General features: G+C 34.9%; 1 protein-coding gene across 1 annotated transcript; it reads right to left on the reverse strand.

Moving 5' to 3' along the window:
* Window positions 1-33,310: 33,310 nt before the first annotated feature.
* Window positions 33,311-46,353, reverse strand: LOC134848657 (plasminogen-like). The gene is made up of 5 exons (XM_063866175.1): window positions 46,013-46,353; window positions 41,234-41,324; window positions 37,109-37,301; window positions 34,147-34,299; window positions 33,311-33,472 (listed from the first exon to the last, which is right to left on the reverse strand). Exons 1-5 carry the CDS (start codon window positions 46,236-46,238, stop codon window positions 33,311-33,313), a joined length of 825 nt encoding a protein of 274 aa, XP_063722245.1. The 5' UTR covers window positions 46,239-46,353.
* Between the last annotated feature and the right edge of the window lie 25,736 nt (window positions 46,354-72,089).

The following is a 72,089-nucleotide window of genomic DNA, read 5'->3' on the forward strand; positions in this document are numbered from 1 at the left end:
AGAACAGTTTATGACGTTCAATTTGAAAAATTTATTCGACTCATATTGGACCAAAAAACCAAATGCTTACAAAATGAAAAATTCAATTGAGATGTTTACTGCAGATATGTTACATTTTTTGAGCACAAAATAAGAAAACTTTTCAAGAAATTTTTTCTGTTTGGGGCTTAAGCTGTCAAAGCTTCATATTACCTGGCCTTTTCAGCCTCCTCATTTTTTTCGAGATAGTGTTCTGTTTCAATTAATCTTCTTTTTGTCTATATCATTTTGAAGTTGCTTAAGTAATCAAGCTTTTTTATGTATCCTTCTATCTTTTTTGGTCTCGCATCAATTATTTATGGTAATTGATTTGTTTTGCAAAGTGTCCCGGTATGATAAGTATGTCAATTTGATAGAAAAAACGCTACAATTTATACTAAAAATCCAATATTACTCCTTGAAAGCAAAACTTTAAAATACTTCAAGATTTTTTGACTAGAGGTCATCTCCATGTATCAATTTGAAGTATTTAAAAAGACTTAGCAATCCTACATGTTCTAAAAATTAGCTAAAAATACTTGGGGTTCAAAATTTATGTGATGATGGCAGCCTGTAGTTGTTGATTTTTTGAAAGGAATTTTTTTGCTAAAGATAATGGACATTTTTGGATTATTAAGTGTTTTTCAATATGCCACGGCGTTACATGAAGAACGATCTGTTTGATTAGATGAATCTGATGTACCGTTCATCACGCGATTTTCAACCTGAAAAATTTTTAAAGTAAATTCTGAATGGATTTTCACCGAGATGAACGAAATCTTTTAAAAGCTGAGCTATTGACTGCTCTAGGTTGTAGAATATGAAATTTTAGGTTTTCTTAAAAAAAGAGAGTGAAGCGTTACGGCGGAACTTTGCCTTCTCTACCCGTACTTAATATTGTGAAGTTTATAATGAGCCTATTAAGATTGTTTAGTCAATGCGATAAGTAGAAAATTACACGAACGTTTCAGTCCAAAACAATTTCGAATATTTAGAAAAATAATATCTTCTATGGCTAAAAACCCAAGTGAAGTAAGATCGGTCTAGCCATCCCCCAAAATAAAACTAAGCAATCTAACTTTACGAAACTCGTAGGACGGATACTAGAGATGATTTGAGCCGAGCATACAAGAATTTTGACCCCTAGGACCTCTCTGGATTATCTGATAATTGTTCCTGGAAGTGTAAAAAGCCCTGCTAGAACTAGCATTCTAGCGTTTGAATTGGGCCAAACAATTAATTTGTGATAGACCTAGTTGAGGGGAGTTTATTTTTAGATCCCCAGACCCCTAGACCCCTACTTCCGGTGATATGTTTCATGCAAATAGTCCCCACACCGACATAGGGAAGTCGTTTTTTGGGGCCCCTGAACGCAGGTAGCCAAAACTTTGAGATACGATAGGAAATGAAAAGTTGCATCATGTACCCTAATTTGAACCAAATTTGACGGTTGGACCGGATTTTATTAGCACTTGTGAAAACCACCCCTTTCATCGGAGAAGCGCAATCCACACAAAATACTGAGAAAGGGCATATTGGTTTTGTGGTAGCAAAAAACACTAGATACAGGGCCAAAAAACGACCCCTTTAGTGCCAATATCCCTCTTCCGGTAATGAAATTTTAAAATGGGTTAACTTGGAAGTACTGATGGGAGATGATTTTACCTTGATAAGTAGATCCTCATGGGATTTTTTTCCGCGAACCCGAAAGACTGAAATCAGGTCACCCCGGGGTGACCTTTAAATGACCTAACAGTATTCATTGCATTAAAACTTTGGGATTAACACCAGAAAGTGGACAGTTCCCCAGCCCCATCATTCGAGATAGGAAAAGCCACCTTAATTGTGATTGCGGTTAAGTTTATTTTTTAAGAAAGGAATCAGACGGTGACCACATACAGTTGCGGGTTTATTACGTTGAGCTAAAGGATTGAGATAGAGTGAAACTAAGAAAACATTAATTTGAACTTAGCTACGATAGCCGAAATGGTAATAGAAGTTCATCTAGATAAAAAAAATTCCATTGGAGATTGGCAGTAATGGGAGCACGGCATGGAAAATAATTCTCCTAAGTAAAAAGTTTGGACGGGAAAGTAACCTGGCTCCCCGGATGTGACTTTTTGGCCCAATTATACCCATAATAGATGAACCACACTCTCCTCACAGCTGGAAGATGGGATTAAATTAGAGTAGAGATGGTGCCTTTATTTATAAAAGGCAGTAGCTACAAATTAAAAAGACGTCTCCTGTGCTCCAAGAGGCCTGAACGCTAACGGGATAATTAAATAAACTCCTTCGGAAGTCCTTGGGAACTTGGATTAATGGTGAAATTGGACTTGATGTTTGCACAACTTAGTTGAAGTTACCTATGACGAACTTGGTAATCATAACTAGTGTCGTCAGAAGAAACTTTCGGTAAGGACTTTGCGCAAGGATAAAAGCGTAAGAATCAGGACTTGTCGGAAAGATCATAAAAATAACTACAACTAAAATTAAATAGACAAAGAAAGCATAATTGCGAGTAGCCTGCCATTAAGAGAACAATTATTGCGAAGTTAGCAAATGGTCTCAAAGTTAGTTAGAGAACAGGATTTAGGTGTCAGAAGTAAGTCAATTCTCGTATTTGGAAATCAGAGTTAGAGAGCAGTTGATTCCCTAGTTAGAGAGATCAGTAAAAGTACCTTACAGAAATATTGATCCTTAGTGACACTATTAAGTTTAGCAGGTGGAACTGAGTAGCTGTGTGGAAGTTTAATTGCATTTGGGCGCTTGTGTTGATAAATTGTGAACACTTTCTTTTTGCCTAGATTTTTAGATTGTATTCTGGCCACTCAGAACCATCTGTATTTTAACTATCGGAAACTCTTGCGATTGCTAGTGCAAGCGATACAGAAGTGAAAAAGGGGCAAAAAACATGGTACGATACCGAATAAATGTCTCAAATTCAAACCCTCCGGAGTTGCAGATAGTAGTGAGTCTCGGTCGCCCCGTTGATTTCACTGCCAAAGTGATCTTATTGCGGTGTTGTGAAGAGAGAGAGAGAGAGAGAGAGAGAAAAAGACTGAGAGGCAAAGAGAGATTGAACCTAGAGAAACAATCCCTTTAATCTGCATAGATGTATCATCATGTGCTTGCTAGTTTTTATATTTCAAAAACTTAGATATGCAATTTTGCTGATTTTTATCCAAAATCAAAAAGTACGCTTCATAAAATTGAAAACTGTTAAACCTCATCGGCACCCGCTAAGATACTAGTTAGAATGCTCTTCTCATGATGGAGGAAACGAACGAGGAAAACTTTCACTCTATCAGATCTGTGGACATCTGTGACAGCTGAACCCTTTTTACGGAAATGGAAAATAAAATTTGCCTCACGCAAAGAAATTTACATCACTGTAAGCAGGAGTCAGTTGCCTCCAGTATTAGTCTGTGTAGTGGTTCTCGCAACCTAACAGTATATATCAGCCTTTTTGCAATACATGCTGGCTTTGTATTTGGCGGATATTGATTTAAACGTTCTGAATGAAACTGTTTCTTTTGAGAACATTGCATTTTGTAAAGATTTCATAATGGTTTTTTAAATGTATTGTGCGCCGTACAAAAAGTTCAAGTTTTCACAGTTTTAAATGAACAAACATTCAAAAGGCAATTAGAAAACTTCACTTTTCCTCGCAAGTCACGTGACTTGCCAAACTTTGAAAACTTAGGCCAACTTATACATACTTTCGTCTGTATAAATACTCATGCTAAGCATTCAACGCTGGCTATTAGACACGCTTGGTTGTTGTTACGCGTCGTTTTTGAAAAAAGTAAATTGAAGCAAATTGTTGTCAACAAAACCTCACCATCAATTTGAGCGGATTGGTAATTACGGAATCAATTGTTCTGCAATCCACTACTGAGCAAACACTTCTCTAATCGCAAAAACTGCGCTTCTTTCCGGGTACTTTTAATGCCACCTGATTTCCCATAGAAATCATTGCCACTTTGAAGAAAGTGATGGAATATCTGTGGAGTGTCCTTTTTTCAAGATTAACTTTGACTTGTTAACTAGCCATTTTTGATGGTTTTTTTTATCCACAAAAACGTATTTTTTTCCGAGATCAAATTTAAAGAAAACCATTAAAGATTATGGATAATTATTGCTCGATATATTTTGTGCTAATAACGCATAATCCGAGATTCAATCCGTTTTAGAAATTGTTCAAAGTTAAAGTGAGGCACCCTATTTGGTCTATTTAAGATTTTGATTTATGTGAAGTATATCCTTATATCCTAAGCGTGTGGGGAGATGTTTTTTTGAAAAAAACTTGAAAAATTTCAAAAATGTTTCTTCTTTTTTTGAGAATGTCATCAATTTGTTTTGAAAGCGAACACTAAAATCCATAAAGCATAAAATACTGTCAAAAATTTGCTTGATACGAATTGTCTTGTTTTTCATTTTTTTTACCCCCAAAACTTCCAAAAAATGTACCGCAAAAACTTAACTAGATAATCAGATTTTGACTATTGTTACTTTGCTGTATTGCTGCCCTTATAACTTCTGTAAAATTGCCCAATTAGAGTCGGCAAAACATCTCTTGTGAAATATTTTAAATGTTTGCTAGATATTTTACTAGCAAAAAAGTCAATTTAGCAAACCTGGCTGTACCGTGTAAGAGTATAGTGATCATACAACACTGATAATGTTTCATTTCACATCTATGATTTTTGCTAAAACTTTTTCGTTAAATGCTAATCAAGTTTGTTTTACTTAATCTAAATGAAACTAAATTTTTTCATTCTAAGGAAAAAAATGAATTGAAAACAAAGAAAAACCGACAGCATCCTTTATTAATTGTGTGAGGGGTGGAAAAACGAAAAAAAATAATTTGAATCTACTCAACAATCTGCCACCTATGGTGGTACCTAACAAAAAATCTTCTGATTTTTTTGACAACGTCTTTTTATATCAGCCAAAAGTTATTGTTGCCTTAAGCTCAAATTTGAAAAAATTCTTAAAGTGTGATCATTTTGTAAAAGTTTTGATGTTTAGAGATTGCCAATTTGGCCAATTTGAGACATTCAACGCGCGATATATTTCATGCCGATTAAAACTCCAAATTTCATAACATTCCAAATTGAACTTAGGCATGTTAATTATAACATTCCAAAATGAATTTAGGCATGTTATTTAGTCTATTCGATACTTTGCTAAAACAATCTATGCCACTTTACAATTTACATAGCGTGTTGAGGGGATAATTTTGGTGTTGAGAGCTTTAAAGGCTATGTGAACACTCAAGGCATTGTTCTGAGACGAGCAGTCTTGTTTGGCTTTCAATTTGAAACTGTGCAAAACTCAAATTTCAAGCCTCAAACAAGACTGTTCGTATATCAGGGCGAAACCTTGAATGTCCCGACTCCACTTCAGACAAAATGAAAAGTTTTGGTTTGAAATTTATTATAAAACCAGAAATCAATTTTTTTTCGCAAAGGTTTAAGGAAAAAAAGTTTTTTACTTGTATGTGGAGTTATCAAGTTGATGTATTTGTAGTGTTGCTGAATTGTAGCTTTAAATGATTTGCTCAAATGTTTAGTCTTTCATATCCATCAGTGTTTATTAACCCATTCGTCATCATTTACCATCCTTGAATTTTCTTAGCATGGCTTTCCAAAATTATGTAGAGTTTCCGTTTCTTCTTGTGCTACCATTGTACGTTAACATGGTATCAGATCTAGGATTTTTTCAAACCGATAAAAGGAGGCTTATTTTCAAAAAACTTTGAATTTTTTGTCAGCCTTTTTTGGAAAGTTCTTTTAGATCGACAGTATTAGTTTTCCGAGGTCTCGCAAATCACTAGAAAAACCCTGCTCTTACCAAGTTTTCTGCGCCCCAGGCAAACTTTAAAAAACAAGCAATTTTTAGTCACTTTTGAAAAAAGGCGTTTTTAGGCACTTTTTGAAAAACTTAAGACCGTTCCGTCTTTAATGTTGGGCGCTTGATCTACTCAAAACACAATTAGACTAGAAAAAAGTCAAAAAAGAGTCAATTTGAAACAGCTCGATGTTCGTGATTACACAATATAAAATAAAAAATTTATTGATAATAAAATTCCCGCATTTGCTATATATTTACTTATTGTTAAATTATCATTTAAAATTCCTGCCTTAAAATTTACTTTACACGCGTATAACTATCTCGCATTCATACAAAATGTGAATGATTGAAGTGACCTTTGAAATCAAAATAAATTGACATAATTTGAAGTTAAAAACAAATTTTTTTTGACAAAGAATCTGCAATCAAAGTAGCCCTCTACCACCCACAAATAGAACAAAGTCTAGGGAAAATGCGGTATAAAATAGCCCCTATTGACTGGATACAATAAATATCTACATCAAGGATATTCCGGTACTTCATCCAATCATCCAACGTGTTCTTTCTGGCGCTCGTGATACCTATTTAAACGACCACAAAACTGTTTTTGATCTGCAATAGCAAACCTCGCAAAAAACAATTCCTTGGTTGCAAAAAAAACAAGTTATTGCAATTATAACCATAAGTCCACAATAACTTATAACCATAAGTCCACTATAATTTGATGGATGAATCGTAATACCAAGTTCGTAATACTTCAACACAAAGCATCCTACCATTCTTCATGCCAAAGAACTCAAAACACGTTTGGTATCAGCCAAAATCTGAGAACTTTGAATGCATTGTTGAAATGAATTAAAGAAAAGTTATGTGCAGCCATCGAGACATTCGACAAAGCATTACCTTTTGAATCTTCATGACATTCGACAAAGCATTGCCAGATCGTCTGTCGTCTCGGTTTCCAAGTAAAAGTCTCCAATCTCTTATGGCAAACTTGCTTGCTATCAGTCCCGTTCTCGGGTTTTGGTTGAAATTCATTGAACCGTTCAGCGCCATTCGGAAAAGGAAGAACAGTTAACCTACATCTGCTTCTTTAACTACTTGGTAACTAAGGTGATTCACTTAGAAAATATCTTGGACTTGGTTACAACGACAAGCATTTCAGCTATACAAAAATTCATTTTCAGTCGTGGACTACGAAGAATATTATTTAGTGACAAGAAATTTTTGATGCCAGACAAAAACTACGAAAGAAACTGCCCACTCTAAACAAAGAACTTCTGAGACACAACAAGCTCAACCAATCAGTTAACCAATGGCATCGTCTGGCTACTGTGGAACCTGATCTAAACTACATTTTATGATTGGATAAATTAGATATTTTACCAATGTAAAGTATTTAATATTAACCAATCATGATCCATCTGACTAACAATCCACTTATTTGTAAGTGCTGAAATTACTTGTAATTTCAGCACCAGAGAGATTTGAATTTAACTTAGAAATTAGTTGGACTCTCCCGAGAACTTCAGCAGCCGCAATAAACCAGTATACCCTAGATCTATTGAGCCTAGCAGAGACTAGTTAAACAACCTGAGACTAGATAAGTATAAGAGTAAGATTAGGATCGGTATTAGACTAAGAAGTTGCACGAATCTATCCGGCCGAAAATAAGATAGCGTGACGAGCAGACGGTGTACCCTATCCGAAATTACTCTATGAGTTATTCACATCGGTTCTAACTCATCTGGTGCGACCATAAGTCTCGAACAAGACCTTAGTAGCTTAGAATTAACCAATAATAGATTAGAATTTAGACAAAACATTTACAAAATGTTATACGACGATAATTTAATCGAAATGTCTCTACGACTCAATAGATCAGAGCCAATATTCCGAACGATAACAGAACTACCCGGAATTGGAAGAAGACCTCGAACCAGAGACGACATACGACAAAGTAGAAACTTACCATATAGTTATATGATAGTTCGGCAAAAGCCAACACAAACTTTTGTATTTAGAATTTTATTAGCAATGAATTTAGATTTTCATTTGCAAACATAAAATTATGAAGTCAATCTTCATAATCATTTCAGGCGCTAAACAAAATTATTAATATACAATAACGATTGATAAAAAGATCTCAGATCGTTTTCCTAAATTCTGCAGTAATATACAAAACATGTTTGAAAAATATTTATTGAAAAATCAAAATAAAAATTAGTAGCATGACAATAAACGGTTAGTAATCATAATTCATCCTGTTGTTCCAGCTTCATCACCTAAACATAACAGCATTCATAAGCTCACTAATATCATAAAAACACTAAATCTTTTCTTTACACAAATTTAAATCATTTTAAACTTAAATTCACTTAATTTTAAAACCAGATCATCAAGGCTTATCCTTGGATCTTAAATCATTTTCTATTTAATTAAATTTTAAACTTGATCATCAAGGCCTATCCTTGGATCAAAAAGAACAATTTTGTTCTCCCCCACCCACTTAGCTAGTGTCTAACGACCTCAAACGTCGATTCACTATCCAACCCTTTCTACAAACCCAGGACTAATAGAAATTTTTGAACAAAACTAATCATTCAAATTAGGATAAACAGTGAAGAACTTCGGTTATTCATCCTTCACTTGATCCCCCCTCTTACCAGACCCAGGATAAATCTTAGACTTAGTAAGTTTAAAATAGTATCTAACGAACTACTCGCGTTCTAATTATACCTGAACCTTGTGGATCGATTTACTATTCTCCAACCCTTGAACACAATCACTACCCTTAAGTAAGATTAAGTAAGTTAACACCTTAGCTTATACTAGCCACGAGAAAGTAAAAAATCATTCTTCGGAATCGATATACTTTTCTCTCCAACCCTGAACAAATAGACCCAGGTTAAGCTAACCAAAAAATCGTAAGGACTAACAGTCTAAGAAAATAGAAATCATTTAACAACCTTTTGCATCCGTCATCCTAAACCTTATGTCATTTAAAAACCTAGGAAATAAACAAACAATCGTTTTACACAATTGTGAGATAGATAACAAAAAATACGACCTTGTAATCACACCTCATACACAAACAGTTGGATATATTAGAACAAAACGACAAACACTAAAAAGAAAAATAATAACCAAACAAAGACAAATAACACGAAAAAGATTTTCCAAAAACCGAAACGCATTTTCAGAATCAGAAACCAGCAGTTTAGACGAACTTTATAAATTAAAAGAATCAATAGATAAAAATTGCCCAATTCACGATCAATTATATTTTTCCGACTCAGAAACAACTTCAAATTCATCAAAAAGAGGAAAAAGAAGAATAAAAAAGCAATATAAACACAAACCAGTACACTTATACAATTGGAATCAACCAATTAGACACATCGATAATTACATATTAACAGTCATCAAACGAAAAAATGAGCTCAACGCACACCCCAGGTGAAGAAAGTCCAGATGATGATGATATCTTCCCCTTCATTGTAGATGCAACCAATGATAGAGGACAGCATATAATTTGCAAGCATTTACTCTTAAATTTGTTTGAACCCGGAATCAGCCCATGTAAAACAGAGTTCCCAGATGTAAAAATCAAAAGACAAATTATCGATCACTATCTGAAAGATATATGTAACTTAACACAACAATACGGAATCTACTCCATAGAATTCAGCTCACCAAACCAGAATCACAGCAAATATGTAATTCAAACAGACGACCTTGATTTAGAATTTTCAAAAGTATTCTCAGAATATATAAAAAGCATACAATATCATAACTCACAAAGAGCAAACTCCATATTTACTAATGAAGTTTTTGCAATAATATATAGTTATATCTCGATATTAGAAAACGAAATCCCAATCCCAAATGTCTCACCGACAGAAACATCTAAACATATAAGAGTACGACATGAAATCACACTACTCTCTAGTTTTCTAAATAAATTTCAAGAAAATTTCACTAAAGATGAAGTTTCAACACATACAAAACATGACTTACAAAAAATTTTGGCATGGTTTATAAAAGATTATTTCACACATAATATTGATTTAATTTCACAAGCAAGAAAACATTTTAGACCTCAAAACTCAAACGATGATACTGCCATCACAGAACAGTCAGACTATGTTTGGGACCCCGAATGGTCTCATCCCGCATTCATAAACTTCCCACAATCAATCTCAAGTCAAGCAATAAGTACGATATCTTATGTAAGAGATTATGTAAGAGTAATACCATTAACCATTGATGCAACACCATTAAACTATAATACATTTTTACCTGATATGCAAAATAATAGTTTAAACTCCACAGTCATAAACAATGAAAACCTCAATGGAACTAGGAATCTCACTCAACAAGATATCCAGACACCATCACACTTCATAAATGAAGAACTCGTACACACAACAACTACACAACAAAGCATTTCACCGATACGTCCAATTTTAACAACACCAAGAAATACAAACCCTTCACAAACACAGGTAACCTTGCAATCAACCGTTAAACCTTCGGTTGCCCCAAAATATTCACACATGGAATATCAAACATACAGACCCATGACAATACCGTCAAAAACACGTAAAACGTTCACTAGAAACAATTTTGCAGAACATAATTATAATTACACACATCCATCAAAAACAAACTATCCCCCACGAAAAAATACTAATAATCATATAAGATCTCGAAACTGGGATAACCCAATGGCATCAACCAATTCAGTAAATTTTCAAACAAATTCACATCCTCCACAGGATCGTAGTGAAAATGATCCATTTTTTCAACAAAATAAGAATAAAAAACAAACATCTTATCAAATGGATTACTTATCCTCAGATGATGATTTTTTACAACCAGATATATTTGCACCATATAATCAAGAATATCGTGGACAAGGAGTACAGAAACCACATACAAATCATAGAATTTTTTCTCCACAACCGATAGATACACAAAATCAACAACCAATCCAAACACAAAACCCAATTAATACATAATCTTTTCAACCAATTCAGCAACAAAACCCAATGATCACACACTCGTATCAACCAACACAAATGCAAAATGAAATACCACTCCCATATTATCTTCAACAACACGAAATAACAAGAAATCAACTTTCAAATTTTTCTCAAATGCCAAATGCAGCAGAATCATTACAAATGACAATGAATCCATACCTTATGGGTGGATCATCAATAACATCAAACAAACCTTTAATGGTATTTACAGGAACATACCCTGAATATTCTGTAGAAGATTATTTAAATGCAGTAACAGCAAATTTGATTTTAAATATAGGACCTGAACCAATTAATACGCCACTACATCAAAACTGGATACATCGACGCACAGCGTTGATACAGACAACCTTAGACGGCGCAGCCCAAAAATGGTTTTCAGTATTGACTACAGAAAAAAAATCAAATTGGAAAAGGTTTACACAAGAATTTTCAAAAATGTTTGAATCCGAAAGAAACAAACAACAACAAAGAATTTTATGTAATGAAATTCGCAGATTACCAAATGAAACCATCAAGCAATTAGCAGTACGCATCGAAACACTAGTTCGAAAAGCATATTCATTAAATACACACGACTATAAAAACACAAAAATGACAGATATCTTAATGATGACCTTAACACCGCAATTAAGGAAAATAGCAATAAAAAAGAGAGCATCCCATCCCTCCTCAATTCGAGAACCCGATTTAGATTTTCGAAAACAAGTAGACAAACTAGAACAAGCGGAAATCACAATGAAACTCGAAGAAACAGAAAATCTGAAATTACAATAAGTTAACCGAATTGAAACAAATTCCACAAATATCAACAATATACAGGAATCAGATACAGACCTCGTTGAAAAAATCACTGAAATACTCAATATTTATGAAAAACACCCAAACTCTAAAGGCAAACCATCCTTCAAAAAATGGTGTAACTATTGCCGACGATATGGACATAGTATTTCTGAATGTAGACAAAAACAGCAAGACAATCAAAATAAACCTCAAAAATATAAAGAGCCAAATAAATCATTCTATCAATACATGAAGAAAGATCAAAATCTACCGAACAAAAATGTATACAGCAACAACAGTTCAGGAAAACCACTCCCGAACAATACAAATTATAAAAGAACTCAATCACCACAAAACTCAAGTTATAGAGGAAGATCGCCAGAACGAAGACATACACAAAATCCGTCACAAAATCACTACAATAGACCAAATAGTCGAAATAACTACTCCAGATCTAATTCAAACACAACACAATTTGTTTCTAGATCTAATTTCCAATCAAGAAATAAATACTATCCAAACAATCAGTCACGAAACTCATCATATAATAGAAATAGAAACTATTCCAATAATCGAAATAGAAGCTATTCAAACAACCGAAATCAGTATTACCCAAACAATCGATCAAGAAATAACTCATATAACAGATCAAACGGTAATTATCAAAATAGATCACGAAATATTTCACAAAATCGACATTCAAGTTATAATAATCGTTATAGAAATTATTCCCAATCACCACACCGGAATAATAATCATTATAATAATTCTAATAATCGCCACAGAAGTAGTACCCCTAAACATCAAAGACATATTAATCATGTACAATCAAATCCAGAAACAACATCAGACCCCCCAGGTATTGATGACACAGTAAATGATACGTTACAACTCAATCAAATAAACTGTGGATCATCAGACTCAGAAAGTGATACAGAAAACACTCTCTCCATCAATATGATAGCAGTCAAAAATGACTATGAACCTATTATATATGAACAACCATTTTCATCACACATATATGAAAATCAACCAGAACTCCTTCACAATTATTATATTGAACCCATCCATTCCACACCAACGACGCAAGAAATTAATGGAATTAACGCTACAAATCAATCCAATGAGAATGACAAAACAAAATGCTTGAATACAAACCACATTTATCAAAATATACAAAAAGAACAACCTAAGAAAAAAAATTTGGACAATACCATTTCTCTTAGAAAGTCCAAGAAACAAAGAATTTCAACCACCAGATCTTGAAATTGATTTTCTAATTGATTCAGGAGCAGAATCAAATATAATAAACATTCCCACATGGAATGAAATAAAAACCTTACACCCAAAGCTAACACCTCTTGAAACCTCCAGTAAGCTAGCAACAGCACAAGGATCAACATTAATAAACTACGGAAAAATTCAATTATTTCTTCTCCCCACAAGAACAATAGAGCAAAATAAAATTTTAAATAAACCATTTAAGCAAATATTCCATATCACTGATATTAAACGCAATATCATTGGAATACCATTTATCTCTAAATATATACCAACAATCAACATCTTGAACAGCAAAATACTAATCAAAGATAAATATACAAAAACAAAAGACACATCCCTAACATTTTTTCAAAGATTAAATAGACAACCACCATTCTTTTCAAAATTCTATCCAATATATAACCAACAAAGAAAACACTTGAAACCACTATCAGGAAACATATACAATTTTTCAATAAAAACAAGTTCACCAATATGATAAAAAACAAAACAAACAACAATTTTATATGTCAGATTTTGAATTCAAACCTATCCATAAATTTTTCAAAATCACAATCTCATCAATAAAATATTTGAAAAACTCGAATTCAGATATTATTTCTTAACATGTATACAACAATAAACCCTACCAAGTAACATTACCTTTAGGACTTTTAGGCTATTGCGAAACCAACGCTACAATATCACCAATACACGAAAAAGCATATCGCGTAAATAATATACTCCAATTATTAGATATTTGTCAATCCACAATTCTCTTTGAAGAATTATCCATAAATAATATAATAAGTAACGAAAAACAAAATACGGATTATTTCACAAAAACCCCTTATTTCAAACCTACATTCAACATAAGTAACTACACAGAGAATCAACAGAAATTTTTAACAATGTTTAACTTCCAACATTCACAAATAACACAAGACGAATTTGATAAATTAGCCAAACAGCTAATAAAATATTCATCAGTCTATGCAACATGCAAATTTGATGTTGGCAAAATCAGCTCATCACTACATCTCTCATTAAAACCTGACGCAGTTTTCAAAAAACAAAGAGCAAGTAAAGTACCAATTCATTTACATGATAAAGTAAACAGATTACTCGATATTTTAGAACAATACAATATTATCTCACCAGTAAACAAAGAAGAACAACCAAAAGGTAACACATTTATCAACCCTGTTATCATCCTAGCAAAAGGAGAATCATTAAAAATAGTTCTAGACGCTAGATACCTTAATTCACTAATGGACGAATCAAAATGCAATTGGCCTAATGAACCAATACAAGTTATTTTAACAAAAATAAACGGAAAGTACTTTACAACCGCAGACATGAATAGTGCATATAATCAAATGCCACTAGATGAACAATCGCGACGCTTAACACAATTTGTTATTGGAAATCAGCAATATGAATTCAACCGCCTATTCTATGGAATATCCATAGGACCAGCAGCATTTTCAGCTTTTATGAGCAAAATTTTTAGACCACTAATACTTAAGAAAAACGCAATAACCTATTTAGACGATGTTTTTAAGCAATCACAGACAAAAGAAGAAATGTTTACAGTTTTAGGACACTATCATAAAATACTTCAGAACGAAAATCCGCCCCCGATAAATCACACTTCTTTTTAACACGAGTTAAATTTTTAGGACATAATATAGAAAGAAACACAATCACTCCATTAAAATCACGCATTGATGCTATTCAAAAACTTCAACCGCCAACAAACAAAAAGAAAATCCAAGAACTCCTTGGAATGTTAAATTTCTTAAGCAAATATGTTTATAAAATGCAATTATACCTAAGACCATTCTATAATATACTTAGACAACAAAATAATTTTGAATGGAATACAGAACATCAAGCACGATTTGAAGAAATTAAGAAACTCTTAACTGAACAAATTTCGAACACAATTCCAGATCCAAATCAACCATTCTATGCAATGTGCGATGCTTCGAACTTTGGCATCGGCGCAGCATTATTACAATCACATAATGGTACAAATAAAATGAACCTTATATCAGCAAATTCTCGATTATTCACTCAAGCAGAGCTACGACTCTCAACTCTAATGAGAGAATGTACAGCCATAATATATACACTCACAGAATATGAATTTCTGATACTTGGATCAAAACATCCAACAGTTCTTTTCACAGACCATAAACCAATCATCTTTCTCTTTACACAAAAATCTAATCCAAACCACCGAGTTTATAGATTTCAACTAATTTTAATGAAATTCCCAAACTTACATATAGTTTGGACCGCAGGAAAACATCTTGCATTACCAGACACTTTAAGTCGAAATACGCCACCTGAATTACTTACACGTAAAACCACAGTTGAAATACCCAAAAATATAAAATTCTACCTTGCAGAAAACGAAACATCACCCCGATTGGAATGCAAATATGCAGTAAAAACTGACGTTGAACAATCACAGATAAATAGTTTACAACATTTTCCACTTTATTTAGATTGCCAAAATAATCACTATGAAGTTGATCTACTTGGAACATCAACTTTTAAACCAATTCCATATTCACAATGGATAAAAAATAACACCCAACAAAAAAGAATAAAACAACACCCGCCTAAAAAAGATCTTTTTCCACTAATTGAAAAAGAAAACTTAACTGATAAAATAAATTTATCAGGACCACAAACAAACGATTCAAAATACACAATAAATCAAGTTTTTGACCTCCATGACCCACTTGATACAATACCCTTATCTAAATTAGAAATTGAAAACATTTTTCTCCCCCCAACAGAAACAATTACAATTTCAACATTGAAACAATATCAAAATCTTGACCCAGTAATTAGACAACTAAAATCATGGCACAAATATAAAACTAAACCCGTCAAGGCAGATACAACTATTTTAGGAAACAGAACACTCCTCCGATACTTTCGAAAATTTAATAATACAACAATTAACGAAAATACAGACCTTTTAGAATATAAATTAAATGAATCTACAGTTCCCTGTCTCCCTTTGAGTATGATTCTCATAGCTTTTAATATTTCACATACACAAAATATTAAAGGACACTCTGGATCAGAGAAAACATATTCAAATTTCATACAAAACTTTTAATTCCCAAATGCACCAATTTGGATAAAAGTACTATGCAATGATTGTATAGTATGTCAACTAAATAAACCTTATCCAAATCAAGAACAAATAGCACAAAAACAAGATTTTAAAGGACAAAGTTTGTACTTTAACCACCGTATCTCCTTTGATACAAAAGGACCAATTTCACCCTCATCTGAAGGAAACTCCTACATTATGGTAATTGTTGACGCATTTACACATTATGTAGCACTTAACCCAGTACCACATTGTAACGCTTATTACGCTTACACAACGCTTTATGAACACTGGATAGCCAAATTGGACTACCAGAAATTTTAGTTACAGACAACGGTACAGAATTCATAAATAATGAAATCATCACACTATGTCATTTATATAACATCAAACACAAACCACGTACATCTCACGCACCTTGGACAAACGGCTTAGTCGAAGGTATGAACCGTTCATTACAAGAATATCTCAGATGTATCATCAATGGAAATGATACAAGATACACCGAATGGTCAGCAGATGTAAAATTATTTCCCTTAGCATATAATTCACAAATTACGACAACTCTAGGAATGTCACCATATGAAATGGTTTTTAACCAAAAGCCACGCAAACCAATAATGTTTACAGCAAACTCTCATAAAAACGCACAAAGTTATTGTCAACCGAATAAAGATTCAATTTGTTATAACCTACCTTTACATACACACGATGAAGATCATTTTCATCGCCCACAAATTCTTAAATTAGCCTCCGGTACACACACGGAATGGATTTTAAACAGAGATAAAAAACACAATGAAATTTACCAAAAAGTAACAAAAAAGTTGTTACAAAGGCAAAACATTAATGAACAAATAAATTCACGCTTTACACCAGCCTCCGATTTAAAAATTGGAACATTTGTTCTAATACCCAATTTTAATACTCAAAAAGGAATTTCTAAAAAAATTACAACCCCTTCGTAAAGGACCATACCAAATAATTGCAAAACCCACTGATGTCACATATAAAATCACCGACTCAGACAAAAAAGAAATCGTTCAACATCGAAATAACCTATTACCTTATTATCCAAAAGAATACGCACTCCGCGAACTAACTCAATTATATTCTTTTACAGGTTTAAAAGTTATTCAAAATAACCCACATACGGAAAATACAACAAAGGAACAAAAAGATTTTCACCTCAAAAACCAAAATACAAAATCAACCACCACAAAAAGCAATACAAAAAATCTAGATCAAAATACATCTCAAAAAGAAAGGAGAAATAGAAAAATGACAGAACAAATAATACCCCAAGAGCAAATCGACAAATCAGAACATAGAGAGTCATCACGACTTAGAAATCAACCACGTAAAAATTATAAAATATTCATCCCACAATCTAAAATATTAAAGAAAGTCAATCTTCAAAAACAACTTTAATTTTATATTTCACAATCTTGAAAACTTTGAAACATTTTGAATTTTCATTTTTCAAAATAACATGCTGACAAAAACGCAATGATTGTAGTTCAAATTTAAACTAATAGGATTCATCTAATCCGTCACCTTCTCTAACTTAAACTCAGATCAATTAGACGAACCATAAAAAACTCCAGGCATATCTATAACTATAACTTTACGACCTCCAGGTCAAAAATAAGCAAACCACTCCAACTTGACAACTAAAATAAATATCACCGTAATATCATAACCCTCCCTTATCTAATAACCCAAAGATCAACAATATTTCCCCAACTCAGACCTCAAATACCCCCAAACAAATCTGTTAACTTAGCCTAAAGTAACAGAACGAACATTTTAATTAGCCTAAAGTACAAAAATCTCACCATACCCCGGATCATTTGACAAATAAAAATAAAGAAAAAGACGACCTCCCGATAACCATAAAAATTGCCTCCAACAATTTTTCACAAAACTCAACCCACTTGTCAAAAAACCAATAAATAATCCGACCACACTTGAAAATTGCTCCAAACAACAAAAAATATTCGATCAAGAAGTCATTTCTTAAATGCTTTTCTCCCAATCAGTCAATATAATTCTAACAAATCTCACACAATTTTTTACGATACTTAAAACTTTTATAATATTTCTTTTTGATATCTTTGAATCTTTTGTAATAATCTTAATCATTTTTTGCAATATTTTTTTAATTTTCTATTCCATATTTGAACTATTCCTCCAACTTTCAAAAGCCCTTGATTATATCCACAGGTACGATTCATAAAACTTGTCTAAATGATACGAACCATTTTCAGTAGAACTGATATTTTTTTACTATTTGTAATTTTCATAACATTTCTATCATCCCTCATTTTGACCATATGCAAATGTATAAAGAAAGCAATCATCACATTCGCTCTAGCAACAATCCTCCTAATTCTTTTTTTAGAAGAATACTATAATAAACATAAACTTTTTCACTAAAAGAATAAACCAAAAAACTATCAAAAATTGCTAACCAACAGTCCCAAAGTCAGTCTTCACCGACATCATCCCAAGATAACCCAACAACACCTTCAACTACCCAAAATCCTCAAAATCTACACGAATTTCCTTTCAAGATAACCCATATACTTTTGAAGAACGACACGCACGCTTATCTGAACCACTAGAACCCGTTCAACGGCAAGCACCTTTAAGTGAACCAACATATAACTTATTCCCAACACTACCACCAGAACTAAGTAGAATACGACATCCTAGCCAAAACCAAAACACAACCGAAATAAATAGACAAATTATACATCCTCGACGAAATAGAAATTTTCAAACTCCCCGAGTTCATTTTGAAATACCTCAATCCCCATCACAAAGCACTCCAGAAAACCCCACTGGTATCTTACCAGAAAACCCTACACTTCTTTCACAACGTAGCACCTCAAGCCTACCCTCAGATTACTTAGGTTCAACACCAACATCTGAACAAATACGTGAAAATCCCTTTAATCCCCCAAACCAAACATCACGACTACCATATTGGACAACACATTCATTCACACAAGGTGAACCAAATTTAACCAATGACCCAATAGATATTTCTTCAGATACAACATCCTCATCACTACCGGAAACATTATCACTACCATCAACACCATCAATTAGCCAAATTTCACCGACGCCTTTTAACTTAAATTTTCCAAATAATCTCGACGCAAGATATCGAGAACAATCATCAACAACTATTCCTTTAAGACTAGATTGGAATACATTTACAGCACCTCCACCACTAATTGGACAACACTTAGAAAGTAATCGCCTTCACAACTGGGCACTCAATAGACTACAATATCGACAAGACATCCACGACGATATTCGTGACCACAATCTACAAATACTCCAACAAAATAGTTTACAATTAAAGTTTGAAATCACAGTTAAATTAAACAAAATTACTCAACATCCCTACCCTTTAAACCCACCAAACATAACAGCTCAATCGTTACCACCACCATTTATAACAACTGAAGTAATATATAAATACGACAGATACACCAAAAAGACAATTGGTTACATTATATTTTATAACCCATACTCAGGATTATCATACACATGTATATTCTAAAATTATTATTTTTTCTCCAACTCCTTTTTCTAGTAATTTCAAATCAAAACATAAACCCTTCCCCCCGCACAGGACCCCAAGATTTATTAGTAACACATTACGATTGTGAAGAAAACGAACAAAAAACACTACACAAATATGCAATAAATCAAGTATCACAATGCGAAACAGAACCACAAGCCATAGAAACAACAAATGTAATAGCAACACTTTACTCAAAAGCCCGAGCAACAACAGTTATAGGATATAAATTCACAGCAACATTCTCTGAGAAAAAAGTACATTGTTCACAAGTCTCAAACGGAAATAAAAACCGACTTGACCATGAATCATTCTACCAAAGTAATATCGAACGACTTTTACACCTAAATCCCGAAGATTGTAAAAACTAGTTACTTAGACTAAATATCACACAAAATAAAAACTCAGATAGAAAGTTAGTATACTTCCAAGTTTTTTCAGACTCTGTACATCAAGCAGAACTTGAAAGATATCAAGGACATATAAAATTAGATGAAAAATACCCATATAACGGCGCACACGGACGATTAACCTATGACATACACGATAAACACTGGATACCACACATTGGTATAAATAACCCATCAAACTGCAAAGCAGACACAAAAAATAAAGGATACCAAGAAATAATGTTTTTCGATTGGAAAATACAACTCGAAAAAATACAACTCACACGAGATTTATCAGACAACACAATGATCTATCAAGGAATTAGATTACCTTGTAAAAATGATCAAGGTTATTGCGACCCTACAACACGAACACAAGCAACAATTGTTTGGTTCCCCGAAGACACATGTACAACATTTCAAGTAGCAAAAATACACGCTCGTATAATAAAATTTCACGAAAAATATTTTTTACAATCAATACCATATGAACAAGTAAATCCATTACGAAAAATAAGTTCTAATTTTAGAAACATTCACAATATAGAAAATAAATTAACACGTTTTCAAGTTTATCAAGAAACAGAACTTGCATGTAAATATAAAAACCCACTTCACAAAACACAATACTCCGAAATACTAGTTGAATACGAAAAAGGATTCGACATGACCACTGGAAAAATAAAAGTCGACCCATACGCCACAAGTCATCCTCCAAATGAAGGAACATCATATATACCAGTTAATTTTCAAAAAAATACAGGTCAACCTGGTGGACATCTAAAGCCCCAAGACGATCAAAGCACACGTTTACAAGAACTATCACTAATGAATAGTACATATTTCGGTAATATCCACTATGATATTCACTTAGATATGAAATTAGACTACACGATTAGCCGAATTTTTCAAGAAATGTCACTCTCCGAATTAGAAACACTTCACCAATTATGCGAATTAGAAAGAACACAAATATTACAATCACTTGCACTAGCAGTATTAAAAATACCCTACGCAGGATATTTACTATCAGGAAATAGATCAAATTTTTTAGACTACGAAGGAAACATTTTATGATTTTATACTTGCACCAAATAAGTATCACCACTATACGTTTTTGAAGACAAACGATGCTATAAAAGAATCCCTATCTTTTATAAGAATAAAGTACATTTCGTTGACACACTTTCAAGAAGAACCTATTTCTGGGATACCGCAGTCCCATGTGGATCAGAAAATAGTCACAATGTAGTACAACTAAACCCTGATGAAGATAAATATTACCTTCTTACCCCATATCCCACATTAATGCAATCACTCAAAAAATTTTCACCTGAAAGCATTAGAGCTATCGCTCGAAACCCAAATATTGACTTACAATCAATAGGAATATATTCAAAATCAGATATTCAACATCACATTAGAACACAACAATTCCAAGAATTATTAACACAAATGGACACTATACAAAGACAATCAATTGACCAAAACTTACGCAAACTTGCCGAAACCGCAGGATTTGCAGACATCTATACGCAAGACTATAGCGGATATTTTAAAGACATTAAAGATTATATATATCTAAACGGTGAAAAATACCGTCCCCAAGATATATCACCTATTAATATTTTTAGCTTTGTTACACTCAAAAATGAAATTCTTGATTTTCTAGGATGGCCCTACTACATCTTAGAAAAATTAACTATTTTATACGCAATGTTTAACTTTATAGGATTTCTTTTTTCACTTTTAAAAGGAATCTACAACACATGTGCTATACACACACAAGTAAACAGACAAGCAAGTGTAGCACGCATACTATTTGCAGGATTTTTCGGAATTTTTTCTACATCAATAAACAAAATTCTTTTAGACGCACAAATAAAAGAATACAACACAAAAATAGCAACAAGACAGAACACATACGACGAAAAACATAACAATGTAGACACAACGCCTACAGCACCACAGTTACCACCCCTACCACATAACCATCCACTATCCCTAGTCCCACGAAATTTTCGAAGTTTAGCAATAACACATAATCCAAATTTTAGACCAACCATATCACAAAGTCCCAGCCAACATATAATGACACACCATTCACAAGATGAAAATACTTATGAACAAATTATAAAACAACCCCATACCACCGCTTTTCAGTCTCAAAATAATAATTTTTTTAGCCCACGATGAGCCGACAACTTGGATCCCTACACCGCTCAAATTCCCACCCAACCAACCTCACCACTCCAATTACAATAATTCCACTTTTTGCTTTCCCGCCACCCGATTTTGCAACCATTAATGTAACATCAGGCATGAATTCAGATACTAATTCACAAATCTCAGTTTTATACTCCACTTCACAACTCAATAACCCGAATATTGAAACCCCCGATATTTCCATCCAATCATTTTCACACCAACCCCTCAATTTTTTCCCAACCCCCTTTTCAACCAATACTACCAAATAACCCTGTCCCAACCAATTCTACACCCTCTTATGCTTCCCAAGTCACTCCAACCTACTCTTCACTTCATTCAGACCGATCATCCAATTCTCCAGATACCCCCCAAATCTCCCCAGAACTAGATAATTTTATTACCCTACAACAACAAACCTACCACCTTGACACCCCCACTATAAACCAAATTTCATCCACAATAGATTCATCCAACCCACCTACCCCTACACCCTTTTCAGTTTATACCGAATCATTAGCACCATCATCCACATCTACTGAATCTTCACTCAGCACTAATAGAGCTTATCGCACTTTTAAAAGAAAGTTCCCAAACCATCCTTTCCCAGCAAAACCAGGAACAGCCCGTGAATATATAAATCATCCAAATCACACTAACACGAAAGAATTTTTAGCTATCACCTTACCCTCATTTCCACAATATACCTTAAACACCCCTCACGACACTAACGATACACGTAGTTTTGTAGACGATCACGTTTTAATGCCTACCCTTCCTTGGACCTCATATTATCATTTTACTAATCCCCTTTGCCTACCTTTATCTAACACTCACATCGATATAGAACGAAATAAAGACATGCTATATCGACTCACTACACCACTAACACCTAGACAATTTACTTACATCGGATATAAAAAGTCACTAAAAACATTTACTGCACCCCGAGCTAACGAATATACGCTAGAATATTATGATCATAACATCATCCGAACTAACCAAGATCAATTTTTAGACGATGATCGCTTCGCTAACCAACAAATCACAGAAAAATTTTTCATTAAAACACTATATGTATTTACACTCAATATCTTTGATCGCAAATTTGACCACATCATTTCAGAAGCACTAACAGACACACAAGCCTACGAAAGTTTTAAAGAACGCTTTCAATTATTTTCACTAACCTTTCATTTCCTTGCACCACATGAACGAGATTTGCACTGCTCACACGATATTATGTTACGCACTAAACAAACTCACACATATACATATTATCGTTTTATACAAAATCACTTCGACCTACACACTCCCTCCAGACAACCACACCACCGTTTTCAATTCATCAAATCCAAATACACCTCATCATTCTTTCTTAACTTCACATATTGCATTAAAGATACTAACCTTCATGGTATTCTTCGAAATTACGACCCCATAACCCAAATGTATATTTTTTGTCCCATCACGAAGACCTTCAACGCAGAAGAATCCCGACCCTTCCTTATCCCACACGAATTTGTTCAACCAATAGAAATCCCCATATTAGAATTCATCCACAACACTAAATTCAATCACAAATTATATAATCTCATCCAAAACACACCTTATGAGTTTGCAGTTGGCACAGAAGAACTAACAACCATTAAAGCACTTCAATTGCTTTGGCCACTGCTTCAAACTAAAAATATCATCCGCATCTTAGCAAAATTACTAACAACTTCCGACCTCATCCACGACATCTTTCCCCACGGTTTCTTCCCCGACGACTAACAGGTAAGTATGAATTATACATATTATTAACTAATTAAATTAAAATTAGAAACTAACCATTCTTTATCCATGTCTTCTTTAGAATTTTAGCCTTCATCCAACGATCATCTGAAAAATTCACAAAAGAAAAATCAAAAATAGAAAACTTCTTCAAACTGTTTAAAACTCTATTAATTTTTTGCACCAAACAATTAAATAAAAATAATACCAATGCAGTAATTTAATTTATAAATTTTTCCCCACAAGCAGTAAATCTAATAATGATGAAAATTTGTAACTTAATTTTCCCCAACAACTAGCAGTAAATTTGAATTTCTATGTAATAAATTGATAAAACGAAAATGCAGTACTAATCTTTTGATATTTCCATTCATTCGCACAAAAATTCTATCCACACTCGCACAGCTCGCCCACGAAGAATTGTTTAAATAATGATTTTCAGTTTCAAGCTTTCACAATCAACAACTCTAACACGCGATAACAAGTTTCAAACTTTCCTTTAAACCGGTTGGAAAGGAATTATATACTAAACAACACTAACCAACGCAGCTTACTAACCACCACAAATCATAGAATAACAGCATGACTAAGACAAGGAAACCAACGGTACCCAAACCGGATTAACCCAGTTTAAAACTGGATAATTTATTCTTTTGAAGACTATTATAAAGTCTAAGAAAGAAATAATAAAACACAAAAAAGTCGAAAGACAAACCCATACCACAAACAATTTGATTTTTGAAAAAAGGACACAACCAACAAAACATAAGAAAAACCACAACAAACATTATAAAACGTTATCACATAACAGGACCTCTCACAAACACCGCATGCAATCATACTCCCACTCCTGGCCTAACCCACCAGAAGAGGACGTCCTGAGCATGGTCTATAGCCGGCCTAACACACCGTGCTACATTCACGCTTTGTGACCACACTCCTATTTTTAATAAGAGCTACTCAAGGGTGAGTAACTCTTCAAAATAACTGAACTAAAACAAAAAGCTTTTGTGAAAACAACGAACCAAATTCATAATTAAAAAACATTAAACTAATAAAAGTTTTATAAAATGTAAATTATATTATGCAATATATAGATCAGCATACAACACCAAGGACGAACATCCAAAGACAAAACGACCCCACTACACTCGAAAAAGAATGGCCAACCACAATCGATATGCCGCTCACAATCACAACTCAAAGGATTTAGAGTACGACTTGACTTCGCAGAAAAGGACTTCATTGAACTAGACCAATGACCACCTCGATGTTCAAGTATACGTACAGATCCGAGTAACCAGGAATCCCCTCCATGCACAATCTCCACGCCATTCCCAGACAAGGTCAAACACAAGAAGTTCTCTACATGAAACAGAAAAACCTGACATAGCCAACCATTCTGAAATCAGATTTGAGTTTGTTGCGGAAACACAGTCGTTGTCACAAGAAGACACAACGCTTGATGTCCCTAATTACAGCGTCCTGGAACTTCTCTAACAAGGGAAACAGGAAAAGAAATATGATGTTCGCCAAATACCAACGTCCATCATCCATCCTTCAAATTGCAGAAAAACTATTCTAAAAAACTCTGTAAAACCCGGATGGGTGGAACCTGATCTAAACTACATTTTATGATTGGATAAATTAGATATTTTACCAATGTAAAGTATTTAATATTAACCAATCATGATCCATCTGACTAACAATCCACTTATTTGTAAGTGCTGAAATTACTTGTAATTTCAGCACCAGAGAGATTTGAATTTAACTTAGAAATTAGTTGGACTCTCCCGAGAACTTCAGCAGCCGCAATAAACCAGTATACCCTAGATCTATTGAGCCTAGCAGAGACTAGTTAAACAACCTGAGACTAGATAAGTATAAGAGTAAGATTAGGATCGGTATTAGACTAAGAAGTTGCACGAATCTATCCGGCCGAAAATAAGATAGCGTGACGAGCAGACGGTGTATCCTATCCGAAATTACTCTATGAGTTAACCACATCGGTCCTAACTCAACTGGAACAATGGACCATCCATGGAATCAGGCCACTTGGCCGCATGAAACGGTAATTCACCGGCCTCGATCCTATACCAAGGTCGCATTAAGTAAAAACCAATTTTGGACAATCTTAGATAAAAATCCCACATTTTCATGACCATGGATTTTTCGCATTCTCACGCTTTGGGAATCATTGACTTGACTTTTTGAACAAAATTAAATTGATTCATTTGAAGCTGATAACAAAGATTATTTAACAAAGGCGCTGCAGCCAAAAAGCCAGGTCTAGAGCCAGGTCTAGGGCGCTGCAGTAGAGCCAGGTCTAGGGAAAGTGCAGTACCTGATTATTTAACAAAGATTGTAAAAACTAGTTACTTAGACTAAATATCACACAAAATAAAAACTCAGATAGAAAGTTAGTATACTTCCAAGTTTTTTCAGACTCTGTACATCAAGCAGAACTTGAAAGATATCAAGGACATATAAAATTAGATGAAAAATACCCATATAACGGCGCACACGGACGATTAACCTATGACATACACGATAAACACTGGATACCACACATTGGTATAAATAACCCATCAAACTGCAAAGCAGACACAAAAAATAAAGGATACCAAGAAATAATGTTTTTCGATTGGAAAATACAACTCGAAAAAATACAACTCACACGAGATTTATCAGACAACACAATGATCTATCAAGGAATTAGATTACCTTGTAAAAATGATCAAGGTTATTGCGACCCTACAACACGAACACAAGCAACAATTGTTTGGTTCCCCGAAGACACATGTACAACATTTCAAGTAGCAAAAATACACGCTCGTATAATAAAATTTCACGAAAAATATTTTTTACAATCAATACCATATGAACAAGTAAATCCATTACGAAAAATAAGTTCTAATTTTAGAAACATTCACAATATAGAAAATAAATTAACACGTTTTCAAGTTTATCAAGAAACAGAACTTGCATGTAAATATAAAAACCCACTTCACAAAACACAATACTCCGAAATACTAGTTGAATACGAAAAAGGATTCGACATGACCACTGGAAAAATAAAAGTCGACCCATACGCCACAAGTCATCCTCCAAATGAAGGAACATCATATATACCAGTTAATTTTCAAAAAAATACAGGTCAACCTGGTGGACATCTAAAGCCCCAAGACGATCAAAGCACACGTTTACAAGAACTATCACTAATGAATAGTACATATTTCGGTAATATCCACTATGATATTCACTTAGATATGAAATTAGACTACACGATTAGCCGAATTTTTCAAGAAATGTCACTCTCCGAATTAGAAACACTTCACCAATTATGCGAATTAGAAAGAACACAAATATTACAATCACTTGCACTAGCAGTATTAAAAATACCCTACGCAGGATATTTACTATCAGGAAATAGATCAAATTTTTTAGACTACGAAGGAAACATTTTATGATTTTATACTTGCACCAAATAAGTATCACCACTATACGTTTTTGAAGACAAACGATGCTATAAAAGAATCCCTATCTTTTATAAGAATAAAGTACATTTCGTTGACACACTTTCAAGAAGAACCTATTTCTGGGATACCGCAGTCCCATGTGGATCAGAAAATAGTCACAATGTAGTACAACTAAACCCTGATGAAGATAAATATTACCTTCTTACCCCATATCCCACATTAATGCAATCACTCAAAAAATTTTCACCTGAAAGCATTAGAGCTATCGCTCGAAACCCAAATATTGACTTACAATCAATAGGAATATATTCAAAATCAGATATTCAACATCACATTAGAACACAACAATTCCAAGAATTATTAACACAAATGGACACTATACAAAGACAATCAATTGACCAAAACTTACGCAAACTTGCCGAAACCGCAGGATTTGCAGACATCTATACGCAAGACTATAGCGGATATTTTAAAGACATTAAAGATTATATATATCTAAACGGTGAAAAATACCGTCCCCAAGATATATCACCTATTAATATTTTTAGCTTTGTTACACTCAAAAATGAAATTCTTGATTTTCTAGGATGGCCCTACTACATCTTAGAAAAATTAACTATTTTATACGCAATGTTTAACTTTATAGGATTTCTTTTTTCACTTTTAAAAGGAATCTACATTACATGTGCTATACACACACAAGTAAACAGACAAGCAAGTGTAGCACGCATACTATTTGCAGGATTTTTCGGAATTTTTTCTACATCAATAAACAAAATTCTTTTAGACGCACAAATAAAAGAATACAACACAAAAATAGCAACAAGACAGAACACATACGACGAAAAACATAACAATGTAGACACAACGCCTACAGCACCACAGTTACCACCCCTACCACATAACCATCCACTATCCCTAGTCCCACGAAATTTTCGAAGTTTAGCAATAACACATAATCCAAATTTTAGACCAACCATATCACAAAGTCCCATCCAACATATAATGACACACCATTCACAAGATGAAAATACTTATGAACAAATTATAAAACAACCCCATACCACCGCTTTTCAGTCTCAAAATAATAATTTTTTTAGCCCACGATGAGCCGACAACTTGGATCCCTACACCGCTCAAATTCCCACCCAACCAACCTCACCACTCCAATTACAATAATTCCACTTTTTGCTTTCCCGCCACCCGATTTTGCAACCATTAATGTAACATCAGGCATGAATTCAGATACTAATTCACAAATCTCAGTTTTATACTCCACTTCACAACTCAATAACCCGAATATTGAAACCCCCGATATTTCCATCCAATCATTTTCACACCAACCCCTCAATTTTTTCCCAACCCCCTTTTCAACCAATACTACCAAATAACCCTGTCCCAACCAATTCTACACCCTCTTATGCTTCCCAAGTCACTCCAACCTACTCTTCACTTCATTCAGACCGATCATCCAATTCTCCAGATACCCCCCAAACCTCCCCAGAACTAGATAATTTTATTACCCTACAACAACAAACCTACCACCTTGACACCCCCACTATAAACCAAATTTCATCCACAATAGATTCATCCAACCCACCTACCCCTACACCCTTTTCAGTTTATACCGAATCATTAGCACCATCATCCACATCTACTGAATCTTCACTCAGCACTAATAGAGCTTATCGCACTTTTAAAAGAAAGTTCCCAAACCATCCTTTCCCAGCAAAACCAGGAACAGCCCGTGAATATATAAATCATCCAAATCACACTAACACGAAAGAATTTTTAGCTATCACCTTACCCTCATTTCCACAATATACCTTAAACACCCCTCACGACACTAACGATACACGTAGTTTTGTAGACGATCACGTTTTAATGCCTACCCTTCCTTGGACCTCATATTATCATTTTACTAATCCCCTTTGCCTACCTTTATCTAACACTCACATCGATATAGAACGAAATAAAGACATGCTATATCGACTCACTACACCACTAACACCTAGACAATTTACTTACATCGGATATAAAAAGTCACTAAAAACATTTACTGCACCCCGAGCTAACGAATATACGCTAGAATATTATGATCATAACATCATCCGAACTAACCAAGATCAATTTTTAGACGATGATCGCTTCGCTAACCCACAAATCACAGAAAAATTTTTCATTAAAACACTATATGTATTTACACTCAATATCTTTGATCGCAAATTTGACCACATCATTTCAGAAGCACTAACAGACACACAAGCCTACGAAAGTTTTAAAGAACGCTTTCAATTATTTTCACTAACCTTTCATTTCCTTGCACCACATGAACGAGATTTGCACTGCTCACACGATATTATGTTACGCACTAAACAAACTCACACATATACATATTATCGTTTTATACAAAATCACTTCGACCTACACACTCCCTCCAGACAACCACACCACCGTTTTCAATTCATCAAATCCAAATACACCTCACCATTCTTTCTTAACTTCACATATTGCATTAAAGATACTAACCTTCATGGTATTCTTCGAAATTACGACCCCATAACCCAAATGTATATTTTTTGTCCCATCACGAAGACCTTCAACGCAGAAGAATCCCGACCCTTCCTTATCCCACACGAATTTGTTCAACCAATAGAAATCCCCATATTAGAATTCATCCACAACACTAAATTCAATCACAAATTATATAATCTCATCCAAAACACACCTTATGAGTTTGCAGTTGGCACAGAAGAACTAACAACCATTAAAGCACTTCAATTGCTTTGGCCACTGCTTCAAACTAAAAATATCATCCGCATCTTAGCAAAATTACTAACAACTTCCGACCTCATCCACGACATCTTTCCCCACGGTTTCTTCCCCGACGACTAACAGGTAAGTATGAATTATACATATTATTAACTAATTAAATTAAAATTAGAAACTAACCATTCTTTATCCATGTCTTCTTTAGAATTTTAGCCTTCATCCAACGATCATCTGAAAAATTCACAAAAGAAAAATCAAAAATAGAAAACTTCTTCAAACTGTTTAAAACTCTATTAATTTTTTGCACCAAACAATTAAATAAAAATAATACCAATGCAGTAATTTAATTTATAAATTTTTCCCCACAAGCAGTAAATCTAATAATGATGAAAATTTGTAACTTAATTTTCCCCAACAACTAGCAGTAAATTTGAATTTCTATGTAATAAATTGATAAAACGAAAATGCAGTACTAATCTTTTGATATTTCCATTCATTCGCACAAAAATTCTATCCACACTCGCACAGCTCGCCCACGAAGAATTGTTTAAATAATGATTTTCAGTTTCAAGCTTTCACAATCAACAACTCTAACACGCGATAACAAGTTTCAAACTTTCCTTTAAACCGGTTGGAAAGGAATTATATACTAAACAACACTAACCAACGCAGCTTACTAACCACCACAAATCATAGAATAACAGCATGACTAAGACAAGGAAACCAACGGTACCCAAACCGGATTAACCCAGTTTAAAACTGGATAATTTATTCTTTTGAAGACTATTATAAAGTCTAAGAAAGAAATAATAAAACACAAAAAAGTCGAAAGACAAACCCATACCACAAACAATTTGATTTTTGAAAAAAGGACACAACCAACAAAACATAAGAAAAACCACAACAAACATTATAAAACGTTGTCACATAACAGGACCTCTCACAAACACCGCATGCAATCATACTCCCACTCCTGGCCTAACCCACCAGAAGAGGACGTCCTGAGCATGGTCTATAGCCGGCCTAACACACCGTGCTACATCCACGCTTTGTGACCACACTCCTATTTTTAATAAGAGCTACTCAAGGGTGAGTAACTCTTCAAAATAACTGAACTAAAACAAAAAGCTTTTGTGAAAACAACGAACCAAATTCATAATTAAAAAACATTAAACTAATAAAAGTTTTATAAAATGTAAATTATATTATGCAATATATAGATCAGCATACAACACCAAGGACGAACATCCAAAGACAAAACGACCCCACTACACTCGAAAAAGAATGGCCAACCACAATCGATATGCCGCTCACAATCACAACTCAAAGGATTTAGAGTACGACTTGACTTCGCAGAAAAGGACTTCATTGAACTAGACCAATGACCACCTCGATGTTCAAGTATACGTACAGATCCGAGTAACCAGGAATCCCCTCCATGCACAATCTCCACGCCATTCCCAGACAAGGTCAAACACAAGAAGTTCTCTACATGAAACAGAAAAACCTGACATAGCCAACCATTCTGAAATCAGATTTGAGTTTGTTGCGGAAACACAGTCGTTGTCACAAGAAGACACAACGCTTGATGTCCCTAATTACAGCGTCCTGGAACTTCTCTAACAAGGGAAACAGGAAAAGAAATATGATGTTCGCCAAATACCAACGTCCATCATCCATCCTTCAAATTGCAGAAAAACTATTCTAAAAAACTCTGTAAAACCCGGATGGGTGGAACCTGATCTAAACTACATTTTATGATTGGATAAATTAGATATTTTACCAATGTAAAGTATTTAATATTAACCAATCATGATCCATCTGACTAACAATCCACTTATTTGTAAGTGCTGAAATTACTTGTAATTTCAGCACCAGAGAGATTTGAATTTAACTTAGAAATTAGTTGGACTCTCCCGAGAACTTCAGCAGCCGCAATAAACCAGTATACCCTAGATCTATTGAGCCTAGCAGAGACTAGTTAAACAACCTGAGACTAGATAAGTATAAGAGTAAGATTAGGATCGGTATTAGACTAAGAAGTTGCACGAATCTATCCGGCCGAAAATAAGATAGCGTGACGAGCAGACGGTGTATCCTATCCGAAATTACTCTATGAGTTAACCACATCGGTCCTAACTCAACTGGAACAATGGACCATCCATGGAATCAGGCCACTTGGCCGCATGAAACGGTAATTCACCGGCCTCGATCCTATACCAAGGTCGCATTAAGTAAAAACCAATTTTGGACAATCTTAGATAAAAATCCCACATTTTCATGACCATGGATTTTTCGCATTCTCACGCTTTGGGAATCATTGACTTGACTTTTTGAACAAAATTAAATTGATTCATTTGAAGCTGATAACAAAGATTATTTAACAAAGGCGCTGCAGCCAAAAAGCCAGGTCTAGAGCCAGGTCTAGGGCGCTGCAGTAGAGCCAGGTCTAGGGAAAGTGCAGTACAAAAGTACCGCCCCCTCATCCATCGAAGGCAAAAAACGACAGTGCGTTACTTCGCCGCCCATTTGACATTGTCATTTGAAAATTAACGTCTGCAAGAGAATGTTCACGTCTCACAAAGTTCGATTAGATTAAACTACTCAAGACTCATTAATACTAAGAAAAAGCGTCAATTTGAAAATCTTCTGAAAAAGTTTTTAAATGTAATTTTTTTCTGCAATCTGGCAGTTTTAACAATAATTTAGCAAATTATGAAGTTCATCAAACAGATCTTACAGAAAATTAAAGCGAAGAATGCAGGAGAAGAGAGGTAACTTTTCTCTGTTTGAGGTTCAGTATTCAAACCACTTGTACTAAAAGAAACGTTGGGGTTCAAAATTCAAGTATACTAAAAAAATGCCCATTTAGACGCTAGTAAAACATTGCAAAAATATAAATTTTGGCAGCTATTTGACAGCTTTGGCAAAAATTTGGAAACTTATAAGACTCATTCAGCAAAGTTTAAATAGAATGAAAATCACAAGTTCAATAGAATAGTTTTTACTATCCAGTGTTTGTGGTGTGGCAGTCTGGCGAAGTAGCTGCCAGCATTGCAATGTGTCCCTGGAGTGACCATGTCTGGCATCCGTCTGGTGTAACTCCCGATGCCATAGAGACACTCTGGTTTGTTACTGTTGCACTATTCGGCCGCAATCATTTTAAATCAACTCATTTCAATTCAAATCTTGTTTGATGATTTATTCAATAAATCAAAAATTGCACTACCCTTTGGAGTTTGTGTTTATCATATTCTTCTAATTTTCTCCCAAGCTCTCTGAGTAGTAATAGGTTTTGGAAGGGAACCCCCCCCCCCCTCAAAGATTCGACCCCTTGACACTCTAAAGAGTCCCCTTTTGCACCATTTTAAGACATCCATTTTTGATCGAAAATCAAAAAAATTTCTAAAAATGCCTTGAAGTTACTAAAAGCGATAGGTCAAACAATTCCACAAAATACCCTAAAACGTAATTTTTGGCCTATTTTTTTTTCTTCAAAAAATACTTACGGCGCACAAATTGTTGTCAAAATAGTGTCTTTGTTGTCATAATGTTTTTTCCATCACCTCCTTCTTCGAGAAAATCATTGGTACGTGCCTGAACTGAATGTATTCAAGAAAAATGTTTCGAAATGAAAAGATTGCAGATTCAAATTGGTTGACTGAGAAATGCGGAAAAACTCACGTGAAAAAAACTGTCCTTCTTTTCTCGTACCATGAATGAAATAAAAATTACTTATTGAAGTGGACTCAAATGCCAAAGTGTATTATTGCGGTTGATCTATGTCTGTATATGAGTTAATAATCATAAATTGTGCCTTGAACGTGTAAAGAGGCCCCCCACTGTCGCCGTGACACACTGATGAGTCACCGAAGAGGGGGCGGGTGCAAATGTTGTCTTCTCTGCACCTCTGTGGGGGCTTAACTCTATTGGGTAAAATCTGGTAGAGTGATTCGAAGAAAAACACCTCCTGAAACACGACAACAATAATAACTTTAAATCAATTATCGACTCGCATTTTTTGTTAATTTGAGGAGAATAAAGATTGAAAACAGGAAATATTCAAAGATTCAAATATTCAAAGTACTGAAAAACAATGTTGTTTTTTTTAAAAAAATGAATTTTGAGCTTAAACAAAAAATCGGTAATTATTGGGATGCTTTAATTTCATGTAACATTATTGAATTGTTTCTACTTTTAAACAAATTCATTCACTCTTTAACTGATCAATTTTTTCCGACAAAGACCCTACTAAAATGAAAGCACGCATGGATCTCAAATAAAACAAGACTGCTCTTATCAGGGCGAAGCCCTGAATGTTCCGACTGCCTTTTAAATTGAGCATAAAACAAATTAAATCTAATAAAAAATAAATTAGTAATTAAAAAAAAATTAAGTTTTTTTTTTGTAAAAATTATTCCCCTTGATGCCATTTAAAGTACAAAGTGATAGATTTTGCTTCTATTAACAAACCAGTTATGGCATATAAGCTTCCTTTAACCAATTAAGAACGGTTTTTAAGGCGGATTAAATCTCCGCGTACGCTTTAATAGCGCGAAATAAATCGCGCATTAATTGTCCCAAATTGCCCAAAATGGCAATATTTAAACCCCCATAACTTTGCAAACAAAAAATCACAAGTGAAATATCTTTTCAAATTTAAGCTCAAGACAATAATAGCTTGTGAATGATTTAGAAAAATTCCGTCAAAAATGGTTAATTCAAAAGTCGAAATTTGTCTGAAGAAAATACCCACCCCGAGCACAAATATTCCGTCACTTTCGTTACGAAAGTCAGGACAATAAGAAGTTTTTGCAATAAAGAGCATCGGCTATGCAAAAATTACAAGAAATTCCCAACTACTGAGTTAAGACAATTTATCCACAAAGGAAAGTAGCAACACATGAGCTGTTCAGATCTTCACGGAGAACCGCTGTTGTGCCCTGGTTAAAATTTACATGCAATTTTTTGTCTATTTTTGGCTATTTACTGGAAACAGAGCCATGTATGAGAACCAGGTCAAAAATTTATAGAAATTATTAAGAAAAGCAAAATTTGGATAGCATGGAAATCAATTAAAATCTCAAGGCAAACATAATCCTAAAATATTTTTAACGGTTTTTAATGAATGGTTTGCAGAAATTGGAGAAACGCAAATACAGAAAGGCCGAGTGCACAACTTTTAAATTATTTTTTATTAGATAGAGAAAGAACTATCTACAGATATAAATTTTGAAATTAATATTAGAACATTAAAGAAGTCAGCAAAACAGCAGCTTTTCTTGAAAGTGACTCAAAAGAAAACGTTTAAATTAACTTTAAAGATAAATGTTCACAGGATCTTTTTGGACAGAGTAACTATGTATTAAGCAAACTTTCGCTTACACTGGACAAAATACCCGCTTTAATGAAAAAACGATGACTCCCAGATAATCTAACAATCGGAAAAGTATTGCCAATTTGAAAAAAATAGACGACATAATTTTATCTATATATATATGAGACAATCAACTCACCGGACAGCTAAAAAAACAAGCAGTCATCATTGAATCCGTTTCTGAACGCAGATGGCGAGCACATGAAAATACTTTGTCGGTGGGGGTTTTTATTGTTACTCTCTTCTTAGTAGCTTTTGAAACGCGTGCAATATTAACTATTGTTCCTACTTTCGAAGAAAAAAGATAATCTTTTTGCTTGGAATCGTTTTTTAATAGTCAATTTTTTGACTTTTTGCTTGAACGTAGTTAAAGAAATATTATGTACACCATCTAAAATATATTGTTGTCTGGAGCTCAAAAGTAAAAAAAATAAACTGTGATCTTTTTCCTATATAGTAGTATGGGGGCTTGAAAATGGTAAGTTTGGCCAATTTGGGAAAAGCAACGCGCGAAATGTTGCGTTCCTATGACACGCGTAAAGAGCGGATGAAATCGTTTCAATTAGAATTGAAGCAAAATCATTCGATCTTACTGTTATGATAAAGGACGCTAAATACATACCCTTGTACTTCACTTTAGCGCGTGGGGGATCAAATTGAGGAAAAAATGAAACAAGACTGCTCGTATCAGGGCGAAGCCCTGAATGTTCCGACTGCCTTTTAAGGTTTATGGAGCAGTAATAACATTAAAAAATTCAATGAAATAAAACAAAAGAAATTTTTTTTTTCTAAAATGTGAAATTTTTTAAATGAAAATCATCCCCCTACACGCCATATAAAGTAAAAAAGGATAGATTTCGCTCCTTGTAACAAACCAATTATGGCAAATAAGCTTCTTTTAACTAATTTGGAACAATTTCTAAGACGGATTAACTCTCCGCTTACGCGTTAATAGCGCGAAATATATCGCGCGTTAATTGTCCCAAATTGGCCAAAATGGCAATCTTTAAACCCCCGTAACTTTACGAAAAATGATCACAGGTAAAATATCTTTTCAAATTTGAGCTCAGGACAACAATACCTTTCCAATGATATAAAAAAATCCGTCAAAAATGGCTAGTTAAAGAGTCGAAATTTGTCTGAAGAAAAAAAAACCCACCCCGAGCACAAATATTCCGTTACTTTCGTATCGAAAGTCGGAACAAAAACAAACTTTTTTTCTTTTTTTTATTATTTAATCCTTTGTTCAACCAAAAAACGTGCAGCCTTGTTATTCTTATTTCATCCTTTCCTCAACCAAAAAACGAGCAGCCTTGTTATTCTCACTTCATCCTTTGTTCAACCAAAAAACGAGCAGCCTTGTTTATTATGTTTGAAGGTGCAAAATGATGGTTATGCACACCTGAAGTCTCGCTGGGAATGAGGTGCTGTTGGTGGCGGAAGTCATTCCCATGCCACAGGATCCGAGCAGGGTCTTCTGAGACACATCTGGACTGTGGTCACATATGGGGATCACTTCCGAGTCTGGGTGGGAGATTGGCCTTGTAAGTCTCAGAAGAATGATGTCATTTAAAGGAGCCAATGTCAACAGAAACCTAAATCATCATTTAAAAAACATGAAAATAGTGAAATGCGATGGCACAATGCTTTATTTGCTATTGGACTCTTTTTGACTTAGGAAGACGGATAAGTTACAATTGACCACAACTTTATAATAGATGAGCGAATTCAGAGTCCACTACAGTTTTTAGTAGGAAGGAAGATGTGCGAGCTCAACCAATTAAGAAAACTGCCCCTTAAAACGTCTCTGATAAGTGTTGATATAGACTTTATGTATGTTTTTACAAAGTCCTTTTTTTATTTCTCAGTATTTTTAGCAAGATGTTTTGCAAACTTGTAAAAATGGAGTGGAAAATTAGCTTCGTGTATTTTTTGCGCTGCAAATCAGGTACCGCAAATAAACGTATTTGTGGTCGAGATATTTTTTTAGCTATGATGAAAAATAATCAAAATAACACCTGCTGTCGAGAACTTCTTCTCAAACTTCTCATGACTTATTAGCATTATACTTCATAATTAATCTAAATTAGATCCAATAAAAATACTGTTATTCGCAAGATTCTTCCTTTTCAAGAGTTTCTGATTAATTTCATTAAGACTAAATTTGATGATTTTCATTTGCTTCCTCTCATATATAAATTTGGTTAATGACTTGAATTTCCATAAGCCATTTGTACAGTGAGATATGATATGTTCCCCAAAAAAGCGCCAAAAAGTGGTGATAACCTTATCTACAAACCACGAACACTCAGTATGTCAAAATGAAGAAGAACAAAACCTATTTTGTACTGGACACATCACAAAATTTAATGCTTCAAATTTGACACAATTTGCTTAAAGAAAATTTTATCAAGGCTTTCCTTTTCTTATCACATCGATGCATGAGAAAAACAAGGAGGAGAATGGACGATCTATAACTAATCTCTTTGTAGCGAAAAGCTCTTTCAAGCATGTCGCCTCACCACCGCAGTTCTGACCCCCTGGCGCCTATTTTTGATATACCCAGTCTAGCTTCATACGGTGGATCTTCAGCTCAAGACCGCCTTGGCTTTTACTCCCAGGAGGCCCTCCAACGCACACACTGATACAAAATTGATACAAATTGATGCAAACATTGATACTGCTTTCGGAGTATCGGATAAGGAATCTCTAGGTCCTTGTGGCGACAACTTTACTGCTAAGAGCATGATCTGGGGAGCGCTGGTGAAGTGGTTACGTCTCCGCCTCTCAATCGAAAGGTCGGATGTTTGGATCCGTGTTCTTTGGATGAGGGTGAGGCCCAGGAAAATAATCAAAAAAAATTGCATGTAGATCTTAAAACAAGGCACAACAGCGGTTCTCCGGGAAAAGCTGAGGAGCTCGTGTGATGGTCCTTTCCTTTGTGGATAAACCGTCAAATTCTGTTGACAGTCGTTTCCTTAGACACAGAATTCTGGTACGTCTTCTAAGGTCCAGGTCATTGCGCCTCTAAAAACAGCTCTCTTCAAATTGAATCCATGCTCGGCAAATGGCAAATTTGATAGCCAAGAAGAGGCTCCTGATTTCTCAAAAGTTAGATCAAAACATCTCTTTGTAGTGGTAATTTCTATGGCTTCTGTGCTTTTGTTTTTGATAGGAGTCCTGTCATATTTGTTAATCGATTTCATTGTCTCTTCGATGTATTCCAATACACTTTACACTATTACCCGCACTGGAGTTTCATGGATAAAAATTGATTATACTAAGTTTTCATTGACAGTCTCCTAAAAATTCAAAAATAATCGATTATAATCGATTCAAACGGATTGTTATATTCTTCTTTGTCAAATCAATCAATTCCATTTTAGCCGCTGATTATGGCAAATGAATTATGACAAACTTTTAGTTTTCAAAACAGTGCAGAGTTTTCAAAAATTATCTGCACTCACAATCGGTCCATAATGAATTAGGGCAACCTAATTGGTCTTATTAATTCTGTAAAGAGCTCAAATTTTGACACTTTGATATTATCAGCCTAAAATTTGTAGTTTGTCAATATTTTGTATACAAAAAACAATTCTAGACCAATTAATGGGCACTCGGAAATTCAGGGCTTTGACCTGATACGAGCAGTCTTGTTACGTTATTCGTTTGTACTTGTTTTGGTCCAATGAAAATTTAAAATACCAAATTTGTCACCCGCTTGACATTGCGTTTTGATTTCTGGACATTGCTTAATCAGTTTACTGTTCTGAGTTTGAAGTAAAATGACGGAATCTTTGTGGGCAGTGTCTTTTCCTTCGGAAAAACTTTGAATTCTAATGAGCCTTTTTCTAGACTGTTTTTAAGACATTTCAAAAGAATGGATGTTTTGAGCCCAATATTTAGGGATATTTAATCTGTGATAGTTTTTCGCAAATTTAGAAGCTTTCAGCCAATTTAGTCAATTTGTGATAATTAATTCGCCATGTTGATCGGCTCCCTGAGTACAAACGTAAAACAATTTTTTGACTGTGATTAACTTTTGAAGTTTTTGGGTTTCAAAAATAGCCAAATTAGCCGTGCTCTGAGCTAGTTTATGCGGGTTGTGGAAATTTCATTTATGATGCTAAAATCGTAATTCGATTTAATTATGTGTGGTGAGTTATCACGCAGAACAAAAGCGTTCCAAACTGATTTAAGTCAAAGCAATCGGTCGTCTTTAGTTCGTACTACTCAAATTATCACGCTGGACTTTTCTGGTTTTTTTAAAATATATATTTTTTTGCAACAACTGTTTGATACAAATTAAGAGGCAGCCGGATCAATCTGGAATTTGCCATGATATACGAGCAATCTTATTGCCCAATCGAGGCTAAAGTCATCACTATGTACTTTATTTTGAGCGCTATGAACAAGATTCCAAAAAATTTTCAATTAGGAGTATATAATTTTTCAAAAAAAATTTTGAAAGCTTTGTAAGTTACTTTGAAGTAAAAATGGCCTTTGCCTTGAAACTTGTAGCTTTGTATTAATCGATTTTTTATGAAGCTTGTAACTCTAGAGGTTGTTGTTCTTGACCAATAAAAGTTTTCGTCAAATTGTTGATTAGCAAAATAAATAACACTGCTCGTTTTTCGAGGCAGAGCTTTCAATGTTTTGGCTGCCCTCTAATACCGTTCACAAACTGTTTGGTTAATAACTTTTTTTGAAATTTCCTAATAAAATGAGAGTTTTGCGTTTTGACAAGCTATTTAAAGTACCAAGGGATATATTTTGCGGGTAGTAACGCATTATTAAAAGCAAGTTGCCTACCTGAGTTCAATTTGGAAGTTTATTTTTTACTGCTTTTGTTTTGATAGCATCAAATATATCGCGCGTAGTTTATCTCATTTTGAATTATAATCGTCAAAGTAGGCCCAATTTCAAATAATTATACCTTAGAGGTGATTCTTTTTGAATTTGAGCTCCAGACAAATTTTTTTTCAGATGGCATGAAAAACTCCGTCAAAAATCTTGTTTAAAAAGTTGAAAGTTGACTGAATAAAAAAACATTACGAGGCCAATTTGTTAATTTTGTGAATTGTAAGCTGATTCCGCAGCAAGGACGCTCCCTTTGTTCTTTCAATCTCTTTGATCGCTCCGACAAAATTTCAACATCTTTAAAGACTTGTCTCTGGAATCCAGGAACATACAGACACAACATTGTGCGCCCATCCAGTGCACAGTTTGGCCTGGTATTCTAACCAACCCAAGCAAAAAATATTCGGCTTTATCTTCAAAAATTGGGACCAAAAAATTGTTTTCAAGTCTTCCCTGTGATAAATTTAGTAGTGGATCAATGATGAGGGGATGTTGCCGAAAGTATACGCGAGTCAAAATGATAGCAATGTGCTATATCAGCGCTCGGCCCTGCTTCGAGTCACGGTCTTAAGCCGAGCACTGATGCTTGGCTCGATTTTCAAAGTCGATAACGAAAACAGAGCATCTGGACTCGGATGACATAGAAAAGGCATGGAGTTGAACTTACCCTTCTGCTGGGATCCAGTTGCGCACATAGTGTATGTCCTTAACATTGTCTTCCTCCGCGAAGTCCCCAACCTCCACTATGATGTCCGAAACTGAAGTAGATTGGACAATAAACGCACGAAAATGAACAGTATGTTTAAGGCCTACAGAATGCCCCTCAATTGCTGAACCACAATTGCTATTACCCGGGCCGAGGTCCGCGACTCATGTTGCAACCGAAATGGGTCGCCGAAACGGACTTCCTGCGACCGAAATTCCATCATCCCGCAAGAGGCTTGAGTCGCACAAAGTCGCAACATGGGTCGCGCAAAGTCACATTATAGCTAATTTGGGTCGCGCGAAGTCGCAATATGGGTCGCACAGAGTCGCAACATGGGACGCGCAAACTCGCAACACGTGTCGCGCAAGTTCACAACATAGCTAATTTTGGTCGCGCAAAGTCGCAACATGGGACGCACAAAGTCGCAACATGGGTCGCGCAAAGTCACATTATAGCTAATTTGGGTCGCGCGAAGTCGCAATATGGGTCGCACAGAGTCGCAACATGGGACGCGCAAACTCGCAACACGTGTCGCGCAAGTTCACAACATAGCTAATTTTGGTCGCGCAAAGTCGCAACATGGGTCGCACAGAGTCGCAACATGGGTCACGCAAAGTCACAACATGAGTCGCTCAAAATCGCAACATGAGTCGCGCAAAGTCGCAACATGAGTCGCGCAAAGCCGCAACATGGGTAGAGCAAAGTCGCAATATGAGTCGCGCAAAGTCTCAACTTGGGTCGCGCGAAGCATAAGTCGCAACATGGCTCTCGCAAGTCACAATTTGAGTCGCGCATCATAAAGTTTCAAGCAGCTTAAAAATTCGGGTCGAACTATGATCAGACCGAATTCGGTCGAACAGCGAACTTTTCCAGACCGAAAATACTCACCTGATTTCGGTCTGATGGTCGAACTAGGGTGTCAAACTGGAGTCGAATCAGGGTCGAATTAGAGTCGAATCAGGTTCGAACACGAGTCGAATCAGGGTCAGACTAGATTCAAATCAGGTCCAAAAAAAAGCAAAATGGGAGTTTTCAAAGAAAAATTAAGTACAATGCGGCAATATTATGAGCAAAATTAAGTGCAATGCGCATATACAACAAATTGGAATAGAAATGGAAAGCGCTCGGTCGTTTTCAAGCTTTTTTTGTCATACTTAATTAACTTAACTGGCCTTATACGAGAACCTTTTCAAAGCCGTAAGAGACGCCGAAACTACAAACTGAACAAGACTGCTCGTATCAGGGCGAAGCCCTGAACTTTCTGACTGCCTTTTTAAGGTATATGGAGCGGTAATAATATGAAAATATTTTATGTAATAAAATATAATGATTTAAAAAAATTGATACTTTTTCCCCCCTTACGCCATAAACAGTTAGTAACAAGTCATTTATGGCAAATAAACTTCCTTGAACCAATTTTGAACGATTTATAAGACACATTAAATCTCCGCTTGCGCGGTAACAGCGCGAAATAAACCGCGCGTTAATTTGTCCCAAATTGGCGAAAATGGCAAGATTTAAATTCCCATAATTTTAAGCTCAAGTTTAAGCTCAAGACATCAATAACTTTTGATTGAATAAAAAATTTCGTCAAGCTGTCAATCTACATAAAAAGTCGAAGTTTGTCTGAAAAAAACCACCCCGAGTGCAAATATTCCGTTACTTGCGTTACGAAAGTCGGAACAATGAGGCTTGCCATTAGAACCCTTGCAGTGTCTTGTATCCTTCTTTCAGAACTCCACTTGTAATTCTACGTGACGAATTAAATCAAGTTCAGTCACACTGAGTTAACAAAAAAAACTAGTTATACATTTCTCGTACATGTTCTTTCAAGGTTCTATGACCAGCATGCTCCCATACTATGACTTTTATAACTAGCTTTTTCTCTTTGCTTTTATACCAAGTTTTTTCTGTACTATCACATTGCAGATTTTTGTTTCTTACTTTCAATTTTATTAATTTTGTGTACTTCCAAAAATAGTGATCCTGGCTAACAATTACTACCCATAAGTCAGAGCAACAATTGAAAGATCAAAGAAAAAGCATTATGAGATCATGCTATTAGGAAAATTTGCTTTGAAGCAGTTATAAAATAAAATTATTCAATTTCTTGCAATTGACCTGTACCTGTAAAAAAGTCACCCAATTTCCTTAAACTATTGCTCGCGGATTGAAAACTTGGTTTGATTTTTAACAAGCCTTCAGGGCCTAGCTTCAATAAACATATTTTTAAGTTTATTATGACTGCAAACTCAAAACCAAATACAACTGGAGATCTGGATGACGTTTTTTTAAATGATTTCATTTTGTAGGCATAGAGTTTTTTGATAAACGTTTGCATGAGTACAGAACTAGTTCGGTGACAAAAAAATGATGGAACGTTTTTTTGAAAACTTTGATTTCAAAATTTTGTAGTATTCCCAAAACTGCGAGTGATGCAATTCCCATAAAATACGAAATGTGTGTCAAGCATTTTTTGCAGACGATTTGTACGGAGTTGTATGACTTGAGTTTTTTGGTGTATAGAGGTCAACTAAAAAATATCGATTGAAATTAATGTCAGCAAAATCATATCAGATACAATTTGCAACTCCACCTTGGCGTTTGCTCGCACGATGCCTTGTTAATAGCAAATTATACAATATAAAAAGGGATAGCAGATTACTGTGCAAGTATTTTTTTTCAAATTAGCGTCATATTCTGCGTGGTGTAACAAAAGGATCAAAACAAAAATCTAGGGCTTAGGCATGTTCAGCAGTCATAATAAAATAAACAAATTGGTCAAATAAACAATTTTTTTTGGAAAAATGACCAGAAAAACAAAAAATCAGTAAAACTGTAGAAAATTTTAGTTTTTTTTGTTCAAAATTTATTTTTCTGCAGTTTCTGAATTTTTTGAAAAGTTTGATCTCAGAAAAGTGCTTAAAAAAACTCAAAAAGCAATGTTGCAGCTAATAAGCTATTAAAATCAGCCATTTTAAGGCTGATCGCTTGTTTTATTTGCTCGAATTAAGAGCAGAAATCAAAGATTTAAAACATGTTTTCCTCTATACTTAAACGTTTTCCTGAAAATAATTAAGAACTGTTCGGGTCGCAAGTGAAAAAGCTTTGAAGTCATTTGTCTTTCGACCCATTTCGATGATTATTTGTGGTATCTGATTTTACGTGGAAAACAAAAAGAAAAAAACAAGAATAGCCGGTTACCGTGCAAGCAGCACAGATTGTTCGGACCATAGAATCAAGAAAAAAACAGAGTTTTTTCAAATTATTGTCGTTTTTCTTTCGACGTGGTGTGATAAAAGGAGCTGAACAAAAAAGTGGGGATTGGGCATATTCGACATTCAAAGTAAAATAAGCAAATTGAAAAACAATTTTTCTAGAAAAATTACCAGAAGAACGAAAAAAATTTCGAAAATTTTAAAAGTTTTGCAGTTTTCGTATTCTAGTTTTGATTCCAAAAAAGAGCTAAAACACTCAGAGTAAACTAACGTTACTCAAGTAAAACTAATTTTGTACATTTTAAATTAAGCTATTGTAAGCTATTAATCAATTAAAATAAGACTGTTTGCTCGTTTTATTCGCTCGAATTAAGATGCAAAATCAAAAATCTCAGACCGGTTTTTCTCGACACTGGTAAATTTTCATTAAAATTTTAAAAACTGGTTCAAATCAAGAGTGCGAAGGCTTCAGCAGTATGATATATCACCCCAGTCCGATGACTATTTGTGGCAGATGTTTTTGCGTGGAAAACAAAAAAAAAGAAAATGACTTAAAAAGCTTAATACAAAGTTCTCTCCCATTTTCAACGGTCGGAACAAAAAAAAGAAGAAAAACTAAAACACACCCGAATACAAAGTTCTTTCCCCATTTTCAATGGTCAAAAAACATTAAAAGCGGAGAAATTTCTGAGAAAATTTGAAAAACAAACTTTCAATTTCAATTGAGATGATACAATATTATGAGTGCAGCTTGGCCTCTTTAACTCGTGTTAGCGTTAATTCGTTCTCGCGTCTCAATAAAAGCAAAGCCTTGTCCAGTGACTGGTTGAGAATCCGGTTGTCGGCATTTTCTACAATTCTGCTAGATGCAGCAGTGTCCAATTGATTTGCAATAACAAACGATGATATTTGACATTCATAGTAAATTATGCAAATTGTTGAAAAATGACTAGAAAAAACAAACACAAAAAAAATTCAAAATAATATTTCTTTGTTTTGCAGTTTTTGGAGGTTCTTAATTCCAAAAAAGCGCTAGAAAAAGTTAAAATTACAAAATTAGGTTTTCACAGCTTAAAATAGGCTAATGGAGGTATTAATCTATTAACATAAGCTATTGTTAAAATAAGCTACTGCTAATTCGCTTCATTTGATCGAATTAAGACCAACAAAAGAATATTTAATCTTGTTTTTCTCGATAGTGGAACAGTTTTTTGATTTAAACTTTCTCAATCTTCCGGTTGAAAGTAAACTTGATCCCAATTTTCGCTTTCAAAATGAAATGATAATGTGGTGATGATTCCCACGGTCAAAAAAATCTTCAATTATTTATGTTTTGATTTTGCAAATCGAGAAGTTACGCCGTTTTGCTCTTGAACATATGGCGTGGAGAAGCAAAACAATTTTAAAACGAGCAAAGAGTTGAAACCTACTCGATTTCGGCCGAGAACGGTCGAACTATCATTAACTTTGGAACAGAAAGTTGAAATTTAACTTGAGCACCTCGACCCAGGTTTTAACTCACCCTCAGTGTATGCAAAACAGTGGCCAGCTGTAATCACCCACTCAGGGTCAACTATGGCCCCTCCACACATTCGGTCCATGGCTTCATTGCGAACGCGAACGAAGAAGAGCCGAGAGACACTCGGAATGCCGTTCACAATCCCGCTCACAAACAAATTTCCACTCGGAAAACACGCAGTGAACAACACCAGCAGGAAAAAAATTTCAGACTTTGAAAACTCGCTCATTGGATTTTTTATAGACAGGAAGACGTTTTATAGACAAGCTATCGAGTCGTAAATTTGTGACCTCAACGTAAAATATTGTCAAACAGTTCTTATTTACCTATTTACGTTTCGTTTATTTTAATTTATAGCGAACAGATAATGATTGCGAGTAAATAACCTCTATTTAAACTGAGAAGTACTTTGGCACGAAAAACAATTACAGTATATGACCGTGACCTGATTCGAGTCCGAAAAATACCAAAGTACAGAGTGGCTGATATTTAGTTTATTTGGATCTCTTTAATTATTTGGATTCTTTAACAATTCCATATAGGAAGGGTAGTATTCGTTACTATGTACCATGGGGGAGGGGTAGCATAGTCGTAACTAAGAACCATATGGGGTTATGTATAGACAAACCTCATCATCAACCAAACGCGTCCACTTACCATGCCTTGTGTTTTCTTGGGAACAGTTTTTCCTTATAAACAAATAAATAATTTAAAAATCTCAAAACCTCAAATTGTGTCAGCCTTCACCTCGAAGAAAAAGAATTTATGAAATAGGAATGAATTAATATTTAGTGAATCATGCATAGATAATGCGCACAAGTCACATGACACCTAAAGCTTATTGCTTCTGACTAGCCCCAGGGCTGACCAGCTTCGACGTTGGTTGTTTTTTTTTTAATCAGATTGCAGTATAAAATTTTGTTTTTATCAGTTATAACAAAAAAAAACGCCAGATAGGGCGGACTGCTAGTATGGATTTTGGAAGCAACTATCGAAATAAGTTCTCTCGAGGTCGAGAAAAACTACTTTCATTGTTTTGTCGTTCATGTCCAAATTCCGTGAACATTGTAAAAAAAATGGCCTTCATTTAGAAAATAAGATGTTTTTTTTTCTGTTTTCAGAACATAAATCCGGCTCTTTATCCAACGGCGACAACTAAAAAACGGCAATGTTAATTTGAAACATATAATTTTACAGCAAATTTTTGCTCCGGCATATGGATAGTTAAAGCTCTGTAAATATGCGCTCTGGGGTAGTTATAAACAACCTCATCATCAATAAACGCGTCCACTTACCATGCCTTGTGTTTTCCTGGGAACAGTTTTTCCTTAAAAACAAAATGAATAATTAAAAAACCTCAAAATCTCAAATTGTGTCAGCCTTCACCTCGACGAAAAAGAATTTATGAAATAGGAATGAATTAATATTTAGTGAATCATGCATAGATAATGCGCACAAGTCACATGACACCTGCTTATTGTTTCTGACTAGCCCAGCTTCGACCTTGGTTGTTTTTTTTTTCTATCAGCTTGCAGTATAAAATTTTGTTTTTTATCATTTATAACAAAAAAAAAAACGCCAGATAGGGAGGACTGCTGACATGGATTTTGGAAGCAACTATCGAAAAAAGTTCTCTCGAGGTCAAGAAAAGTTACTTTCGATTTTTTGCCATTCATATCCGAACTCCGTGAACATCGTAAAAAAACTTGGCCTTCAATTAGAAAAAGTTTTTTTTCTGTTTTCAGAACATAAATCCGGCCTTTTAACCAATGGCGACAACTAAAAAACGGCAATGTCAACATTGAAACATATAACTTTTACAGCAAATTTTTGTTCCGGCTTATGGATAGTTAGTGCTCTGTGAACAATTGTCGGACAAGTTTCGAACATTAAAAAGCATATAAGAATACAAGACTGCTCGTATATCATGGCAAAGCCCTGAATGTTCTGACTCACCTTGATTCATATCAAATAGTTCTAGGGAAATGACAAAAGTGAAAAACTATAGCTTTTGGATAACATCAAAGATGAATTGTCAAAAATTGGGTCGTGCGAAATTAATACCGATTAGCTAACCTAAATTCAATTTGGAAAAAATTTTTTGTGCGGGATAACTTGACACGCATAAATATTTTACGTTACATTCTCAGCATCATGAATAAAATCTTCAAAACACGCTTACTTTAGTCTGGAGCATGACCTAATGAACAATTTCAAGCTCTCAGAACATTGAAAAAGCCGATCGGAATAAAACAATTGTTTATATTTGATTTCAGGTAGTCGATATCTCATTGGGGTATGAAAAACCTTTGTTAAAAGTTATTTTTTCGATCGCCAAAAAATGACTTAACGAAAAAACCAAACCAAGAATAAATAATCTGTTTTCCGCAAAATTCGGAACAAAATTTTTTGAATTATTGATTTCAAATTAACAAAAACATATATTCCACTTTGTGTGAAGTTGTGGGCGTTTGGGATTCGGCAATGTGAATAAATTGAGACAATTAACGCGCTAATTATAAGTGCTCCTAACACATGAACGCCGATTTAATCCGGCTCACAAAGCATTCAGCATTCCAGTTTGGCTTAAAGCAAATCAATTTGACTAAAAAATGCGTAACTAGAGTTATAATTACATGAGTTGATACTTTAAACAGCGTCTAGGGCAAAGGTTTTCAAAAATTATGTCTATTTTCAATTATATTCTGTAATAAAACTTTGTCCTAAATGTGTCAAAATTGCATGTTTTGAAAAGATGACTCATTCTTGGGACCCTATGGGGCAGTCTGATCATTCACGGTTTTCCCATGATACAAGCAGTCTTGTTTCAGTTCGTGGTCGGATTTTTTTGTCCTGTTTGCTCAGCAACTGATTTTTCTGATTCAATTGCTTACCCGAACTTATTCTAATTTTTTGTCTTTTTTCATATTCTTCTTCCTTAAATTTCAACGCAATACGTAAACTAAACCCAACTTTTATTAAACTCAAACGAACGAAAAGTCATACTGATTATAGAATATCTAAAATGAACCAGCAAAATGAAAATTGTCCTCACCGTCATATTCATTCGAACTGCTAAAAATGGGATTGAATGTTGATTCTGGCGTTTTTAGGGTGGGAAGCTAAACCCAATTATCAATAAATCAAATGACCAAAAAAAACACTGATTGTAGTGAATACTGAGGTATTACCGCCCAGCAGCTGAACTATAGAATTGGTTTTATTTTTCTAGCAAGGACATCTCACTTATATTTATATTATTATTAGCCTGAGGCATTTATGACTCCGATCTGCATTTGAAAAACACTATTTAATATCAATTAAGGGTTATACTGGAATTGAGAAAACGGTATTGTGCTGATTTTTGAAAAATAATCTAAATAACAACATAATTGGGAAAGAATTCTGAGCAGATCACAAGACAGAAAAAGAGGGACAAAAACTTTATACGATTCTTGATCGAAAAGAACTACTAAGAATAAAATTCACTTAAATAACTAATAAAATTCACTTGCAAAGTTTTGTAATTTATTATCAATTGAATTATATTACAATCACAAATGGGTAATTATTAAATTAATAAAAAAATTACTATTTAACCGGGACTCAATTTTTAATAATCCTGATTGGAGTTTCGTTTCACAACAGTGAAAACAAAATTGTAATTTCGCACCAGAGAATATACCTAAAAATTATTACCTCTGGTATTTAAAACCGGGCTAAAAAATCTAAAGACAGTTTGTCATAACAAAAGATAGGCCTCTAAATTAATGGTAGCTGGAGGTATTTTGCAAAAAGTTATTTGAAAAAAAAATTACTAAAAAATTTGAAAACTTTTGATTGAATATATCCGTTTGTTGGCCAAATGGCAACAAAAATTTTGTTTTGAATCAAACATTTGATTACTCTCAATTATTTTCCGGTACTTTAAATTTATGTTGACACAATTAGACGACACGATCAAAAATTAACAGCCAAAATGACGAGCAAATTGACACGATAGAAGAAAAACTGGATGTTCAGGCCGGAGATGATAAGAAATCAAATCGTCGGATCATGGCTGAAAGAAGAAAAAGGGACAATTACGATCGCAAAATTCTCCGCACAGATGATAATATAAATCACTTGATGAAGGAGAAAAGAAGATGTTGTCTAGTGAAAGCAGAGTTGGAAAAATTTTACAAATGCGTTAAAAAAATGCAAGAGAAAGCACAACAGATTGACGTCAAAGTGGGGAGCAAACAGCAAACTGAAAAAACCGACAACAGAAAATCCACAACGCTACATGAGGACTTCATCAAAGGACTTCAAGAGTATTTTGACGAAACTGGTAAGGCTGAAGTCCTTACCAGAGATAAATCTCAATTAAACTCAGGATTGAGTCAACGACTCGTGTCCATAGAACGTTGTCGCAAATTAGCATAAACATGACCTCAGAGTCCAGCAACTGAGACAAAAAATAGCAGAATTAAGGATCAAAAACTTGAAAACTTAACAAAGACTTTCTGAGCAATTGTCCGAAATGAAGATCATAAATGCAGAAAAAACGCAGCAAGGCTAACCGAAGAGTTTTCTGAAATGAAACTTTCGTATTCCAATAAGTAATTGGAACTCGCAACTGCCAGAAGCAAAAGATACGTTTCGCCAGATAGAAGTGACAGATATGTATCTGCAGACGCAAAATTAGTCTCATTCGACGACGTAGATTCAGAAAGGACCTACACAACAGATTGGCTGAAATCATTAACCCAAACAGAAGAACAGAAGCACTAGTCAAAAACAAGAATTAAACCCGTTGAATAAAGTAGATCACATGAATAGCGATCTCATGACGGATGCTCAGAGGAACTAAACACGGAGTTTAGAAATTAGAGTTTACCAAATCTTAGCCTAGCAAAAGTAAAGCTAAAAACAATTGCTGCAGGTCCACAGGAATTGCCAGAATGGTCTGGATTATTAACAGCAACGGGGCATAAGTCGAGCATAACAAAAAGTGAAAAGATATACTAACTGGAAAGCTATGTATCTGGCTAAGCTAAACAGGTTGTACAGGACTCAGTTATGATGGCAACCAATATGAACAAGCATGGAATTTTTGTTTTAGCATTACAGTCAGCCACATATCATAGCTGATTCACATCGAAAGGATACACGGGCAGAATTTTCCAATTATAAGGATACACAGTTCGCATCAAACATCGAAATTTGCAGATACGAAGGTGATCTTATACAAATTTTCTATTCGAGGGTGATCTAAAATCAACTTCGAAAAAAAACAAGATATTGAGCAAATTTCCACCAGATCTCAAAGATAAGTGGAATTTCTTTTCAATCAAAAGGAAATTCTCACAGCCAAATATGGTTGAGCTAAGTGAATGGCTCACTGTTTTGGCCTTAGTGCTCGATCAGTTATCTGCGAAGCGAAGTCATGAACATAGAGGAGCAACTGAAACACAGAAATTAGATCACACACACCAAACAATAGCCAGAACTTACGTTACAGAAAACAAGAGTCAAGAATTCAAAAACAAAAACCCAGATCAATGCTCATGTTGCAACAAAACTATACAAAACTCTGCAACTGTCCAGACTTCAAGACGATAAATGTGATGTCAAGAAGACACACAAATTGTGCTTTGGATGCTTGGGTAAAGCACATAGCATCAAAGACTGTAAAGTCAATCTATGTTAAATAGAACGATGTGACCGAAAACACAACCAACTATTACATGAAATCAGATCCGGATGAAGACCAATACACCGTGAGACAACCAAATCTTATAGTATGCAGTCCAGTAGTGGCTTACTACCAATAACAGGATTGCAACTAACTAGTCCAATGACAATATTATCAATGAAGACTGGTGCATTACAAGACACAAATCTCGCAAACAATAGTTGAATGGGTAAAGCACATAGCATCAAGGAGTGTAAGGTAAATCTATGTTTAATAGACCGATATGACCGAAAACACAACCAACTATTACATGAAAATAGATCCGGAAGAAGACCAATACACCAAGAGTCAACCAAATCTTCAAACCAACCAAGTCAACCAACAATTTCAACTCTCAGTCAGAACTTTGAAAAAGCCGATTGGAATAAAACTTTGTTTATATTTGATTTCAGGTAGTCGATATCTCAATGGGGTATGAAAAACCTTTGTTAAAATTTATTTTTTCGATCGCCAAAAAATGACTGAACGATAAAACCAAACCAAGAATAAATAATCTGTTTTCCGCAAAATTCGGAACAAAATTTTTTGAATTATTGATTTCAAACTAACAAAAACATATATTCCAGCTTGTTTAAAGTTGTGGGCGTTTGGTATTCGGCAATTTGGATAAATTGAGACAATTAACGCGCTAATTATAAATGCTCTTAACGCATGAACGCCGATTAAATCCGGATGACAAAGTATTCCAATTTGGCTTAAAGCAAAATAAATAGACCAAAAAATGCGTAACTAGAGTTATAGCTACATGAATTGATATTTTAAACAGCGTCTAGAGCAAATGTTTTCAAAAATTATGTAAATTTTCAATTATTTTTTTTAATACAATTTTGTCACAAATGTATCAAAATTGCATGTTTTGAAAAGATGACTCATTTTTGAGACCCTATGGGGCAGTCTGATCCTTCACGGTTTTCCCATGATACATGCAGTCTTGTTTCAGTTCGTGGTCGGATTTTTTTGCACTGTTTGCTCAGCAACTGATTTTTCTGATTCAATTGCTTACCCAATTTTATTCTAATTTTTTGTCTTTTTTCATATTCTTCTTCCTTAAATTTCAACGCAATACGTAAACTAAACCCAACTCTTATTAAGATCAAACGTACGAAAAGTCATACTGATTATGGAATCTCTAAAATGAACCAGCAAAATGAAAATAGTCCCCACTGTCATATTTATTCGAACTGCTGAAATTGGTAATCAATGTTGACTTCTAGCAATTTTAGAGTGGGAAGCTAAACCCAATTATCAATAAATCAAATGAGCTAAAAAACACTGATTAGAGTGAATACTGAGGTATTACCGCCCAGCAGCTGAACTAAAGAATTGGTTTTTTTTTTCTAGCAAGGACATCTCACTTATATTTATATTATTATTAGCCTGAGGCATTTATAACTGCGATCTGCTTTTGAAAAACACTACTTATTACCAATTTAGGGTTATAATGGAGTTAAGAAAACAGTATGGTGCTGATTTTTGAAAAAACAATCTAAATAACAACAGAGTTGGGTAAGAAATCTCAGCAGATCACAAGACAGAAAAAGAGGGACAAAAACTTGATACGATTCTTGATCGAAAATAACTGCTAAGAAATTTCCAACTAGCAAAATTTACTTGCAAAGTTTTTTAATTTTCATTCAATTGCATTATGTTATAATCACAACTGTGTACTTATCAAATTAATTTAAAAAATCACTATTCAACCGGGACTCAATTTTTAATAATCCTGATTGGAGTTTCGTTTCACAACAGTGAAAACAAATTGTAATTTCGCATCAGAGAGTTTATCTAAAACTTATTACCTCTGTGATTTGAAACCGGCCTAAAAAGTCTAAAGACAGTTTGTCATAGTAAAAGATAGGCCTCTGAATTAATGGTAGCAGGAGGTAGTTTGCAAAAAGTTAAATGGAAAAAAAAATTTGAAAACCTTTGATTGATTATCTCCGTTTGTTGGCCGAATGAAAACAAAAATTTTGGTTTTGAATCAAACTTTTGATTACCTTCAAATAATTTCCCGAACTTTAAATTTTCGTTGACACAATTAGACGACCCGGTCAAAAAATAACAGCCAAAATGACGAGCAAATCGACAACGATGGAAGAACAACTGGATGTTCAGGCCGGATTTGATACGAAATCAAATCGACAGATCATGGCTGAAGGATGAAAAAGGGACAAATACGATCAAAAAACTGTCCGCACATATGATAATATAAATCAATTGACGAAGGAGAACATAAGATGTTGTCGAGTGAAAGCAGAATTGGAAAAATTTTACAAATGCGTAAAAAAATTGCAAGAGAAAGCACAACAGATTGACGTCAAAGTGGGGAGCAAACAGCAAACTGAAAAAACCGACAACAGAAAATCCACAACGCTACATGAGGACTTCATCAAAGGACTTCAAGAGTATTTTGACGAAACTGGTAAGGCTGAAGTCCTTACCAGAGATAAATCTCAATTAAACTCAGGATTGAGTCAACGACTCGTGTCCATAAAAACGTTGTCGCAAGTTAGCAACCAATCCAATGACCTCAAAAACCAGCAACTGAGACAAAAAATAGCGGAATTAAGGATCAAAAAATTAAAAAATTAACCAAGAATTTCTGAGCAATTGTCCGAAATGAAGATCATAAATGCAGGAAAAGCAGCAAGGCTAACCGAAGAGTTTTCTGAACTGAAACTTTCGTATACCAATAAGTAATTGGAACTCGCAACTGCCAGAAGCCAAATGTGGTTGAGCTGAGTGAATGGCTCACTGTTTTGGCCTTAACGTTCGATCAGTTATCTGCGAAGGGAAGTCATGAACATAGAGGAGCAACTGAAACACAGAAATTAGATCACACACACCAAACAAAAGCCAGAGCTTACGTTCCAGAAATCAAGAGTCAAGACTTTAAAAACAAAAATCTAGATCAACGCTCATGTTGCAACAAAACTATACAAAACTCTGCAACTGTCCAGACTTCAAGACGATAAATGTGATGTCAAGAAGACACACAAATTGTGCTTTGGATGCTTAGGTAAAGCACATAGCATCAAGGAGTGTAAGGTAAATCTATGTTTAATAGACCGATATGACCGAAAACACAACCAACTATTACATGAAAATAGATCCGGAAGAAGACCAATACACCAAGAGTCAACCAAATCTTCAAACCAACCAAGTCAACCAACAATTTCAACTCTCAGTCAGAACTTTGAAAAAGCCGATTGGAATAAAACTTTGTTTATATTTGATTTCAGGTAGTCGATATCTCAATGGGGTATGAAAAACTTTTGTTAACATTTATTTTTTCGATCGCCAAAAAATGACTGAACGATAAAACCAAACCAAGAATAAATAATCTGTTTTCCACAAAATTCGGAACAAAATTTTTTGAATTATTGATTTCAAACTAACAAAAACATATATTCCAGCTTGTTTAAAGTTGTGGGCGTTTGGTATTCGGCAATTTGGATAAATTGAGACAATTAACGCGCTAATTATAAATGCTCTTAACGCATGAACGCCGATTAAATCCGGATGACAAAGTATTCCAATTTGGCTTAAAGCAAAATAAATAGACCAAAAAATGCGTAACTAGAGTTATAGCTACATGAATTGATATTTTAAACAGCGTCTAGAGCAAATGTTTTCAAAAAATATGTAAATTTTCAATTATTTTTTTAAATACAATTTTGTCACAAATGTATCAAAATTGCATGTTTTGAAAAGATGACTCATTTTTGAGACCCTATGGGGCAGTCTGATCCTTCATGGTTTTCCCATGATACATGCAGTCTTGTTTCAGTTCGTGGTCGGATTTTTTTGCCCTGTTTGCTCAGCAACTGATTTTTCTGATTCAATTGCTTACCCAATTTTATTCTAATTTTTTGTCTTTTTTCATATTCTTCTTCCTTAAATTTCAACGCAATACGTAAACTAAACCCAACTCTTATTAAGATCAAACGTACGAAAAGTCATACTGATTATGGAATCTCTAAAATGAACCAGCAAAATGAAAATTGTCCCCACTGTCATATTTATTCGAACTGCTGAAATTGGTAATCAATGTTGACTTCTAGCAATTTTAGAGTGGGAAGCTAAACCCAATTATCAATAAATCAAATGAGCAAAAAAACACTGATTGTAGTGAATACTGAGGTATTACCGCCCAGCAGCTGAACTATAGAATTGGTTTTATTTTTCTAGCAAGGACATCTCACTTATATTTATATTATTATTAGCCTGAGGCGTTTATAACTGCGATCTGCTTTTGAAAAACACTACTTATTACCAATTTAGGGTTATAATGGAGTTAAGAAAACAGTATGGTGCTGATTTTTGAAAAAACAATCTAAATAACAACAGAGTTGGGTAAGAAATCTCAGCAGATCACAAGACAGAAAAAGAGGGACAAAAACTTGATACGATTCTTGATCGAAAATAACTGCTAAGAAATTTCCAACTAGCAAAATTTACTTGCAAAGTTTTTTAATTTTCATTCAATTGCATTATGTTATAATCACAACTGTGTACTTATCAAATTAATTTAAAAAAATCACTATTCAACCGGGACTCAATTTCTAATAATCCTGATTGGAGTTTCGTTTCACAACAGTGAAAACAAATTGTAATTTCGCATCAGAGAGTTTATCTAAAACTTATTACCTCTGTGATTTGAAACCGGCCTAAAAAGTCTAAAGACAGTTTGTCATAGTAAAAGATAGGCCTCTGAATTAATGGTAGCGGGAGGTAGTTTGCAAAAAGTTAAATGGAAAAAAACATACTAAAAAATTTGAAAACCTTTGATTGATTATCTCCGTTTGTTGGCCGAATGAAAACAAAAATTTTGGTTTTGAATCAAACTTTTGATTACCTTCAAATAATTTCCCGTACTTTAAATTTTCGTTGACACAATTAGACGACCCGGTCAAAAAATAACAGCCAAAATGACGAGCAAATCGACAACGATGGAAGAACAACTGGATGTTCAGGCCGGATTTCATACGAAATCAAATCGACGGATCATGGCTGAAGGATGAAAAAGGGACAAATACGATCAAAAAACTGTCCGCACATATGATAATATAAATCAATTGACGAAGGAGAAAATAAGATGTTGTCGAGTGAAAGCAGAATTGGAAAAATTTTACAAATGCGTAAAAAAATTGCAAGAGAAAGCACAACAGATTGACGTCAAAGTGGGGAGCAAACAGCAAACTGAAAAAACCGACAACAGAAAATCCACAACGCTACATGAGGACTTCATCAAAGGACTTCAAGAGTATTTTGACGAAACTGGTAAGGCTGAAGTCCTTACCAGAGATAAGTCTCAATTAAACTCAGGATTGAGTCAACTACTCGTGTCCATAAAAACGTTGTCGCAAGTTAGCAACCAATCCAATGACCTCAAAAACCAGCAACTGAGACAAAAAATAGCGGAATTAAGGATCAAAAAATTAAAAAATTAACCAAGAATTTCTGAAATCAAGATCATAAATGCAGGAAAAGCAGCAAGGCTAACCGAAGAGTTTTCTGAAATGAAACTTTCGTATACCAATAAGTAATTGGAACTCGCAACTGCCAGAAGCCAAATGTGGTTGAGCTGAGTGAATGGCTCACTGTTTTGGCTTTAACGTTCGATCAGTTATCTGCGAAGGGAAGTCATGAACATAGAGGAGCAACTGAAACACAGAAATTAGATCACACACACCAAACAAAAGCCAGAGCTTACGTTCCAGAAATCAAGAGTCAAGACTTTAAAAACAAAAACCCAGATAAACGCTCATGTTGCAACAAAACTATACACTAACTCTGCAACTGTCCAGACTTCAAGATGATAATTTTGATGTCGTGAAGAAACACAAATTGTGCTTTGGATGCTTGGGTAAAGCACATAGCATCAAAGACTGTAAAGTCAATCTATGTTAAATAGAACGATGTGACCGAAAACACAACAACTATTACATGAAATCAGATCCGGATGAAGACCAATACACCGTGAGACAACCAAATCTTATAGTATGCAGTCCAGTAGTGGCTTACTACCAATAACAGGATTGCAACTAACTAGTCCAATGACAATATTATCAATGAAGACTGGTGCATTACAAGACACAAATCTCGCAAACAATAGTTGAATATAGATACAAAAGACTGCAAAAAAAATTTGACTGGAGCGAACAGTTCAAAAAGCATCACGGAAATGGTAACAGTGAAGGTATCACCAAGAGTCTCAGACCTGAAAACATCAATTGTTTGCTTCATCCCAATTTCTCTGTTGGGTCAAGGAACAACGATTGTAATGCCTACAAAATATGTGCACTTATTGATTTTGCCAAACCAAAAAATTTGACACTCCGAAAACAAATTAAATAACTGGTCAAGATAATTTTAATATGATAAGACCAATAGAATTTGGAAGTATGAACAAGAGAAGTCCATGGGGGAAAACACCTCTTGGATGGTCTCTGAGTGGTTCATTGTGACAAAAGGAAGCATATGATTGCAAAATGCGATCGTGTTTGTGTTCTAGAAAAAAGCATTTTGATGAAACGTTCAAAAAGTGGTGGTATAATAAAACCTAGGGATCAGTGAAAAGTGTTCAATGTTTATCAACTGAAAAAAAACAAGCTTAGCCAATCCTATAATCTACTACCAAATATGGAGATAGTAGATGGGAAGTGGGACTTTTTTGGTTGGAGCATCAATTAAGATTTCCAAACAACTATGGAAGTGTCTTAGGCCAACATAGGTCTTTGCAAAGAAGGCTCAGTAAAGATGATGAATTGAAAACAAGAATTGAATTTAAAAGTTCAAGACACAATAAAACTGATATCGAAAAAGCATTCTTTGAGAAAATGTCTCAAAAAGACATATCCAACACTGCAAATGCCAGATTTTGGTTTTTACATCATCTTCCATTCCTTTATCCACACACACCGGGGAAAGTGAGAAGAGTTTGTAATGGGGCTTTGAAGAATCAAGGGATATCTTTGAATCATAAAATTTATGGGCAAATTGGACCAAATCTTTGGAATTTGACAACTTACAAGAAATGTCGAATCATTTCTATATGAATGATTTCATATACTAAAGCAATGATAAAATTATAGCCGAGATCCTCGAACAGCAAGTAGTCAAAAGTTTCAGCAAAAATTTAAACAGAAAGAAACGTCGATTGTGAGAATTAACTGAAATGCAAAATTAGATAGTTTAGCATACTTTCGAGTGAAGGATAAACCAGTCGAAAAAATCTCACGAATAGATTTGCTTAGCGTTGTTCTTCATAATTCAATCGACTAGGACTGTTGATACCCTTCTCTATTCGGATAAGGAACGTATGGGATAAACATTGAAAATTTGAAGTTGTTGAATGAGAAAAAACAATTCCGGAAAAAAATTGCTGAAGAGTTTGAGTCTTGGAGAAAAGAACTCACACAAATCAAAAGCATTAAAATCCAAAGATAATATTTCAGTTTCATTCCAACAAAGATTAATCTCAACATGTTCGCTGATGCTTGACTTGAAGCACTATGCGTATAGGCGGTTGCATGGTTTTGTGCATCAGATCTTTTATTCGTTGAAAAAACAGAGTTGCTGCAAAGAAACAACTACACATACCACGTTTGGAGCAGCAAGCAGCAAGGATAGCAACAAGCATTAAAGACAAAATACTGGAAACACATAGAAACTCTGTGAACAAAGTCTACATGTGGTCAGATTCTAGCACAATTCTAGCTTGGTTGTCCTCTGAAAAGAAATTGCCGATCTTTGTAGCAAAGAGAGTCTCAATGGTTCTTGACACCACGATGACAAATACATGAACACATGTTATAGGAGAAATGAATCCGGTTGATCTAGATACAAGAGGACTCACAATAACCCAAATACTTGTAAGTAGCTTGTTACACGGGTCGACATGGATAAAGAATGAAACGGAATGGCCAAAGAAGTTGAACGTAAAGAATGTTGAAGTAGGAAAAGTATATGAAGAATTTCGTTATAAGGTAACAGTTATTGAATCTTTGGCCAATTGGCATAAGTTTAGTAACTTTAAACGACTTCAAAACACAATTGCTCGGGTATTAAGAAAAAAACGGAAATAAAAACCCAAATCCTTTAGACTAACAGCTGAAGAGAAATAGCAAGCTAGGGTTGATGAGAGCAAGAGTCAGACTAATAAGGTGGATAGAATTATCATTTGCATAAAAAGATCCAATTAATTTGGATTCAAAACACCATCTAACTGAATTTTTCCTGAGAAATGAACATCTGGATTATCATCACATTGAGATCGAACAGCTCAGAAGCATGCTTCAAGAGACTTAATGGATATTTGTAGTGAGAAATAAACTTAGACAAATCAAGACTACTTGTGTACCCTGTAGAAAATCATCGCTGAGTAAGGAGTCTCCAATGATTGCAGACTTACTTAAGTTCAGGACGGATTTCACAAGACCCTTCAATTCACTGGTGTAGCTTATTTTGAACTTTTCAATGTTAAATAAAGTAGATCGTCAGAAAAAAGATGGATATAATTGATGACTTTTCTCACAACTAGAGCCGTGCATTTTGAAGTTGTTCAAGATTTTTCAACCAAATCAAAGTTAAACTGCTTGTTTCGATTCATCGCTCGAAGGGGTAAGCCCGATCTAATCAACAGCGACAATGGGAGGAAATTTGTTGGAAAAAACAATCATTTACAAGAAAAAACTGAACTATGGTTGCCGAAAACTGAAGAATCAATGGCAAAGCGTTACAGTGAATAGAAGTTTAATCCAACAAATGCGCCACATTTTGGAAGTGTATGGTAAAGATTAGTAAAAAGTGCAAAAAAAGGCAATGCATAAAGTCATGGGAACACAAAACCTGACGGAGGACATTTTGACCACAACTGTCTGTATAGTTGAAGACAATCTAAACCAAAGACCTCTCATATCAGTTTCGAATGACAAGGATAGTTACAAAGCGATTACCTCAAATCATTTCTTGATTGGATCATCAGGATTGGAAAAAATTCGAATATACTCGAAAGAGTCTGAAGATCATCGGTTGATTTTCATTGCAACTCAAAAAATTTCTAATCAAATCTGGCGCATATATCAGAAGAAATACACTTCAATGCATTTGGCAATAAACAAATGGCTCAAAAATCAGAAAACACAGTTTCAACATGTTGACCTTGTATGGATTGTACACCCACAAGTATTCACTGACAATTTTCACTAATGTGGATTTTGAAATTGCTCAATTGTGAAGCCAATATACATTTTGCCAGCAAGCACATTTTATTTTTATTTCTTTATATGATTAGCCTGAAGTATTCATGACTGCAATCTGAACTAACTGCAATTTAGGCAACACTATTTTTTAAATCATACAGGAATTGACAGAAGATTATGGCGCTGATCTTTGACAAGTTAGACTAAATAACAACAAAATTATGATTGAATTTTAACAGATCGAGATAGAAAGAAGGGACAAAAACTTGATACAATTCTTCATCGAATAGAAACCGCTAAGAAACTTGCAACTAACAAAAATTACCAGCAAAGACTAGAAAACAAAACTTTATCTAAATTATACTCCACTTATACAAAATGTAATTTCAAATATTTACTTCTCGAGTTGATAAAAAGTAGACTATTCAATGGGGACTGAATTTTTATTAATCCTGATTGAAAACTCACAACAGTAAAAACAAATTGTAATTCCGCATCTAAAAAATAATCCTAAAAAAAGTACTTCTGATATAAAAAACCAGGCTACAAAGTCTTTTGAAAAGTAGTCATAGTTAAAAATAGGCCTTTAAAAGACTGTCAAAAATAATACAGCAAATAGGAAATTTTCTTCTTTGTCTTTTTGTCTTTTTTAATTAAACCACTGAACGTGGAATGAACTACGACTTGTAGTGCCTTTAAGTGCTGCAATTTTGATTTAAAGTAAGAAACTTCAATAGGTTCAAGAGATTTCTGAAAGCTTTTCCTTGCAATATTCTAGATTATGTATGCGTCGAAACTTTTTTGTTGATATAGAGAAAAGCCAGATCGACTTTTTCTTAGTTAAAAATAGTAGCATCAGGTCTGTTAAAATGAGTTTTGAGGTTGAGCTTAGTCATTTTTGCTAAATTCAAAAGATTGAACTACAGTACTGCGAGTAAAAAAAATGCAATTGTTAATGGAAGACGGTTGATAGCGCTGAGACTTGATTATTGAAATGTAGAGCAAAAATATAATCTTCACACCAACTAGGATATTAAAATTCCTTTCCATTTCAAAACGAATTTATTTTTTTTATTTTGAAATAGCTTGTTATTCAAAGTTCTTAACGCTTTTAAAAGCAACGCAACACTTTCTGAAAAGATCCAAACGTTATTAATTTCATAAGTTCGAAATTGAGTAGACTTTTCAATTGTGTCTTTGTTTATTATGTGGAGATTTGGAAAGAGTATAGGTGAATAAAAATCAAGAGTAAAAATGCATTTAAAACAAGAACAGTTGGCCAAACAGCCTAAGCTAACGTACCGACTATACAAACTTGCCAGTTGAGGTAGGTTCGAGTTCCCCACCTGCCCATGTATTAATATACTAACAACGGGGGGTATACATCCTATTTCAACTGTTTTTTTTGGTTCTATTTTGGCTCAGCCTTGGTTAAGGCTAACCGTCAAAGAGAGCAATTTGTCTCAAAGACATTATTACCGGTTCTTGTGACTAACTTGCGCCAATTTGTACCGTTTTCGGGGCAGTTTTAATGAAATTATACGATGTTATGCTTGATCGAAATTATGATCAATTATTGAGTTTCCGAGAGTTTTTGCCGAAAAACGCTCTTCGTAATTCAAACATTCGACTTCATAGTTTTTATCAACTTACGGAGATTGAGCGCACATTTTGGCGCCCCACAAGGGACACGATTTCGGCCACGTCTTGTCTCAGATGGCCAGTATTCTCTAACTGAGGGAGCAGTATTCTACAGTGTAGCATAGTATCGAAAGCAGTTCATTCAGAAAGCAGTTCAGTCAGATGTGGTGATAGCTTGTTCTCCTTGGCCGAGAGCTACTCTGAGACAAGACGTGGCCCCACTGCTCATTACTTTGACAAAGCTTGGTTGAGATAGCTTGTTGTCCTCGGTCGAGAGCTACTCTTAGACAAGTTGTGGCCCCACTGCTCATTACGCTGACAAGCTTGGTCGAGATACCTTGTTCTCATAAGATACCTTGTCCGCAAGACAGAAGAGATAAGTTTCTTGAGTGGCACTCCGGTCTCCCTCTCTTAGGGCAATTGACTATTCCCCGTTGTTACTTCACAGAACCTGTGGATCAAATTGAGCTCCACATGTTCGGTGATAGCTCGCAGGACGTTTTCTGTGCTGTTGGATTTTTGCGTGCCCGACTCTCGAGTTCGCACAAAACTCAAATATCGTTCATCTTTGGTAAAGCTCGCGTTGCGCCCATGAAAGCGCTATCTATCCCAAAGCTAGAGTTTTAAGCTGCTCTGCTCGCCACACGATTGCAAGATGATCTACTGACTGCCCTTACTGTCTGCATTAATCATGTCTACATGTGGACAGATAGTATAGTACTACAGTTTTGCGGTGGCTAAACTCCACTGAAATTTACCTGTTTTCATCGCTAATCATGTCGGCGAAATCCTCGAATCGACCACTATTGATGAGTGGCACCATGTTCTGAGCGGCGATAATCAAGCTGATACCGGTACGCGGGAGATTTTTCCGGAAGCCCTCAAATTTAGCAGCTGGGCTATTGGTCCGAGCATTCTAAGGACTACTGATTTGCCGTTTACACCCGACGAAAGTGTGACCAATAAAATTCGTTTGAAGGGTGCTTCTTGTGATGTTGATAATTGCTTGGAGACATCATCTTCCTTCGTCGCCGATGTCACACCCATCAAAAATCCCGAACACGGGTTCATTTGGGAAAGGTTCAGTTTCTTTACGAGATATAAAAGAGTAGTCGCTTTTATGTTGAGAATGCTGCCTTCACATTAGCATTTTCGCGGTAAGGATTTACGAATCACCGAACCCACTGAACTTGATATTGCAGAAAGCAAACTGATTCATCTTGCGCAGATGGAATCCTTTCCCGTTGAGTTAAAAACACTCACCGCTGGCAAACCTATTAAGAATAGTAGTAAAATTGCCACATACTCGCCATTTATCGGTCCCGCTGGTATCATTCGTTCCATCGGACAAATCGTGCGCTTAGTGAATACCGAGTTTAATACTGAGCACCCAATATTACTCGACGTACGACATACCTTGGTTTGTTTGTTGGCCCGCAGCCTCCATCATAACCATTTTCATCAAGGTTTAAAATACATGCGATCCGTTTTAAATATTAAATATGCAATACTTGAGTTGCATCGAATACTTCGGTCTATCGAAAATCAATGTATAACATGCCGTAAACGCAAAGCAAGTAACATCCATCCAATTATGTCCAATTTACCTGTCGAAAGTCTCGGATATAAGCAACGACCCTTTAATCATACGGTGTGGATTACTTTGGACCGCTTTACGTTCCGGTTTGCAGAAGCACTGAAAAACGATGAGGATTTCTTTTCAATTGCCTCACCATTGGACCATCTCTGGACACTAGTTCTTGTGCCATGGGCATTGAACGGTTCACTGCGCGTTGTGGTACACCAAGCACGATCTGGTCGGATAACGGCACGAATTTTGTTGGTGCGAAAAAGGAATTACTTGCCCGCATCAAGAGCTGGAATGGCATGGCTCCGACCATTTTTGCACACGAAGGTGTTGCTTAGAAATTTAACCCGCCAGGCGCGTCCCATCATGGCGGCACCCGGGAGCGTCTCGTCAGAAGCGTGAAGCACGTGTTTTACGATAAGAGGTGTTACGAACACAACTCTGCTTAGTTGAACAGACTTTGATTTCGAGGGCAATAACTCCCGTTAGTACTGATTCACGTGAGGTAGAAGCGTTAAGCCCAAACGACTTTTTGCTAGGACAACATGCCACGAGCTTTCCTTCGCTTCTACCTGGTGAGCACTTCGACCACAAGAAAAGGTACGTGCGAGCGCAGTCGTATGCTAACGCTATTTGGTCTCGTTGGCTTCGCGAATACGTTCCCTCACTGAATAAGCGTGTCAAGTGGCACACTCACTCTGACTTCACTCTTAAGACAGGCAATCTCGTGTGGGTGATTGAGCGCTATAGTCTGCGTGGGTACTTTCCCCTCGCCCGAATTGTCAAGCTGAACTACGGACAGGACGGTTGCGCCCGATCCACCCTTGTTAAGACCGCAACACATGAAGTCACTCGGCCGACCGTTAAGCTCTCTCCGGTTTTTCCTTCTTTAGGGGGGAGGATGTTGCAACGTAGAGTATAGATGCATAAAAAACAAGAGTATAAATGCATATAAAACAAGAACAACTGGCCGACGTACCGTCTATACAAACTTGCCAGTTGACGTAGGTTCGAGTCCCCCACCTGCCCATGTACTTATATACTAAAAACGGGGGTTACACCCTATTTTAACTGTTTTTTGGTTTAATTCGGTTCAGCCTTGATTAAGGCTGACCGTCAAAAGAGCAATTTGTCTCAAGGACATTATTACGGGTTCTTGTGGCTAGCTTGGGCCGATTTGTACCGTTTTCGGGGCAGTTTTAATAAAGTTATACGATGTTATGCTTGACCGAAACTAAGACGAATTATTGAGTCTCCGAAAGTTTTTGCCGATAAATGCTCTTAATAGTTCAAGCATTCGACTTCATAGTTTTTTAAATCAATTTGAGGAGATTGAGCGCACACTAATTTAACCAATTTGGGATAAAAAAATGCGCAATTTGTATTTCGTCGACCACATTACTTAATATGGAGTGTGAGGGATGATTCAAGAAATCTCAAGACTATTTGAATTTTTTATGTGATTGCCGCAAGAGTAAGAAATCTATTGGTGAGCACGATTTAAGTACCCAGCAATTTAACTAATTATTAATTTGAATTTTTAAATCAATTAGCCAAAAAAACAGTACAGATGGTTAATTGTTCCAGATATCGTTTTCTATCAGTTATGAATTTGCAAATACTATAAAATCTACACAATCAAGCAAAACTGATTTCTTGCATATATGCAAACAAAGAACAACTCACCTCCATGGAAGTCAAGGAAAATAAAACTATATCATTAGCTGAATATAACTTTTATTTTTTTTCCGAGTAGCGAAGAGATGACATTTATTGTTTTCAAAGCTTAATTTATTGTTCCCCAATTCACATAAGTTTCAATTCTTTGGTGTAACAAGGGGTTTTACCGAGTAAATTAACACTCTTAATATGTTTGTAATGACATAGTTGGCCTGCAGGCCAAATTTAGCAGCAATCAGGCAATATAAATGAAACGATTGCTAGTGAAACATCGCAAATGGGAAAAAAACATTAAGGAAGCTGTTGTCGGGAGCATCAGCCTGATTTTTTTTAACGCGTGATCATTTCATATAAATTTAAGGGGGTATGAAAATAACTAATTTGACGGATTTGGGAAAACAACCCTCGGTATATTGCTTTCCTATATAGCACGCCTATTAAATCATTGCTATAGCCTGTTAAATCGTTCCAAATTGAATTGAGGCAAAGGCTCAATGTCCTCACCTCACATAGGAATCATTTTCATGGTGTAACAAGGAGTTTTACAAGGTTAGGTAAAAAAAAACAAATATTCTTGTCTTGGCCAATTAGCCCGCATATTAATTTTCTAACAATGTGAACAAAAAGTTACTTATACAACTTCACAAATGGGGGGCAAGGTACGTTATTTTTTTGCATAAACGACGCTTAATGCATCCTTTTGTGTTTTATATACCGCATTTGGTTATAAAAGAAGAAACAAAAAGAAAACTTCTTTATTTTTATGATTTTTGAAGTCAAGTTTTTAACCAAAATCTTGTCTTTGAAACTCTTTTTTACAGTGTTAACAACTGTTTTGAAATTGAGTCTGCGAACTAAATAGCCACTGACTGACCGATAAGATCCAATTGAAAACTTTAACAGAAAAATTGGACCCATTTCAGTATCATTGAAATTTCTACCAAAATTTTTTCATAAAAATTTTTGTTGATTTTGACAGAATGGCAAACATAATAACGGGGTTAATATTAGTTGGAATTTTCGGTTTTTTTTATTTTGAACACATTCGGTTGAAATAACGGACAGTCGGACACATTTTTCTGATAAAAACGTATGAATTCTGAAAGCCAATTTTTTAGTCCAGTCAAACGAAGTTGCAAAATAATTCTCGTGGGTTGCACGATATTCCGTCGCGCAATTCACAGTGATTAAGCAAAAGTTATTGCTTGAGGTGTCTCATTTTCGTTGCGATCTATATGAATGTGGTAGCAAAAAACACAAAATACCTAGTTTATTGATTTTTCTATTGTCCTGATAAATCAAAAAAATATATTGGGGGAAAAATGACACAAAAAACGCAGCTAAACCAGCTTGCGTGTCCTGCCTTGTGCGCGTAATCTCCACAAATCGTAAAACATCTGATTTTAAACAATTGCATTAATGAGCAAAACCAAATTAGCAAAAACCAGGAAGTAGGAAAAAGTACCGAAAAATCTGGAAAAAGGGGACAAACACCTAAGTAATTGTTTCAATGCTTACAGTCACCAATAAGAAATGAATTACTCCAACACACCCAGGTGGGGTGAGGGGGGGGGACGCCTTCTCTTTAGGGATTCGACCCCCTGCCGAACAAAGTGTCCCCTTTTGTACTATTTTGAGATATCTATATTTGGTGACGGACCCTAAAAATTTTCAGAAGGCGCCTTTGGCGCCAATATATACTTACATTGAGGGGGGAGCGCGCGCCAAAAAAAAACGCAATTGTGTTGGTCAATTTTTTTTTGCCCTGTTTTTCAAAATTGTGCCTGCGGCGCAGAAGATTTGACCAAAACAGGGTCTTTTTAGTGCTTTGGGAGAGCACGGGGAATCAATTCGGTCGATCGGTCGACCTAAAAAAAAGGTCGACAAAAAGTTCGAAAGTTTTTGAAAATCCGGCCCCTCGATAAAATCCTAGATCCACCCCCTGTACACAACCACTAAATATGTCACTGTATGAAAAACGATCATTCGAAGTCTGGCTTAATGTTTCTAATTTAATTTATAAGAAATGAAATACTTGAAATTTCACCGAATATTTGGTATATTTCAGATTATTGGATCGGTAGCAATTTGATTAAGCATGTAACGTTGCCATTCTACGAGCATGTAACGTAGCATGTAACATTTCGATGAAGTGGGTGCAAGTATGTTCAAATGATTAATTTTTCGCACAAATTAGTTTCTCGAAAATATAACACCCTTTTTCTCTAAGAATTGGGAGCCATATTCAGCTTTAAAACAATTCATATTTTAGACCTTCTTTGAAACGCTCTAACCAAAAAAAATCTTACTTTCTAACCAAAACGCTCCGCGCGATCTTAACGCCTTTCCCCTCCCCTATCCATAGCTGGTGCTGTGAGTGCTTAGTTCACAACAAACTGGAAGCCCATTTTACCTGTTTAAACTATTTGCCATGAATAATCAAACTTTAATTTCTATTGAAACAACCTTTGAACTATACTTGAACTATACGCTCATCTGTTTACTTGACTGAATCATGAAAGTGTTCATTACCTTGACTTTATTATACTGTAAGTTTTTAATAAATTTTTATATCTGCAAATTTGGGTTATATTTTTTAACTTATGTTTTCTATCAAAAGAGGGTTTTGGACGTAATATATTTTTGGGTAACCTTCTGGGGCAACAACCAGGATGCTCAGACTAATTTTCAGAAAAAAATATCGATTTCAACACTTTTTAAATGTGCTCAATAGGTTTTGCTGTTATAAAAAGGTATTCACCGGGTGGTCATCTTGTGATATTGGAAATTTATATGGCATATTATTGTCAATGAAAGCTTTTTTTGGGATAAAATGGTGCTCCAGTTTTTAAAGAAAACAACAGACATTTTTTGGTCAGGGTGGTTTTTATTTCAGACGATTTGGGTGATTGAAGTATTTGTTTTCAAAGGAAATTTAAAACTCTAAAGAGTCAGTTCTTTGAGTAAATGAGCAACAAAAACTGTACCAGGATATGTAGATACTTAAGACCATTTATTCACGGGGGAAAGGACCAACACAAGAGCTGTACAGCTCATCACGGCGAACCGCTGTTGTGCACCTGTTTAAGTAGATGGGTTTCGTGGGTTTGAAAATTGCGAATTTGGCTAGTTTGGAATAACTTTTTGTGCACTGGTATGAAACTATCTGTGATGCGTAATTTTAAAAATTTTGAGTGGCTTTATTTTTGTCCTGGTCTTATTTACTTCAAACTGAATAGGGTAAAGCTGATAATTTTAATAATTCCCTGCATGTCTCAACAGGTTGGTGTTTTGAAATTAGTGTTTCGACCGCTGAATTTGTAGAAAAACGTGTCTGGGTTTTTATTTAAAAAAATATGACGCAAAATCAAGTTTCTTAAACAATGACCAGAATAGGTCAATTGATATATCATATTCAGGCCTATTAAGCCGTGATTTAAACGTAGATTAAAAGTTTTTTTTGCACGTAAATTTGAGATTTTATTCTAATTTCTAACAAGAAAAGCCAGCGAGCAACGCTCGTTAGATGAAAGTATCAAGAAAATTTAGATTTACTTTAAAAAGCACTTTTTAAAGCTGTACTTAGCTTCATTTTAGTGGTTATTCAAAAATTGGTCTTCCAAAAACTTAGATTTACTTAAGAAAAGCACTTTTAAATTCACTCAGCTTTATTTTGCTGATTATTCAAAAAAAAAGCCATCAAGTGAGGAAAAACCATTTTCCTAACTTTCTACAACAGACGGGATAACTAAATTTGTCTGTTTCTTTCAGTGCACGAGCAAATTTAGTTTGCGGTTGTTGGTGCCATTTTGGGAATCAAATTTTTCAAAATTCTAAAAAAATTTTGCAAAAATTATTAGAAACATTTGTAAAGATTTTAAAAAATTTTTCTTGCAATTTTTTTCGTGTTTGTTTTCTACAAAACCTTTTTTCTTAAAGAGACTATTTGACTATGACTGTAAATTATAAATAATTTCCTTTTTTCTATTTATTGGACTTTTTGTTCTTTTTTTCTTTTTTATTCTTTTTGTTTTGTGTTTTTGTTAAAATAAGGTCAAAACACTATGTGCCATTTGCACAGTAACCGGCTATCCCTGTTGTTTCGACTTTCGATAAAAAAGTAGCGGTATATTTGTGCTCGGGTGGGTTTTTTTTCTTCAGACAAATTTCGACGTTTTAACTAGCCATTTTTGACGGAATTTTTTTATATCATTCGAAAGCTATTGATGTCCTGAGCTTAAATTTGAAGAGATATTTCACCTGTGATCATTTTTCGTAACTTTATGAGGGTTTAAAGATTGCAATTTTGACCATTTTGACCAATTTGGGACAATTAACACGCGATATATTTAGCGCTATTAACGCGTAAGCGCAGATTTAATGCGTCTTAGAATTTGTTTCAAGTTGGATGAAAGAAGCTTATTGCCATAATTGATTTGTTACAATGAGCAAAATTCATTCATTTGTAATTTATATGGCGTGTGGGGGATGCTTTCGTGAAAAATCTTCAAATTTTAGAAATAGATTTTTTTCATTTTTTTGTATTACATTTAATTTTTTATGTTACTACTGCTCCATAAACCTTGAAAGGCAGTCGGAACATTCAGGGCTTCGCCTTGATACGAGCAGTCTTGTTTATTCTGAAAATAGTTTCACAATAGAACGAATAGACATGATTTTATTTCGACCTTTTAGGAAAATGCTTGAATATTTTTACTCGGTTTTGTTTTTTTTTCGTCAGACAAATTTTGACTGTCACTTTTAGACGGATTTTTTCATATAACAGTTTTCATTGAATTTTTGCATGTAATGAAATCCAAAAATTTATCCACAAGTTTCATTAGAAGATATTTATCCACAAGTTTCATTAGATTTTTGTACTTGACATTGCTATTGAGCGGCAGAATATCTATATTTGTGAGCAAATTTTTAAATTTCCGAAAGAATTTTTTTGTTAGCATCTGGATTTAGAGGGGGGGGACGCTTCCCCTCAGGGGTTCGACCCCATGCCGACCCAAAGGGTCACCCTTTATACTACTTTGAGATATCCATTTTTGCTGACGGACCCTAAAAGTGTTCTAAAGGCGCCCTTGGCGCCAGTCTATACTTATTTTGGGGAGGGGGCGCCGAAAAACGCGATTTTTTGGTCGAAATTTTCCAAAAAGTCCCGAAAAACGTCTTTTTTGCCTTTTTTCAAAAAAGTTTCCTGCGGCGCAGAATATTTCGTCTAATTAGTGTCTTATAGTGGTTTGGGAGAGCTCAGAAAATTTATTTAGTCGACCAAAAAAAAAATTCATTTTCTTTTTGAAAATTCGCCCCCACCGCCCCTCTCGAAAAATTCCTAGATCTGCGCTGATCTGAAGGTGCATATACAAAACATTCCAATACAAAACAAGGCAAAAAGCATGAAACGAACCAAAAAAAAAACAGTCCGATTTAAGGCCGCGTACAACTCTTGCCTACCGGCTTTCAAAAACCATTACTACTCGGCTCTGCTTTGTATCGGATTGTTTTTTCATTGAGGTTCAAATTTCTCCGGTCTGTTTTGTATTGGAGTGTTTTGTATGGGATTGTTGTGTACAACTTTGAAGCAATTACAGGCAAGCTTTTTATTGTCAAGCAACGCATAGACGGCTAATAAATTGTAGTCAAAAATTGTACCAGAAACATGTTAATACAAACGTAAAAAACAGGGCTTCAAGATCAGTTCTCAATGGGGGCGTTCAACAGACAGTGCCGAAAAAAACAGTGCCGAAAATGGCGGGAAAATTTCAGAATAATTTTAACGCATTTTCTAAAGAGCGGGAAAATACTGACGCTAATTATAGGGAGGGTTCTCATGCTTGAAGGACCGAATGCTTGAAAAATTTCAACCAATCAAAATCGCAAAGCGTTTCTATTGGCTAAATCCCTTTCTCGCCAAATTCGAAGTAAAATTAACAAAAAATGCATTAAATCAGTGGAAAATAATCACAAATATCACAAATTGCGGGCTACAACTGCATTACTATTCAGATAATCTCCAAGATTAATGAGTTTAAAATCAAGAATTTTTCAGTCTTGAAAACTCATCTGCTTATTATCTAATCGGTCTATATTAACACTAATGGCCTGGATTTATTTTCTGACCTAAATATTTTTGCGATTTACTTTAAGATTTTGAATGCTCAATTCTGATTGACTGAAAGTAGGCTAAAAATAATTTCATGTATTCGGTCCTTCGGGGAG

The sequence above is a fragment of the Symsagittifera roscoffensis genome, chromosome 6 (genome assembly GCF_963678635.1).
Source record: "Symsagittifera roscoffensis chromosome 6, txSymRosc1.1, whole genome shotgun sequence".
Taxonomy (NCBI): Eukaryota; Metazoa; Xenacoelomorpha; order Acoela; family Convolutidae; genus Symsagittifera; species Symsagittifera roscoffensis.

What these genes read in the sequence shown, in the direction of transcription:
- LOC134848657 (XM_063866175.1), bottom strand. Translation starts at nt 46,238, where the DNA reads ATGAGCGAGTTTTCAAAGTCTGAAATTTTTTTCCTGCTGGTGTTGTTC. An exon ending in AACTGGATCCCAGCAGAAGG is followed by an intron (nt 37,302 to 41,233) that starts GTAAGTTCAACT and finishes ATGATGATTTAG; the next exon opens with GTTTCTGTTGACATTGGCTC. An exon ending in GGCCTCTTTACACGTTCAAG is followed by an intron (nt 33,473 to 34,146) that starts GCACAATTTATG and finishes GCGGCCGAATAG; the next exon opens with TGCAACAGTAACAAACCAGA.